A 72,089-nucleotide genomic window follows, 5' to 3' on the forward strand; every position below is an offset into this window, starting at 1 on the left:
AGTTTAAAATCCCGGGCTGTGACGTTATGTCACGTCTGGGCGTCTCTCCACCCACTGGTTTGAGCATGCTGTGCAGGGCAGGAGCAGCCAGCCAGGGGGAGCTCAGGGAAGGTTGCGTACGGCAGGGATGGGTCCGGGGATGGGGGAGAGACGCACTGGGGCCGGGCTGGGAGGACGTGCACACGCGGGGGAGGGTCGGGACCTGCTCCAGCTCCAGCTCCAAATATTGTGGGAGCATGGGCACCACAAGCCCACACAACTCGCCGCCCACGCCTCTGCTGGCTAGCCGTCTCTCTCTCTCTCTCTCTCTTTTTCAGAGGGAGCGGGGGAGCACTGGCTCTTTGCGGAACCCCTCGTTTTGCTCCGCGGAACCCCAGGGTTCCGGGGAGCACCAATTGGGAAACACTGCTCTAAGGTAAAGATTTTCATCTATTTATAAATCATTATATTTGCATACCATTCCCTCCTTCCCTAAAAAAGGACCATGAAATATACTTACTGGGCCTCAAGGGTGGTGACAGACTTCATTGGGCCCTGGGCTAGGTGGGAGAGGCTTGGCTCTGAGCCCGTCAGAAGGAAAAGGTAGGCTAGGGTCTCTCAGTGCCACATGGATCGTGTTGTGCCACCCCAACCACACCACATGGGGCTCCAGTGGCAATTTAAAGGGGCTGGGGCTCTGGCTGCTGCAGCTGCCACAGTAGCAATGGTGGCAGTCGCTTGGAGCCCCACACTCTTTTTAACTGCAAGGCCCTGGGGCAAATGCCCCCCCCCCCTTTCCCCTTCCCAAGGTCGGAGGTCCAGCTGGGCCTGCTTCCCTTTTCCATTAAGATGGCCTCTTTACTCTGGCACCATAACAAGGCCTTAAAAAGGATGCATGTAACAAAGCAGAAACCACAGTATAAAACAGAATGAAGACTATCAAATGCAGAAGGGACATGCTCCTTCGGTCTCCTTTCAGTCCCTTTGGCTTGGCATAGTGTTCTAATTAATGTACTTCAATTAATGTACTTCCTCTCCTTCCTTCATACACGGTCTGAAAATCCAGTTATGATCTCATGTCAATTTTTGGTGTCGTTTGGCCTCTTAGACCATAAGGTCTTTGGGCCAGGAGGGCCGGAGATATATGTATGTACAGCTTCTTTTTATAATTTGGCAAGTAATGAAGAGACTTTTATTACACTATGTCAGCGTTTCCCAAACTATGGTCCACGGCCCGCTACCGGTCCTCAGCGTGCCTGGTGACTGCTGGCCCTTAGGCTGATTGACCCATCTGGTCGAATCGGGCCCCGCGCCCCTGCACCCGGAAGTGCTGGCGAGTTAAGAGCTGGGCCCTGCTCCAGCGCTATGTGGAGCGGGGTCTCTCCCCGGCTCTGCCTGGAGCGGACCCCGCCCCCGCGCGTCCTCTCCGCCCCCACCCACAGAGCGTCCCCTCGGCCCCGGATGTCTCTGCCGCGTGCGGCTCCTCCTCGCCGCCTGCCGCCCATGCGCGGCGTTGCACGTGGGCGGGGAGGACGTGATGTCATGGCCCGGGGTTTCGAAACTTGTGCGAGGCATGTGGCGGGGCCTGGCTGGATCCGGGTTCAGCCTCCGGGGCCTGAGTGTGAAAGAGAAGGTGGGAACCGGCTCGTGTGGCGGTGAGGAGAGGAGAGGGGGTGGGGAAAGGGGTGGAAGGAGAAGGGGGTTGGGAGGGGAAGGCACCAAGGGACAGGGGTGCGGGAAAGAGAGACAAAGGCCAGGGGGCCAAGCGCAGACCATGAGGGGAAGGGCAGGAGGGGAGGTGTCAGTGGGAGGGGGGACAGGGTGATGCTGGGAGAGGAGAGGAGAGGGGAAGGGCACTGGGGGCTCGAGGGGGAGGTGCTGGGAGAAGGCTTGTAAGAAGGGGGGGCATGAGGAAAGTCAGGATGGAACAAATTGTGTGTGAGGACACAGAGGAGCAGAAGGGGAATGGGACAGAGACTGGTGAGGGGGTGGGTATTAGGGGAAAAGGAGGCACCAGGAGGGTGCAGGGCTAAGGGAAGGTGCAGGTGCCAGGGGATTCTGGGGTGAGGAGGAGGGGAGAGCTGGCCACCGGAAGCAGAACTGGACGGGGGAATCAGGGCAGGCTGGGGATATTGAGGGGCCGGTGGAAGCAGGGCTGCCGGGGGGGTACGAGGTTGGGGGCAGGGAGCTGGCCGGGGAAGATGTGGGCGGGGTGGGAGAAGTGGCCCCTGGAAGGAGGGCTGGATGCAGGCAGCGGGGCTGGCCAAGGGAGATTGGGAGGAAAAGCTGGGGAGACCTGGCTGCCCGGGAGGGGGTTGGGGGAAGTGGGGCTGGCCAGAGGCGCAGCAAGGGGAGCAGGGGGGAGGAATTAATCGGCCTGCAGGGAGTGGGACTGACCCGACCCCGTTCCCCTCTCCCCCCCACCCACAAAGCACGAGTTAGTCTGGCACAGGGATTCTACTGTCGTTCCCCCCCCCCCCCCCCCCACACACACAAACCCCTCGAGTAGTTGCGAACTGGCTGGCTGGTAGACACACTCATGCAGCCTGAGCACATTTACCAGCCAGGCAGTTTGAAACTACAAACTGATACATCTAGTAATAATACAACTTACCTACTGAGAAAATACCAGACGTGTTATATGTCTGGTATTTTCTTCGTTTGTTTTTCATGTGTTTATATTTTTGGGCTGCAAAAAGCAGAACTGAAAAAAAAGGGTTCCAATTAAAGTAAAAAGTCTAGGAAACCCTGGTCTAACCAGCTTTCTGTCTGTCTTACAGCCCATTTATCCAATCCATATTCCTTAACTTGCTGGCAAGAATATTGTAGGTGACCATATCAAAAGCTTTGCTAAAGCTGGCACTGGGAGATTTGGGAGGAACAGAAACAACTTATTTGAATATTCATAATTTGATTAATGAATATGCAAATGAACATTACTGGTCCTCCAAAAGTTCGTGAATGGATTTACTGGTCCCCGTGTCAAAAAGTTGGGGAACCCCTGCACTATGTGAATGATAAATAATTTCCCACAATGGTGAAATCAGACATCTCCAGGGTGGAATGCAGCTGCTTTACCGTGTTCACGAGCACAATGTGCCTGTGCAGGGCTGGAGGTGCAGAAGATTGGACCTATACATGCTGCTAGCTCTGGGTGCTCTGCTAATGATCTGGGTGGCATTTGAATTTCTCCTGGGTGGCCACCCAACTGCACAGCTATCAGGGAGCACTGATTAAGAGAGTGTGAATTTAATTAGGAAATAGGGCCAACATGCTTATTAATGTGAAAAAGTGTCATGGGATTTTACACAATAACACATCTCACTTGCAATAGTATTTCCTCATTGTAAAGACAGTGGGTGAAATTTTGACCTAACTGTAGTCAATGGTCCATATCCCACTGACTTCAGGTAGAGCAGGATTTTACCCCAAAAGCATGGCACTTAGAATCCGTGTGCTTAAGCTTGGTTCTTTTTTGACTTAGAAAAGAACTACTACCCACTGAGGTCAAAGGCAATATTCTCGCTAATATTTTTCTGAATGAGTGTGCTGAATAAATTTTGTTATGTGCACCATGGCATGTATGGATGTGTACCACTAGTAGAAACACATGCTGCTGGCTGTGGGCGCTCTGCTAATCAGCTTGGCAGCATTTTAATCTCTCCTGTGTGGCTGCCCAAGTGCACATCTTACAAAGAACATTGGTGAAAGGGATATACTGGACTGAGTCAGTAACAGGACTGACTACATCAACGTCAAAAAGCCTCTGGAACAAATATTGACCCTGGCACAAATATTTGCAATTTGTGACATCCATCAGGACACATTTCAATATGGTATGGCTGCAGAAATCTTACTGTGAATAAGAAAAACATGATTTTGACAATTTACTGGAAGATTTATCATTTTTATTGAAATTATTGGATACCTGTACCCTGCTTTGCTTTTTTTTTTTATTAAAGTGATCTTAAGGAATTAACCTTTTCATTTGCACATTAACGTAGCTTCCATCCAGGAATATATCTTGTGTAATCTCTAAACACCTAAGAGGAGGTTTATTAGAAAATGCACACAATTTTTGTTTTATTTCCAGGTTGGAAATTTTTTGTACCGTGTATTGTAACAGCAAAGCAGAAAATAATGCTTTTGTACAACAAACTAGTTTCAAAATGGGAGGGGGGAAGTTAAAGAAAAGCAAATAAGTATTCCTATAAGTCTTATGACCAACTTCCTCATGGCAGATGAACTTTAATGTTGATAAATGCAATATATAATGCACATTGGAAAATACAATCCCAACGATACGTATAAAATGATGGGGTCTAAATTAGCTGTTACAATGCAAGAGAGAGATGTTGGAGTCATTGGGGACACTTCTCTGAAAACATCCACTGAATGTGCAGTAACAGTCAAAAAAGCAAAAACAGAATGTTAGGAACAGAGAATCAGACAGAAAATCTTATTGCCTCTATATAAATCCATGATACACCCACACCTTGACCACTGCGTGCAGATGTGAACATCTGATCTCAAAAAAGATATCCTGGCATTGGAAAAAGTTCCGAAAAGTTCATAAAAATGATTATGGGTATGGAACAGCTGCCATGTGAGGAGAGATTAATAAGACTGGGACTTTTCATCTTTAAAAAAGTGAAGATTAAGAGGGGATAAGATTTAGGTCTATAAAATCATGACTCGCGTGGTGAAAGTAAATAAATAAAAGTTATTTACGGAGAAATCACTTGATGATTGCCTGTTCTGCTCATTTCCTCTGAGGCACCTGGCATTGGCCACTTTTGGAAGACAGGATACCGGGCTAGATGGGCCTTTGGTCTTAGCTAGTATGGCCACTCTTATGTTCCCTTTATGGTCTGTGACACCTTTACCTCAGAAGCTCATTGATCTATGACAAGACCACTTGCCAAGGTAGCATATTTACACAGAAGACATCATTTAAAAATGTCAGCAGTCACCAAGTCAATGGTTTTATTATTAAAAATGGGCAAAAAAGGCAGCCCAAAAAATCTGATAAATTTTGCTACCTCCGCCTCTAACTGCTTGAAAAAATAATAATTTCCTTTTTTAAAAAAATATTGGCCCCAGTCAATTTCTACCTATCATCTCTTGTCTTATACTTAGTTTGTAAGCTCGTTTGGGAAGGGACTATCTTTTTGTGCTGTGTTTGTGCAGCTCCTTGCACAAGGGCATCCTTGTCCATGATTGGGCTATTGCGTTGCTATTGCTCTTGGTCACTATTGCAAAACACCTAATAAATAGTAGTAAATAATCCTCATTCTATAACTTTTTTGGAAACCATTAATTGACAGTTTTCACTTTTAAATATTCAAGCTTATTTGATTCATCATTAGAAAGAAATACAAAGGAAAAATAATATTACAGTAGATGTGAAATCAATTGTTTTTTTACTCATGTGTGTAAAACTGTCAGAAGATGATGAGTACACTTGATGGTCATGCAGTTAAAAGCAGAAGTTACCTTTAAGGCAAGTTAAGCAGCTTTTCATACGTTTGTATCAAACCTCTGTTTATATTTATTCTTTCTACCTCAATGTCCCTAAGGAATATGACTTGCTTTCCCTCTCCCTACATTCAAATCGCACCATGTTTGACAATGAAGTGACTTTTAAAAGACAGTTTTAGACACATTTTCCCCAGCAGTAATAAGACTCTTTCTTCTCACACCCTTCCCATTTGATTTATTTCGCACAGAAATATTCTTGTTGCTGTTATTGTGTTAGCCATCACCAAGATATATAAAATACAAACTTCTGCTTCACAAATGACCTATCGTGCCCTGGTGATTTAGGCCAGTATTTGTTATTAAAGAATTTTATTTATTTTTCTTTTGTAGGAAATTCTTTTTTGTGGCACTTGGTAACAATGCTGAAGAGCTTTGTATAAAAACCTAGATACATAATTATAAAAAAAATGGCTCAATTCTGAGCTAGTGTGACCAGGCATGTTTGAAATTCTAATGTGTCATCTGCTGCTAGTTAGCATGCAATGTTTTCTTTTACTACCAGTCTTCCAAACACCAGCGTGGGAACAGACCACTTGGCCATCTGCCCCGCCCTCCAATTCAGGCCAGATACTCCAGTGACTGACCCATGCCGGAACCATTTCTGAAGTCACCTGTGGTAGAAATGAACAATTTCCCTTCCACCCTCATAATTCACAAAAGGGACAATGAAGGGATCATGCATCACGTATGTGTGTAATTACAGGGCAGGGTGCCCCTCACCCCCCAAACTCTAGTGATAACATTACCTTTCCCTCTCCACCTCTCCTCCCTAATTTCTGTCTGCCTGAGAAAAAGAGTTAGAAACAGTAGAGTTGAGCAGCCTCTCTGAGCCCACCTACCCTCTATAAACTGCAAGGCTCTTTCTGGCCTGCCAGGCCTATTGTGGATTTGCAGGAGTCTGCAGCTTGTTAAACAATTCTTTGCTTAGGTTCCTCACTTGCTGGCCCTGAAGCTGCGTCTACACTGGCGCATTCTCATGCAAAAACTCTTTTGCAGAAGAGTTCTTCTGTAATAACTCTTCCAGAAGAGAGCATCTACACAGAGCATCCATGCCAGTGTAGAAGCTCTCTTGCGCAAGAAAGCTCTGATGGCCATTTTAACCATAGGGCTTTCTTATGCATGAAATTCACATTGCCTGTCTACACTGGCCTCTTGTGCAAGAACAGTTGCGCAAAAGGGCATATTCCTGAGCGGGAGCGTCAGAGTTCTTGCACAAGAAGCCCTGATTTCATACATTAGAACGTCAGTTTACTTGTGCAAGAACATGTGGCCAGTGTAGACAGGCAACAAGTTTTTGCTCAAGAGCGGCCACTTTTGCGCAAGATTGCGCCAATGTATGCACAGCCTGAGTGTTTGGAAAGTGAGAGAAGCTGGGACAGCAGGGCTAGCCACATGTGGTGGCATAGCAATAGGACACACAGGCGAAGAAAAGCATAGGAGAGGGTGATGTGGGCAACCAGGAGGGAAACTGGGGGAGAGGCTATAGTCCACTCTAGAGCTAGTCAGGAAAGAAGGAAATGAGGGTTTGGGGAAGAACCCTGTTGAGCATTTGGCAGCCCTCCCACAATTTTGTAAAGTTCAGGTTGAATGTCACCTATCCCACCAGGCTGCTATCAGCTGCTACTGTTCCTCTCACCAGCACCTAAAGGTCTGCCACTGAGGAGACTGGCTAGGGGGCAGCAGGATGGCCCATCAACCTCCCCTCAGGCTGCAATCTCTGCTGGATCTGAATAAAGCCGTAGTAGGGAAGGGAAGAAGCAATGTGAGGGGCCCCAGGGCCTCAATAATTGCACCACTTTCCCTCAGCCAGGCCACAGAATATTCCCTTTGTTTCCCAGACAGACCTCTAGCAGACCTCCACAGAGATCTCTGCTACCAACTCTCAGCAAAAGGGAACATTAGCTCATTAAATAATTTGGCATCAAATGCAGTGCTTTCAGCTGTGCAAACCTTGGCAGCTCTGAGGCAGTACATTGGTGAGTTTGGAGGAAGGAAGAAGAGAAATGTGGTGAGGTGGCCTGAGAAGTAGTTGGAAGAATCAGTGGGAAACAGAAAATGCTGGGAAGTGTGTACATAGCCAGAAGTCAGAAAGAGAAAGTGAAGAGGCTGCAGTGTGATGTGGGAGGTTGATATTGTGTATGCCAGGATATGGAGTCCTTCACAAACTGCCATAGGAAAAGGAGACCCAGGTAAGGGCTGGCAGCCTTTTATATTTCTTCTTCAAAAGGGAGTAAGGAATATATGTTAAAACCCATTTTGGGTTGCAACTAAGGGGTGGTATCCTAGTGATGCAGGAAAACATTTCTAGTCCTCCCTTATAATTACTTAATTGATATATCTTATAGTTTAATGTAAGCATATTGAAGTAGTGGATGAGATTAAGGTTGTTGTAGACTTCATTTTGGAGGGCATTATTTAAACCATCAGTGAGAGATTTAATGTACAATACTGATGTTTGAAGTTGATGGAGGGGGGTGGAGGGAAAGAGATTGTGCTCAGCAGTTCTGAAAATTCTGACTATAGTGCCTCTCACTGGGCACCTGCAGTGCTGTAGATTATGAAAAATCCACGTCTCGCCTCCCCATGGTCACAAGGAAAGTGTTACGGAGTCAGGAATAGATCAGTCCCTTAATATTATTTATGACTATCCTTCCTTGTATGTTTTTGACATTTTATTACAATTGTGCTACTAAAAAAAAATCTGAAGCAACAGGAAGCAAGCCCGGCCAAACCTTATGGTAGTGGGCTGTTAGTTTAAGTAGATGCTTGCTTAAAGCTGGCATAATGCTGTTCAAAAAGTCTCATAGGAGTAGCTGTGTTAGTCTGTAACTTTAAAAACGAGTTTTCCTGTGGCATTTTAGAGATTAACAAAAACGTAGATAGTATCCTGAGCTTTTGTGGGCAAAACCCACTCAAACTCACCGGAAGAAGTGGGTTTTGCCCACAAAGGGTCATGATACTATATATATTTTTATTAGCCTTTAAGATGCCACAGGACAATTTGATTTTATGATGCTGTTCATCATCTGCACATTTGTTATAGAACCTAAGTTATTTCTTTGACAGCTTTAAGAAAAATGCTCTTAACAATATTTTATTTTTGCAAATATATGAAATCCAAAGTAAAGTAAATATATACCCTCAAGGTTTTAACAGGATTTTATTTTGTATATGTTAGGTGCATCCATTTTGTGACACTTCTGCCTGAAAAATAAAAAATGCCTTTCAGTTTTAGCTTCAAATGAAAATTGGACAGAATTTTCCTTGTTTTTACTATACTATCAAAAAATTGCTAATATTTCTGACTACTATGTGGCATATATAAAGGCCTTCTAGCCTATATTTGTTGTTTTCAAATCTGTCTCTCTAAATGTCTAACAAAAACATATATTTGTGTCAAAGTTGATTACATCAAACTACTATGTATTAGACCAGGTAATCTGCTTGAGAGATGCAAAAATCCTTTTAAGTTATTATTGAGTAGACATAATTGATTTCCTTCCCCCCCCCCCCCCCCCCCCCCCCCCCCCCCCCCGCCCTGATAAAATAGAATAGAATTGATTAACTTCCACCTGTGGGATACTACTCTGACCATCAGAGACATGCCAATATATCATACTGCTCAGTACTGACTCAGTCTTCTAGCCTGTGGTCATTCTACCAACAATGGGGCTATGTCTAAACTGGCGGCTTCTTGCACAAGAACACCTTGTGCAAGGGTTCTTGTGCAAGAAAATGTCCACACTGCCATGTGCACGCTGTGCATTTGCGCAGGAGCTCCCATGGCAGTGTGGACGCTCTCTTGTGCAAGAAAGCTCTGATGGCCATTTTAGCCATTTTAGGGGTTTCTTGAGCAAGAAATCCCTGCCGAGCATCCACACTGCCGTCTTGCACAAGAGCTCCTGAGCAAGAGGGCTTACACCTGAGAAAAAAGAGTAACTCTTGTGCAAGGAGCCCTCTCTTATCACGCCGTACTATAAATTTACTTGCGCAAGAGTGGGTGGGTGCAAGCCTGCAACATAGCCTGGATGTTGGATTGCAAACAGATCTCATCTCAAAGTCTAGCTTCCACCTGTGTCTTGTCTAGAAAAATTACTAACTACAGTTTTTTAAAAAAGCAGCTGGTCAAAGAGGAGGAATTTTAATAAACTGAAACTATTTGTACTTATTTATAACAGCCTGTAAATCTTTGTGTGTGTGTTAGGGACAGATACATTTTTGGAAACATGAGTAGTGTGTCAGTATCCTCTTAATTCCTACTATTTTAGAACATTCAGTATTTACTCTTTTTTTTTTTTTTTTTTTAAAGAGGTGGTTTATAATATGCTAGCGGGTTTATATGCTCCCCTCTATTATGGAGGTAGGTTATGTGGAGTATAATTCCCTCTCCAAATACTGGAAATTAAGTTTTTTTTTTTTTTTTCTGGGATTGAATCTCCTTGGGTTCAGAACTTTATAGAGATGGAGTAGAACAGGAGTACTCAGATCTGGAGTGCTGATCTGGGCCTGACTGCAGATTTTAATTTTAGCACTTAGCAGGATCTGTCTGTCCGTGGATAACATTCATATATATTCAAGCAGCCACAGAAAATAATTGTTGTTGTAGACATATTCATCCCAGGAGATTAGAGACACAAGCTGGGTGAGAGAATATCTTTTTATTGTTAAGAAATAGGTTCAAAAATATTTATCTCGCCTAGCAGGTATCACAAAACAAAATCACAGGGAAAATAGTTTACATTGAAAGCTTGCACACTGATTCAAAGGGTGGGAGGGAGAAGAGGGGATCTTATCCTTACATAGATAAAATGCACAGATTCTATAGACTCACAGGTGACATGGATGGAAAATGACATCCAGAGATCTAAGGCAGCCTATTAGGAGCCCAAGCTCTGAAAACCCTAAGGCAGTAACTTGAAAACTTCAAATGCAAGTGTCTCTGCAGTCTGCTGGAAAGCCATATTCTGCCAGGAGGAATGGATCTTTTATAGCTTGCTGTCTGGATTCAGCGACTGGCTTTCAGAAAAAGAGAGGGACTGGGCAGAAAAGAGAAAAGATTTGGACATTGTAATGGAATGACTTCATCTATTCCCTCTTTTGGTTTTTAAATAAATGTATATTTTCCTAAATAAAAAACCTTTCCACAGAATGAACTGTAAAACACAATTCAAGAAGATGGCTAATAATGGCAAAGAATCTGGAATAATGTGGTTCCTTACTCACTCAAGATATCAAAATGTAATGAGTTAGTGAGTTCAGTGCTACAATTATGCTCAGCAATAGCCCACCCACGGGCCTGGAAAGAACTTGCTTTAATACAGAAAGGAATGTTGACCCAGACAATCTTTTTCCATCTGGAAAATGACTTATCATTCTAAATATACTCAGGGCCAGACCCTCAGCCTGTGTGTATTGGCATAACTTCATCAGACAGTTCTGGCCTACGTGTTTCAGTGCCCCTTGTGAGACCCCTGTGGCTTTGGTGCCTCGAATGGTATTCCTGCAAAGGACTGTTCCAAAGCCAGGGCATAATACTGATCCTGTGGATCCAAGACAGATGCCAGGCCTCTTTTAGAATCCAAAGGCTTGGATAAAACCCCCAAATTATGAGTTTACTATACCAGTCCGTGGGCCCATTTCTGGATCCAGCTGGTCAGGTCATGTCGGATTCTAAATGACATTGGATGTGAGCTTGCTGGAGCACTACAGTTCAGGCCAGCCTTCCTATGGGGGCCGGCTCAGATTAAAGAATCCAAACAATCTGAATTTTGGACAAGCTGAAGTTTGGGTCTTGATTTTAGGTAATCTCTAAAATGTGACAGCCCCCCCCCTCCCCACACCTATCCCAAATCACCTATTTTAACATTCATAAAATAGGCTTAAAATGAGGCCTTAGCAATGAGAAATAAGAAATTGCTACTAAAAAGATAAATCAGTTTCAGAGAGTAACCTGACAGTTCTCCAAGGCTTATTGCTATTTGGGGTGGGTTGAGGAGCCGTAGTAATGGAGTAGAGATGCCTGGGGCATTGTACCTGTCTAGGCCGCACAGGCAGCATGCTTTAGGGAGTGCTGGGGGCGGCCATGATGCTTGCCCATGCCTTGAACAGGTGAGTGTTTGCAGCATTGTTGTAGCTATGTTGGTCTCAGGATATGAGACTGATAAGGTAGGTGAGGTAACAGCTCTTATTGGACCCATTTCTGCTGGTGACAGAGACAAGAAAGAGTCATTCCTGCTGGAGGCACAGGACAAAACGGGGACATAGTTCTGGGTGCTGTGAGAATACTCAGTTTGCCTGAAAGTATTTGTGAATTTGGCACTGACTTGTCAAATAGTTTTTCCCATGTGGAGGTGGGCTGCTTAGCTTCATGAGGCGTACAGGGGAGGAGGCACTACTCTCCTTTATAATTTATAGTATAGTGGTTAGGGCATACAGCAGGGAAGGAGGAAACTTGGATTCAAATTCCTGTTCCAGAGCTCCATTCTCTGGGCACGTCTACACTACAGCGTTATTTCAAAATATCCAATTTTGAAATAGTTATAGCATTTGGCTATTTCGAAATAGCACGTCCACATTCAGTGGACACTGAATTGTATTCAAGGCTGGCTGGAACCAGTTTTGGCTGCGCATCAGGTCAGGAGTTACTTTGTGTGGCTGCTGTCTAAGGCTAACTGAGGCCTGTGCTTAAAGGGACCCTCCCTGGACAGCTGGTTCTCAGGTTTCCCTGCTTGTTTGACAGTGATGGCACTCATGCGTTGTTGCCTCCCTGGCCTCAGATGACACTGGCGACAGTTCTGCTAGGGTGGCCCGGGGGTCCTGGCTGCTCAGCACACTTTGTCTGGTCTGCTGTGGCTCCTGGCTCTCCTCCTCGATGCCCTGGTCAGGGTCCTCTGACCCAGGATTGAGAAACACCTGGGGGGCATGGATCATTCCACCCTCCAGGATGCAGTCCAGGGCATTGAAATAGGGGCAGCTTGGTGTGTGTGGCCCTAGTTGGGAGCTGCCCCCTGTGGCCCTGGCCTATGCCTGCCAAAGCTCTTTTATTTTCATCTGCACCTGCTCCTGGGTGCAGATGTGGCCTTTCCTGGACATGCTGGAAGCTATCCTGCCATAGACAGCCACATTCCTCCATCTAGTGCGGAGATCATGGATGTTGGATGATTCCCCAAAAACCTCAATGAGGTCCATGATCGCCACACTGAACCAAGAAAGCACCCACCTTTTCTGGTCCCTGGCAGGCTCCTGGGAGCAGGCAGACTGCTCTTGGGGAGTGGTGGAGGGCTGGCTGCTGGTGGCTTGCTGGCTCATATTGGGACCACTGGGTCAGGGGCAGGACAGACTGTTTGTTGGGCTGGCAGGCTTGGAGCTGACACAGGCACGATGGACAGATTCTACCCCTTTAAGGTCTCCGGGGAGGGGAGGAGGGAGAGTAGTTTTCTTAGTTGTGGCCAGCAGGACACCCTGGGAAGGGCTGGAGGCCCTCTATTTCGAAATAAGGATCTACACAAGGCTTATTTTGAAATTGAAATTGGTGTTATTCCTCATGGAATGAGGTTTACCAATTTCAAAATAAGCCCTCTGCTATTTTGAATTAATTTCAAGATAGTGGTTGGCTTGCGTAGATGCTAGGAAAATTATTTCGAAATAACGGCTGTGTAGACGTGTTATTGAAGCTGATCCTCTTAGTATAAAATACTGGAATAGTCTCCCCCTCAACCTGCCAGCAAAGTGAAAGATCTGTTTGCCCAGTCCTTTCCTGCACCATGATTTTAACTGGTAGAATTATATGTAAAGCTTTCAATGTGTGCTAGATCTGAGTCTTGCGCATGTGCTGAGTGGGTGGGGAGGAGGTGGGGTGGTAAGAGCAGGAGGCTTCCTGCACACAAGACAACTAAAAATGTAGCATTTTGTCCTAAATACACTTCAGGAGTATTCAGAGAACACTACTTCTTAAACAGAGCTCATCAAAAGAGGCTACAGGGGTTTTTTTTTGTTTGTTTTGTTTGTTTTTGGTAAAAGTTAACTTGCTTAAAAGTTAACAAGTTTGCAAGGAATGTGAACTATGCTCTAAAATTTTTAATTGGAAGTTTGTGCAAGCAGCCCTCAACATTTACATGTAGATTCTGTGCACGCAGAGAATGGACATCTGATTTATGCAAGGTAATTAAATATGTAGAAATGGGTACTCTGAATTGTGCGCTCATTTCCCCACTGCCCTGCCATCTTTGGTCATTGCTGCCAATGGAAAGTACAATGCTACCATTCTCTTGGCTTTGTGTTTAATGCCCATTTGGCATTCACTTTGCACTGGTTTACCACACACAATGCAGAATAATGGTGAATTGGACCCTCTAGGTATAAACCTTAAGGCATTAATCTGAATATGTGAAGAGGATCAGATTTAATAGTTATGTTGCTTAAAAATAAATAATTGAACTGAGACACAGTATTACTAACGTGCCCGGAGTGGGGACTTTCTAAAATGAAAACCAAAATGACTTCTGCTGTTTTACTATATGATAGAGCCCCGTGCAGTTCATAAGCAGATGCATCTCTTGCTAGCATGGATGGATGCTGCATCTATCCACAAGCCAGAGCTTGTGGTAGTTCAGTGCAGTTTCTAAAACATCAAAGCATATAAAACAATTGTGTGCATTATAAATGTACCCAGGATGTCAGAAAACTCCATTTTCTGCATAGAGCTGTGTTTGCATTCCAAAAATTTAGACTTTCAAATATGAAATTTACAATCTAGAGATAAGTTTCTGACTTCTTGCTATCTGTTTGAGTGGTAATATTTATTCATTCTGAAAAGAATACATTACTTGAATTTCCATAAATTTACATAAAAGAAAAATGTCTAGCTGGCTTGATATTATGCTTGACAATATTTTGAAACTTGCATTTGCATAAGGGCATGGCTCAGGCCACAAGCTGGTAGGTTGATCTTATCTTGTAGTCCTGAACTGGGTATTGGACTGTTCTCCATTGTTTAATGGAAAATAATCAACCCCTGCCTACATTCCTGTACTTTCCTCAAGGTATGCGAAAGATAGTGGACCAGATCTTATTCTTTAGTGAGTGTAAAATGAGTGCAGCTCTACTGACTTCAATATATTGTAGCTGTGTTTATGACTTGACTTTAGTAAGGCCTTTGACACAATCCCCCGTGACTCTCTCTAGTTTATTGGTCCAGTATGAGTCAATATTTTGATTAATGTCCTTGATGATGGATAAAAGAAGATGACAAGCTGGAAGGGATTGAAAGCATTTTGGAGGACAGGATTAGAATTGAAAATATTGATTAAACTGGAGAATTAGTCTGAAATCACTATTATGGAATTTAAATAAAGACAAGTGCAAACCAGTACATTGGGAAGGGAAAATCAAATGCCCAAATACAAAATGGGGAACAACTAGCTAGGAAGTAGTACTGCAGAACAGAATTTGGGCAATATAGTAGATTGCAAAATCAATCTGAATGCATAATCTGTCACTATTATGAAAAGGGCAAATTTAATTCAGAGGGGTATTCTATCTAAGACAAAGGAAGTAATTTTTCTGCTCTATTTGGCACCATGTAAGCTTCAGCTGGAGTACAGTGTCCAGATTTGAGCATCAGACTTGATGAAAGATGTGGACAAATTGGAGCAAATCCAGAGGAGAGCAACAACACCGATAAAAGATTTGGAAATCAAGACCAGGGTTGAAATGATTGGGCATGTTTTTAGACTAAAGAAGACTAAGACTATTTTGAATATGGAAAAGATGTTAGAAAGGGGACAGTGCTCAACCATACTTCATTTACACAGCAGGTAGGATAAGAACTAACTGACTCAGTTTTTAGTTAAGGAGTTTTAGGCCTGATCTACGTTACAGAGTTAGGTCAAAGGAAGGCAACTTATGTTGCCCTATTTAAGTACGTGCACATTTGATAGTCATGGTCCCACCAATGTACATGTCCTATTATATCTGCATAATAACTTCACATGAGGCTCTGAGCACAGAGATCTTGCTGGGAGCCTGTGTGGCTGCCCAGCTCTTGGCAGGGAGTCAGGAGCCTGGGCAGATGCCTTGCTTCTGGTGGGGAGCTGGGAGTTGGTGCTTTCAGTGCTCCAATGCTGCCCCTCTTCAGCTGGTGGAAGTACTTCTGATGAGGACTTGCACTACTGACAAAAGGGCAGTGTGGGCACGAACCATTGCAGTAATTACTGGGGTGCCTGGTAAGTTGATTTATGCTAGGTAGACTCAAGTCTGTAGTGTAGACTTGTCTTTAGATTTGATGTTAGGAAAACTTTTTACATTGAAAGAATAGTTAAGCACTAGAACAGATTACCCTGAAGAGGTTGTGGTATCCCCATAGTCAGCAGTTTTAAAGACTAGATTAGATAAACATCTGTCCTGGATGGTCTAAGTACGCTTAAATCCTGTCTCAGCATGGGGAGGTGGAGAAAGGACTAAATGACTTCTGGCAGGCCCTGCCAGCCCTACGTTTCTATGATTGCATGCCAGTGTACACCAAAGGAGAATTAGACCTATTGCTCCTTCTTGGTTTCCTCTTAATTTCCAGTGTGGGACCTCTTTTGTTTTGTGTTCCCGTCTCTGGGACACACAAACAAAACAAAACTTTTCTCCGGCATCTCAGAATCTAAGCAAAACATTGGAAGTGCTTCCCCCACTCTCCTACCGATACTTTAAGACCCTTTCAAAATATCCCAGAGTTTGAACATCCTTGAAATTTTGCGGCATTTGAATCCAAGCCTCACATTTCAAATTCATTACTAACTGGAAAACCCTGAAAGGTTTGTGTACAAGGAAAGTAAGAGTTATCTCATTTTGCACTGGAAATCAGGATGGAGATTGAATCTGAATCGGGGATCACTAACTGATTGACTCACCCTCTCACTGACAAGAGAGGGGAAAAAATGCCTCTACAGCAGGGTTTTTGGCATCACACCCCCCTTTTTTAATTTTTGAAAAACTCTCATGCCCCCCCCCAAATAGTAGCAAAACTTGTTGAGCAAAAAAAAAAAGGAACTGAACAGGGCAGCAAAACTTGATGGCAGGGGGAGGCTGGGTCGCCTCGCACCCTCCTCCCCCAGGGTGGCACACACCCCAGTTTGGGAACCCATGCTCTACAGCAGGGAAGTCAAAATGTCTCCACAGAGACAGTTGCTTGGAAGGTACAAGGTTAATCCTAGCCTAAAGGAATCACCTCAAAATAAAGTCTCCAAGGAGGAAAATACTGTAGAGTTATTTAGTTCAGCAGTTTCTTTACATGGACCACTGAGACCTTTTTAGGAGGTTTCAGGGCCCCTGGCTGATGCCAAGTGCTCCCCCCGCCCCTCAAAGCCAGCTGCAGTGCAGGGCAGAATCGAAAAACCCAGTGGCCACTCCCCACAGGCTGAAACCAGGAGCTCTTGTGCTCATCTGAAGCCAGCAGTAGCATGGGGCAGAAGTTGGCAGCCCCAGGTCCACAGGGTCTAAAGCTGGGAGTCCTGTTGCCACCCCCATCTGACATCTGCAAACATGTTGGGGCTCAGGGTCAGAACCCGAGTCCTGCTGCTGCCTGGCTTATGGGCAGGGGCACAAGGGTGTTGCTCCCCCAAACTGCAATGCCTTACCTAGCATGGGGCAGTCCCAGGGCAGCTCCAGTCCTCTTTCCCCAGTTCCCCTTAGGCCCTAACCTCTAACCAAGTTGTAAGTGGGAAGCCAGAGCCAGGTAGTGTGGGGCAGGTGCACCTCTGGCTGGCTGTGCCATAGAGCAGGCAGCTGTGTCATTCCCCCATCCAGTGCTGCTCCAGGTTGTGGCTGTTCCTTAGCTCCCTGCCTACTTCAACTATTCATGCAGCTGATCAAAGCTACCTTGGCAGGTGACCCACCTCTGGGATGGCTCAGTTCTTGGGGAGCAGCCACCTTAGGGGGAGCTCTCCTGTCACCCCGCGCTCTGAGCTACACCTCTCCCTGCATCCTGGGTGGTTTACAAAGTTTTTGAACTAGGAGTCCCCACCACCTCCAGTTATAATTTTTTGTTGTTGTGTCCTCCCAGAGTAGCCTGCTGAGGTGAGTCAGGGAGTGGAGGTTTCATTCCTTACCTGGACCATACTGTGCAGAGCCCTGCTGGTCCTTGCCTCCCCCAAATAGAAGTCAAACTACACCTGTGCCCAGTGCCCCTCCTTCTCCCTCTTCTTTCCCCTGCTGGACCCTGGAACTTTTATAGAATGTGTGTGTGAGTTGGGGGGGAGGGGCTTAGAGAGAAGTTGAACCCCTACTGGAGTTCACAGTGAAAGACTGGGGCTGGGACCCACTACAATTCACAACTGAAAGCAGCTAGAATCATTCTGTCTGCTTAGTTATATTGTTGTGAGTAAGGAAACTTCAGTCTATGATCAAAGGCAAAGCAACTTACTTAAATGCATATGTTAATTGAGAATACAGGCAGTCCCCGGGTTATGTACAAGATAGGGACTGTAGGTTTGTTCTTAAGTTGAATTTGTATGTAAGTCAGAACTGGCGTCCAGATTCAGCCGCTGATGAAACTGACCAGTGGCTGACTACAGGAAGCCCGAGGCAGAGTTTCTCTGCCCCGGGCTTCCTGGAATCAGCCGCTGATCAGTTTCAACAGCAGCTGAATCTGGACGCCTGGGACAGAGCAGGTGTCCCCAAGTCAGTTGCTGCTGAAACTGTAGTCAGCCGCTGGTCAGTTTCAGCAGCGGCTGACTTGGGAACGCCTGGGGCAGAGCAGCTGGGGTGCTGCCGGGTTGGTCCAGTAGCACCGAGGAGCAGCGCTGCGGGACCAACCGGCAGCGCTCCAGCTGCTCTACCACAGGCGTCCGCGAGAAAAGCTTGGTCTGCTGAGAAAAGCCTCCCTCCAGCAGACCAGGGAGATGCGGGCGGGCGGGACTGAGACGGGCCGCGATCCCGCTGCCCACGTCCTCCGCGGCTTTGCTCCACGTTTCCCTGGTCTGCTGGGAGGACCCAGCAGACCAGGGAAATGCGGAGCAAAGCTGTGGAGGATGCGGGCGGCGGGACCGCGGCGCATCTGGGCGGTCCCGCTGCCCGGGTCCTCCACGGCTTTGCTCCTTGTCTCCCTGGTCTGCTGGGGAGCCCCCCCTCAGCAGACCAGGGAGACGCGGAGCAGCTTTTCTCACCCCGGAGGATGCTGGCGGTGGGACCGTGGCGCGTTTGGGCGGTCCTGCCACCCGCGTCCTCCGGGGCGAGAAAAGCCCCGTTCGTAAGTCGGATACGCGTAACCCAGGGACTGCCTGTACTCTCATTCTCAAATACAGGAGTAGAGAATAATAAACTGGAAATGTGCTCATTCCTATGTGCAGAAAAAGACAGCCTGTCATAGCCAAACCACTTTTTTCTTCTATCTGGTAAAATCATAAAAACTGATTCGTTGGGAAAAATAAAGCACTAGGAATTACAGGAGGGTGCAGATGCTATGGGTTCAGATCATTATTTCCATCTGTTGACTAGAAACTGAGTTTTGCACTCAACTTGTTAGCAAATATAGCCTGTGAGTATTCTTTAATCAATCTCATGCATATGACAATGCACTTTTTTTTACAACTAGTAACACAGGTTTTAACTTTTAAAAAAGACAACACAGTAAAATGCTTTCCCCTTCTATTGTACTAAGGTTCTTTGCTCTTACAGTTCTTGAGGCTTTTAAAATCATTAGTTGTTTTTTTTTTACCTCTAGTGTTCATAATTTTAGCTGCTCAGAGTAATTTATCCTGCATTCATACAAGTGTAATACTAATGATGCATTTCTCTTTGATACTTTGACTGTCGTCATACCGTGACTTCCAAGAATGTTCTGAATAAACTTTTAACAACCTTTATAATGCTTAAAAAAGATGAAATTGCATTCCCTGTAAGACTGTAAGTGTTGTAGAGAGGCTGTCTACATATTTTTTTCCTGATTCTACTCCTCCCCTGGCTCTTGTTCTGTTTGTTCCATTTCCCCATCTCTCACAAAGTCTTATTGTAATATTAATGCCTCTAGCAATCTTCTTCCTGTTGTCTGACTTTCATAACATCGCCATCTTCCCTGCAGCACAATCTTGCAGTACTGAATTGTGACTTGCTACACTGACTCAATGCATCAAGGTCACTCAGCCACGCTGCCTATTTCCTTTTCTCCCAAGAGAGAAGCTGCATTTGTCAAGATCCGGAAAACGGCCACTTCGTGATTTATGATTTCTGACTCAAGCAGAAGCATTTTCACGTCAGTGGGGTCTAAATATCACTGAAAACATGTCAACGTAAGGCCTCATTTAGGTCTAGTTCCCCACATCTTACAGTCCTGCTGTCAGCCCTGTTCCCCACTCTGGCACTCTGAGTGCAGAAGGTGAGGGCCCACAAGAGATCTTAAAAACCTTGCCTCTACAGACACCAAAAAATTTGCCCCCAGATTTTGGAGAATTGCTGTCACCATCAAGTGAATACTTGAACCCACCCACACAGCTTGAAAAGAGAAAAACAAATTGCAGTCTCTTGTAGCTGACCCCTCAGTCAGAGACATGCAGATACACACAGACAGACCTTCCAGGACACAAGAATGAAATCACCTTTAAAAAGTGATTTTTTTTATTGCAAAACAAAAGATAAACTTGATAAAGTATTCTTGGGTGCTATATGTTATGGAGCAACTAAAGAAAACTAATTAAAACAGAGAAAAGTCTGTGGCCACAATGCAAGGTAGTAAATGGGGAGGGGAGACATAGACTCACACAGAGCAGTTCAAACCAAACCACAAAATAAAGAAAATTACCTTGAACGTGACTAGATTCACTCTTCCCCTTCCTTCCTACTAATTTTCTGTTTGTTCAGTCCACTCCTAAGCCCCAAATTCTTTGGAGTCATAGTAGTCCTGTCTGGGTTTAAATCACTGTGTCTCTCAACTGCTAGTTTTTCTCTCCCACATAAAGAAAGCAGGCAAAGAATCTCTATCCAATTTAAATTTCAACACTCTGTCTCGATTGGTTCTCCTGGTTTCCTGGCCCACGCCTTTGCTAGCTACCAGAGTTTAACTCCTTAGTCACCGGGTGCTGGTCAGGATTCCTCCTGTCTCTTATACCTACTCAGAAGACAGGACATATTATCAGTGTGGTGAATGGTGTAGTAATTGGAATTCGTTATAAAAGTTCTTTACAGGTCAAGAGAACCATCAATAACATACATTTCTTCATGTAAACACTGTTTATCAACAAATGTAAGGCCACGTGGGCCATCTTTGCAACAAAACAATGAGTTTCAGTTCTTTTCAGAAGAAATAAGCTTTATCTATCTAATGGAGTTAGTAGTCCCTACCAAAGCATTTTACTCTTTTTTTTTTTTTTTTTTTTTTTTTCTTTCAAATATATATGACATGCTATGTTGAATGAATGTGGGTTGTTCTTTTTTTATTTTGAGACTCATTTATTTTAATACAGTTTTGTTTGCTGACTGTCGTACTGACAGCAGAACGAAAAGGCAACCTTTAAGGAAGCCAGTGACCTAGTTCCTGATCCTGCAAAACACTGAAGCTCATACTTAACATTAAGCCTGGGAGTAGTTTTACTGAAGTCAGCAGGGACTATTCGCATGCTTAAATGCTTTGTTGGACTGAGGCTAAAAATTAGACCATGGAAGAGATTTGTAGTGGTGCCTAGTGCCTACCCACACTTAAACTCTTGGGGGCAGTCTCAGAAGTGTCTTGGGGAGTTAGGAACACAAGTTTCATTGGGCTCAATGACTCAAGAATTGCAAATGCTGATACTGAAGTGCTGTGATGCAGTATATACAGCCCACAATGGCAGTGAAATTGTTAACGGGAGTCTGAGGGCTCACTTAGCCCACTTAGTGGTACCGGGAGCTTGCAAAAGTATCCCCATATGGAGCTGGGGAGGAGCTATTTGGTGAGTTTTGCGTCTGAGTAACTATAAGCTTGGACTCCATATTTGCAAATCACTAGAATTAGAATTAATCATTAACACCCCCTACACACACACTCCCTATAAAGTAGTCCTGTTACTGTGAGGTATCTCGGAGTGCTCGCGGCAGAGAGTCACCTTATTGTCACCCGCTTCCAGTGTGTGGGAGCTTTGCCTATGCCAGCTGGGTGTTAGCTCTGTAACATAACAGCCTGTCAGCTACTCTTCTCTGGGCTATCCCAGCCCTGCTGATGACAAGAGATATGCCCTAGCCCTACCAAGTTTCTTCAAAGATCACTGAATACCCAGAGAAATCCCAGATGCTCCATTTCCAAAAGAACAGGGTAACACACTTTTACCATAACCGGCTGCTCCTGTATCAAACAAAGCAATTGAATTCAGCTGTAGGAAAAGAAAAGGAAACTTTCCTAAGAAAATAGAAATGTGTGAATAACTGCAATGATAGTTACATACAAATGAAAACATTACACCATGAACTATGGCCTAAACTTGTTAATAGTTCTATTTCCTAGATAATAAAGTAGATTCCCATCCCAAAGTTCTGTCTTTTTTGCAGCATTTGCTGGCCTTAAGAAGCCAGGGCTCAATCTTTATTGTCAGGGCTCGCCGAACCGTGGTGAGCCCCGCTCACCAGCCGTGCTGTCCGGTGATCTGCGCATGCGCAGATCGTTCTGCGCATGCGCAGATCACCCGAACCCAGCTCTTCTGGGTTGCAATCTTCTCGCCATGGGAAAGTAGATTGTATTATTTGACGAGCCCTGTTCATTGTGGCTACGTCTACACTGCAAGGTTTTAGCGCAAAAATGGCCATTTTTGTGCAAAAACCTGTGGCATGTCAACACCTCAAATGCACTTTTGCACAAGTAAATCAGAAGTAAAACAGCAGAACAGAGGACTTTTACCGCTGTAGGTAAACCTCCTTCTGCAAGGCATATCTTCCTTTTTTGCTACAGCTATTGCGCAAGAAGGCAAGCGTGGACGCTTCAGAGGGGTTTCTTGTGCAACAAACCCGTATGGGAAAAAGCACAGGTGTTCTGATGGCCATTCACAGAATGGCCATCAGAGCTTTCTTGTGCACGAGCGTCCATGCAGTGTGGATGCTCTCTTGCACAAAAGCACATGGCTTTTGCAATGCGCTTTGAGGTGTGGATGTGCTCGTGCAATAAGTTTTTGCGCTAAAACTCTTGAGCAAAAGGCTTCTTGCACAAGAAGCGTGCAGTGTAGATGTAGCCTAAGTGAGCTACTCAGTGAATGGATAAGAGTATCTTTCTTTCTGTGACATATTAAATCTATCTTTTATCTGTATTTGTGGTCTGGGTGCTCCCTTGATTATGGATTCCTTTTCACTTCCAAATTATTTTGATGGGTATAGTTTGATGGTTTTCCATTGACTTCTGTGGGCTGTTGCAACAGTGGACAGTTGAGCAATACAGCACATAATTTGTTAGCCTGGCAGTTTGACAACTCCTCATTTGAATGGGTGATCACTGAGGGTTTGCGTTCACTACACTGCATTGGATTGACCCTGCTGCAATTGATCCACCTGCAGTTAATGTATTGCATCTGTTTAGAGGTGATAAATTGGCCTCTCAACACTCTCCCATCCACTCCAGTGCTCCACCAGAACAAGGAGAGTAGCAGGAGTCAACGGTAGAGCAGCCCTTGCTTACCTTACTATGTGGAAGACACTGCAGCAAGTACTTAACTTCAGCTACACAAACAGCTGAAGTCTATGTAGTTTAGATGGGGGAGAGGCATAGAGTAGACTAGGCCTGCGACCCTTCTTCTCCCTGCCCCAAGACCATAAGGGAAAAAATTTCAATTTGGTTACATTATTACTTAAACATTACTTGTACACGCACCTCATAATGCTTATGAGTATTGTCATTCAGGAGAGACCTCATATGCTAGCCTTTCTGGCCAAACCTCCTGAAAGAAAATGACCCTTCACTCTTGCAGGCCTTGGGAGACAGGCCAGTCCTCACCTACAGACAACCCGCTAACCTCAAACAAATTCTTTTCAGCAACCACGCAGCACACCTCCATCATACTCCGCCTGGAACCCACCCCTGCAGTCAACTCTGGTACCAACTCTGCTAACACTAGAGATGTTAAATATCAGTTAATTAAATAGTCGAATAACCTCATGAATTCTTATCAGTTAGTTAACTATTCTATAGTCCTTGGGGGCGGGGCTAGCACCTGTGCACTCTGGCTTCAGTCCTGGAGGAGCCCCTGACACTCCATGCTGCTGCCTCTGTATCAGAGGCAGAAAGCGTAGGGTGCCAGGTGGAAGCTGGTCTGTGAGGGAAGCCAGTTTAAAAACCAGCTCCCCTTGCAGACTGGCTGCCTGTCACCCTGTGCTGCTGCCTCTGATAGAGACAGCAGCACGGGTGGCACGGTCCCTGTCTAGGTTGGGTCTGAGCTGTTGGACCATGTGTGAGCTGGAACTGAGCCGGGCTGCCTGCCTGGCTCTGAATACACTTTAAATGCGGAGCCACAGCAGGGGTAGGTCTCAGACCCAGCGCAAGCCAGGACTGAGCAAGGCTGCTGGCCAGCCTGCTAAAAAATTTACTGGTGAGGGAGGGAGGATGGAAATGTGTGTAATCTATAGCATTAACTGATAAGCCAGTGTTTCTTAAACTTTTGCAGACCGAGGAACACCAAACAATACTTTTTTTAATAGGGAACACCAGCAATTTTTTTTTGTTGTTGAGGGGGGGGAAAAAAAGAGGCTTACCCCTTTAAGGGCAGCAATTCTCAAGAGAAATGTTGTTGATCAAAAAAAAGCTCCCAGGGAAAAGTTGTTGAGCAAAACAAACAAATAAAAAAGGACGGGAAAAAGAAGTTGTTAAGCAAAAAAACCCAAACAGTTTGCCCTTTTATCAGGAGAGCAGGCATTGCCCTTTTAAGGGTGGCCATTTTGAACTCTGTTCTCTGCAGCATGCCTCCAACTGCTATAAGCTTGTGCTTATTGGTTAATCGACTACACTACTGCATCCCTAGTCCACATATTTATACTAGCGACATCTATCATGGGACCTAACCACATAAGCCACCACAACAGAGGGTCATACAACTGCACATCCACCCAATTGATCTGTGCCATCAAGTGCCAGCGATGTCCCTCTGCCATGTATATTAGCCAAACTGGACAGTCTCTATGATAAAGGATTAATGGACACAAATCAGATATTGGAAAAGGTAACACACAGAAACCTGTTGGGGAACATTTTAACTTCCCCGGGGTACTCATTAATGGATCTCAAAATTTTCCATATTATTACAAGCCAATTTAAAAAAACAGCTTGAAAGAGGAGCTGTGCAGAACTTAATTTAATTTACAAGTATGATACCTACAATAGAGGTTTAAACAAAGATCTTAACTGGATTACCCTCTACGTTCCATATCCTAATGACATAAAAAGCCAAGCATAGGGTACTTAAGAGTAATTAGAACCCACTCTATTAGCTTCATTTAGCATGGACACTGACAATTTTTTCCCCTTCTTTCTCCCCCCCCCCCCATTCCCTCTCTTTTTGTGCTACTTATTTTGCAACCTGGTCCCCTTAACTCTGTTAATCTGAAGAAGTGGGTTTTGCCCACAAAAGCTCATGATACCATCTACATTCTTTGTCGGTCTCTAAGGTGCTGCAGGACTATTTATTGTTTTTTCAGTTACAGACTAACATGGCTACCACTCTGAAACTCATGAGAGCAGTGTGTAATTAATGGTAAACTCTTTACCCATTGTACATTATCCAGTGGACTTGTACAGAAACCCTTAAGACAATATGCTCTATGTGTTACAATTTATTTCACAGGTTTTGTTTAGTTTGACAAATAAAAATTACTTACGGTGAACTAAAACCCTGATACATTGCAGCAATTTCATGTTTCATCAAAGGCTCGGGTTTTCTTTGCATTGTGGGAGGGAGAGAACTCCATAGCTATTTCTCATGTTTCTTTCTAACTTACCTATTTTGCTGTCTCAGATAATTGCCTCTGTACCATCTTCCCCACATCTCCTTATGCATGGCTCAACCTCCCTGAGCTCATCCATGATGGCACCCTGGCCAATTTTACATCCCTTTTACAAAGTAAATTTCTTCAATGCTGCCTACAATGAATCTTGTAGAAAATTGTGTTTGCTCCCTTGCCTAACATCTTGTGTCTGTCCTTAGATTATGAACTCCATGATGTGAAGATGATCCATTCTCTTATATCTGGTAGATGCCTACCATAGGCTATATTGCAAATGGATCCGTAGTAATAATTTAAGTTAAAGTTTGCGAGGTTTGACTGATTGCAGCACCAATCCCCCTATAAACTTTGGTTAGCTGGCTGAAAATGTCAACTTCTCCAAGTATAAAACATTTCAGTAAAAGAACATCAATAGCTGGAAAGAACGTGACGAACAACACACACCGCTCTTGTGGCGCTGTAGTTAATAAATGACCTTCTTGACAGAAATAGTCAACATAATTAAAGGTCCTGAAGTTGTCTGCCTTACTGCTACACTGATGTACCTTTTCAAGACCTTAAAAAAATTGCCTTTGGCTTACGGAAGAAAAACAATCGTTTGATTACTGCTGGATTGTAAATGAAATGGACCATGCAGTTCCTTTAACTTGAACCATCACTGCTGATTTATATTTAGTAGCAGACACTGTGAGCCTGTTGATGTCTTTCCTAAAATGTCTTTAGCTAGCAGATCTTCAGTTTATTTTTTAATGTCTATCTCAAGGCAGTCACATTGCCTTGACCCTTGGAACACCCAGACAGGGGTGGCCCTAGACTAGCTGCCAGCAACTGGCACCCTAGGTGAACCATGCAATCAGTGCTCCCACCTACAAACCCCTCAATGATATTGCACCACCATTTGGTGCCCCATTTAACTTGGCGCCCTTGGCGACAGCCTAGTTCGCCATATGGACAGGCTGCTCCTGCACCAAGATTTCATACTGTTCCTGTGTGAAATTGCTGGGCGTGGAAAGCAATTCGCTACAACGATGCCTGTGTTTTTAAACATGCATGCAGTTCAGTGGATGATGCTAGGTCATTCTCTATTGGGTGTGTTTGCATTAGCAGTTATTTTCTAAAGGTGTCTGGCATTGTTTGTACTAGGGAAAGAAAAAAGATGACATAACAATGCATTTGGCAAGCTTCTGTGTTAGGAAAAGGAGAAGTAATGCGTTTGGTTATAGAGAGATCTGTATGATATGAGAGAAATGGAAATTGACAATCCATTGAAAAGCTTTCTGAATTTGATAGATTTATTCATTAAAAGATGATAGTATTTAAAATTTCATACATCTGGCATAGAATAGCCACACATTAATTAAATCTTTTATAATTATGTACAAAATTAAAGATATGTGTCTTAATTTAGTTTATGCCTTGTTTTCTACTCCATGCAGTGTAAGCCAGTTGTGTTGCACGGGGTGTAAATTGGGGTAGAATCCTTTGGCTTCTACTGTAGTACAGTGTTCATATTCTGCAACTGCCTTGTTCCCAACCCTCTATAAAGGTGAGGATCTGAACTCTGAAAAACGTTCTTGATGCTATGGGATGTGCAGAACAAAAGCTTACCATTTGAAATACAAACATAGAATTGTATTAGTTCATGACTGCTATAAAATGAAACTGAGTCTATTTTCATTGCCCAAGCTGACCTAAACAAAAAGTAATCTAGTATATTAATAATGAAAAGAAACAGATGTTTGAATTGCTTGAATGGTCTGATATGAGTTCTTAAAACAACACTTTTTAACCTGACAGGGCTTCTCTAATATCAAAAAGCTTCTTTAGAGGATGTGCTCAATAGCTTGTAAGATTAATCATTTGCCACGATCAATTGTTTATCTTGTCCACTGGGTTTTAGGATCATTCAAACTCTTCTGTTTGCTGTCTCTTTTTGTGTGGTGATGGTTGTAATTGTATCTTAGAATACATTTTACCCCTACTCCTGTGAAGAAACCAGCTTGAGTTTTTACTTTAAAAACTTAGAATGGCCAGTTAGTACCAATGACATCAGCTTGCTGGATCAGCTTTAGGCCAACCCAAACCCTAGAAGACAAATTGTCAGTTTCACAAGCACTTACGTTTGCATTAAAACTGAAATGAGAGAGCTAATCTTCATTTTTAGGTGCTTTTCTGAGCATTTGATTACATAGGGTTGTAGAATCAAAGGAGATTTTGGTGACATACATTGTTTAGTCTGGACTTAAAAATGAATCCTAAAAATAAAAGACAAAAGACTAATTCCCTGAGTCACAGAAGATTTTTTTTTTATTTTCTTGAAAACAGCAATGAATATTTGTTTCCTCTCCCCCATTACATTAAAGCACTTGTTAACCTTATTCCTTTCATGTGTAACTATAACCTAATTAGTTATGTGATGTTCTTGACATCCACAAATTTGACTATTTTAATATTTTTATGCTACAAAGGAAAATAAGAGGGTTTTAATGCTCCCTTTTATTATCTTTTATAGTACTGCCATGTCGCACTAGAAAGAAAACTATTGCTAGTTGCGAATTCTTTGTAAATAAGATAATTCATTCTGATCTTATTGTCAAAACAGATCTGGTATAGAATGCCATTTTAGGAAATACTATGTCTTTTTTCCTAATGAGTTTTTAGTGATATTAAATTGCTACTTAACCCAGAATACTAAAGAATAGTATTCCTGGTTGTAAGTTAGCTCCTTGTTTCTTGTAAGATCTGGTCATTTTAGCTTATTATCTTCTTGCTGTGCTTCTACAGAATTTATTGCATAATAGGTAGATAGTGGTAGCAGTGAGTTATGACTTGTAACTTCCAGACTTTTAGAGCTCCATGAATTAAGGCTCCAGATGCATAAATCAGATAAACTTGTTACCCTGACAGCCCCTGTGATACTTCTTCCTCTTTTCACATACCACCTTTTTCTGCTTAATGGTATAAAGATTGTTTATCCAGATTGAAGTTGAACACCTGGATTCCATTTTTGCCAGGGGGGTTTGTTGAATAATTTTACTATGTTTTTTGTTAACAATTAAGTCAGACTGAATTAAAATTGAAAAATTCCTTTTGACTAAAAAGCCAATGGTTGTATGCCAGGATTTAAAAATCATGCTAAACCCCTTGTGCAAATTAGCATAGCTGTTTCTAATGACCACGAAAAGACACAACAGCTTTAAGGACAATTTTTATTTGCAGTGGGATATAGTTGAGTTGCATTCAACCGTATTTTTAATTGGAAGCTTAGCACAATAGCACATCTGCATAGCACTTATATGACTTGTATTTCCTACTTAACTTTTGAGTTACATGTCTGTAAAATCACAAGCATTACTGTAGCAATTTGTTAAATGATGGATTTTGTGTATGTTGGGCCCAGTTGCTGCTTCTATTGAAATCAGTGGGCGGTAGAGCTGAACGATGCTTTGCAATTTCAGAACTGGACTGGAGAGCAGGAGGACTGGATTCAGTGTCTGCCTCAGCTCCCGACCTCCTGTGTCGATTTTTGTGTACATATGTGTGTGTGTGTGTGTGTGTGTGTGTGAATGGGGGCTGCGGGGTGTGCGTGTTTCTGAAACTCTGGCTATGTAACTTTTTGTGCCTACGTGGTGACTAAGCACTAGAAAAACTGACGATATGTCCTGGTTCTGTTCCCTGTCTGTACAATGGGGATCCTATAATATCAGGGGCGGCCCGTGAGTATAGGGCGCCAATGATGATATCATGCCATTGATGGCCGAGCAGGCGGGGGTGCCGATCGCGCATTCCGCCTGGGGCGCCAGCTGCCGCAGCCCGCCTCAAGCCACCCCTGTATAATATTACTACTTTTTTACTACCTCAGTCTGCTCTGTTGATGTCATAAGCAATGCTGAATATTGAATGAACTCCCTTTTATTTGTATGTACAGTAATTAGCATAGTGGCCCCCAATCTCTGCAGACACTCCTGTAATACAGACTGCATGTGTAGTTACTACACTGAATACACACACATACAAACAAATACTTTTTAATGGAAAATGAGAGAGACAGAAGTCAGTGGGATGTAGCATTTCCAGTACTCCTTACTACTGTCTAAAATAGTGCAATTACAGTGTAGTTGGGCAGATTCTTCTTCTGAAATCATAAAAATGTATTGAGCTTCTTTGCTAGGGTGTCATATGATTGGTGGAATACTCCTACAATAATCGACAGCCACCTGCTCTTTTGGTCATAGATTAATAACTCCTGACTACACATGAAAGCATGCTGCGGCCATCTGCCTCTATACATAGCAGGGTACATTTCCTCTGATTAACTAACGATACAGAATATCCGCGTTCTGTTCATAGCTATCTTGTTGGACTACATGACCCAACCTTGAGACTGAGGATTCAGTGGGCGTTCAAGTTTTAAACAGAGCTACTTTGATAGGCCCTGATCTTGCAAAGACTTCCACACATGTTCTGTGGTTAAGTGTATAAGTTGCTCTAGAATGAGAGCCAGGGTTTGATAATAGCCTGAGGACGTGAATGCAATTAACTATGGGGACAAGTATCAGAGGGGTAGCCGTGTTAGTCTGAATCTGCAAAACCAATGAGAAGTCCTGTGGCACCTTTATAGATTAACAGATTTATTGGAGCATAAGCTTTCGTGGGCAAAGACCCACTTCGTCAGATGCATTAACTGTGGGAGCACCTCAGATGAGTAGTAAGCTTGTTATTAAGGATTCTACTTCAGTCTTCCTCTTTTGGTGTCTGTTCTGTATGGGATCAATCCTGCTATGTATTTTAGTATGTGCTTAACCTTACTGATTTGCCTCCTAGGAAGAACAAAGATGATTAACATAGCAAATAGTGATAGAAATGTAGCCGTGTTAGTCTGGTGTAGCTGAAACACAATACAGGACTATGTAGCACTTTAAAGACTAACAAGATGGTTTATTAGGTGATGAGCTTTTGTGGGCCAAGTGGGGATTTTGGCTAAAGATTGGCAACCATGAGGGAAGAATGACAGACAATGGTGAGGTACTTACCTGGTTTTAGGTAAGATTTAGACTTAGAAGCGTATCTTTTATTTTTATTTTTTGGTGGCCATTTTAATTCCCATTTCCTTCTTAAATCTAGACTCCGTTGTTGATAAACTTATTTACTTTTAGAAAAACATGTCAGTGCTGCTTTAATTAAAGAGTAAAATCTTTTAGGCTATGCATGTTCTGCCTTTTTTTGGAGGCAGCAGACTGGATACTAGACCTTTCATAGGCACCAGGTTCCCCCTCAAATCAGGAGGTACTCAGTGTTCTCTGCCCCTCACCCATCTGGGCTCTTCCTGCCCAGGTCCTTCTTCCCCCAAGTCCTCTCCCTTTTGTTGCGAGAATCAAAGGTCCGATGATGCATACCCAAGGGGGGAAGGACAGAACCAGGTGGACCGTTTTATCAAATAAAAAATATTTATTTATGACAGTGATTAATTTATAGTATTAATTCTAAGATTTTTAATAGACCGTGTTAATAATGAATTTACAGTATTTATTCTATGATTTCTAGTTAAACGTGTCAGAGATATAAGGATGGGAATGGCAAGGGGAATAGTCTCTAGTCTAAAAATATCCGGCTACACTAATTAAATAACAGTGATAACTACAAACTCTATGTACTACCCAAAACAACTACAACACTAAGCTTATACAACAAGAAAAAATCAAATCATACATACCAACTTACACAGCACACGGAACATTTCACAGATATTGGTTCGGTTGCGAAGACCTTGGTTACGCCCGAGAGTCGGGGGAGGTGGCTGGTCGGTTGATCAGGCCGGCAGCGCTTTAAAGTATGCGAGAAAGCACATGCACGGTGGTACGTGTGTTGCAAAGACCTCCTAGAGCGAACTGTGCGATGGATATTTATTCCCAAATCTGCACATTGCTTTCCCACGCTTGCATATTACAATATATGGCCCAATGGTCACCAAGTGGAGGGTCTGTGTCCCAGGGGTTGGGCCGAAACTGAGCAGGTTTCATGCGACCAGGTACGCCCCGCAGTTCTCATGCCAAGGTGATGGGTGGGAGAGTCTGAGGCTATTTTCCCCTTTTCACGCCTTCCCTTTTTCTAAAGGCAATGGTATGCAGGAAGGGTGCGGCCGGTTTCTCCCAAGGAGTACTGCAGCCCACAATAGCAAGAGCGGCCTGGCCAAACGTTTTTACTGGGGGGGCATTTTCTTTTTTCTAACACCCTTCCCTCCCAGAGTACCCTGAATGCTGCAAAACAGCTGCCTGTGGCAAGTGGGGGATGCTGGGAAGGAGCGGGAGAAGTTGATCAATGAGGCTGATGGCAGGCAAAAGGTGGGGGAAAGGAGTGCTCAGCTGCTACGGGGTGCTGAGCACCTAGGGTTACCAGATGAATTTCAAAAAAATATCAGACACATATGATCTCAGAACAGGATGGGTTGGGGGACTGGGAGGGGAGCGGGGCTGGCTGGGAAGGAGTTGGGGGGAAGCAGAGCTGACCGGGACTGGTGTTGGGGAGAGGACCGGCTGGCAGGAAGCAGGGATGGTCAGGAGAGAGCGGGGGAAGAAACCAGCTGGTGGGAAGCAGAGCGGGCCGGGAGAGGGTCAGGGGGAGCAGGACTGGCTGCGGGGAGGGGGGGGAACCGGCTGGCGGGGAGCGGGGCTGGCCCGGGCACACGCAGATCCCAGGGTGCTGCCCATCCCGGTGGGGTGCACTGGCGAGTCCGGCCCCAGGGATTCCATCCTGCCCCAACCCCACCCCCGCCCCTCCCTCTGCTGTGTAGTTGCGTACTGCCTGAGCATCTGGTAACCTAGGTGCTCGGCACCCTGTGGCAGCGTGAGCATGTCTACCAGCCAGGCAGTACGCAACTACGTACTGATAGTCATGATAATAATAAAACTTAGTTAATTAGAAAATACAGGACATTTATATGTCTGGTATTTTCTCAATTTGTTTCCCAGACAAAGCTCAAATACTGGATGGTCTGGTTCAAAACTGGACACCTGGCAACACTATGAGCACCCTCTACTTTTTCCTGGTGGGTGCTCCAGCCCTAGAGCACCTGTGGAATCAGTGCCTGTGGGACCCTCACAGAAAATGAAGGAATGGATGCTGTGGGACAGATGGTTTTGGAGAGACTTGGGACTATCACCCTGCCAGGAACAGTCAGACCGCTGTGCTATGAGCTTGCTACTGGTGGCAGGGCTCTGAGTCAAAGGTGCACAGGATTACCGGGTAGGTGGAGACACAACCCTTTAGTGGTCTGGGAGAACCTGCACAGATTTTTATTTTTTGAATGGCAATTGGTACATTCAGGGCCATCAGCTAGTGTGATGTAGTCTTATTTTCATTACTATACTTTCTTTGTCCTAGTTACCTGTTGCAGCTTGTCTCGGGTTCTGCAAGCTACTTAGGACATGTCTACACGGCAGGGCTCAAGCTGAAATAAGCTATGCAACTTGAGCTACGTCAATTGAGAACTCTTTCTCTGAATTCCCTTACTCATTGTACAATGAGGGTTACAGGAGTAAGCTTGTAGTGTAGACGAATACTATGTTATTTCAGAATAATGTCAGTTATTCTGAAATAACACTGCTGTGTAGACGTACACTTATTGTCTACCTTTGTGTATACCTGTTTAGAGTTTTATTTGTCAATTGAAGCTTAGGCCCTGATTCTGCAAATGGCCGTGCATGTGCATAATAGAGTAGGATCTTATACTGTAAATTCCTCAGGTGAGGTACTGTCTTGTGTTTTATACAAGAACTAGTGTAATGCCTACATAATGGGCCCCAAATCTGATTGTGGACCTAGAACCACAATAAAACTAAAGATGACAAACAGTCATGTGTCCTATAAAAATGTCTGGTTTTATCTTATAAATCTCAGTATAAAATTGGCAATCACTTCACAGTAACTATCACTTAGTTTAAAAAAAAAGAAATACAAATTACTACATGGAAAAAGCAAGATTCACTGGCCTATATTTTTATTTTCCAAGAGTTGTGTTGAAAGGATCTGTATATTCTTCTGGAATAAAAAGAATGGCTGTGTTTTTTACAAAAAACCGTAGCTCTAACTTAAACCTTATTTTCTCTAGCTTCTTCCATGAGCAAAGCAAAATTCCGATTCAGAATTTTGGAAACTTTATAGCTTGTCACTGTGGCTGATAGAACATTTTGTACACATGCCCTACTTTTGAGAAGAAATATTTAAAGAAAGCAGCATTGTGACTTCATGGGGTGTTCTGAGTCAGTAAGCACTGCTGAACATGACTCATGAATTAAAAATAAAAACACATATATAACTTTGAAATATTTTTAGTAAATATTATGCTCATTTCATTTAAAAAGAATTTTTTTGTCAATAGCTCCTCTAGTAAGACTGAACCCATAATTGAGAGAGGAAAATTTTTATAATGCAAGACATGGTTAATCACTAACGTAGATAATGGGTTCATGATCTTACCATTAAATCAGCTTTTTTTAGAAATTCTTCTCTCCTGCCTCCCCACTTGCAAAGAACATTCTTCCCCCCCTTCAAAATATATCTAATTATTTTCTGGATCTTTCATTGATCTTTCTACATTTGACCAGCTGTCCCAAGATTTCTTCACTCCTTCTCCTGTCTCCCACATTCTTGGATGGCATAGGGTTCACTTCACATCTCAATGAAACCAATAGTCTTTTCACTGCTTCAGTGTGCTTTGGATAGAGCCCATGGAAAAATACAGATCACATTGACTAAGATGATTAAAAAATAAGATCAAAATAAAGATAGGGAAGCTTTTCAGTACTCAAGGAGCTCCTGTTTTCAGATAAGATAGCTGTTTTGAAAAAGGAATAGGGAGGAAGGGAGAAAACATTTTAGTTCTGCTTTGAATTGTTCCAATGTTCAAGATCTTAAATGAAAGATTATATATACATGAATGACTGGAAGACCTCTTCAGAGAACTACAATTCAGGATTCCAGATTTGGTTTTGAAGGGACATAATTAGCAGTGTCTTGACAACATCTTGCTTAAATTGAGAAGAAAATAGCTGTCTTTAAGTGGTTCTCAACCTTTCTCCCTCCTCCTTGTAACGTACTTTTAGGCACTTGAAAGCTGTGATCATGTCCCCCCTCAATCTTCTTTTCCAAACTAAATAAGCTAAGTTCTGCCCATCTTCCCTTATAGGTTATGTCTTCTAGACCAGCGTTTCTCAACCAGTGGTATGAGTACCCTTAGGGGTACTCGAGAGAAGTCTGGGAGGTATGTGAAGACAACTAAATTTTTGTTTTAAGTTTTACAGCATTTTATTATTTTTGTACTTTTTACACCCAAAAATTTCATCACTCACCCAGCTATGATTAATTTGTTTAAACAAATGTGTTGCAATAGTAGAAAAAATGTTGTGTGTCTGAAAATTATAGATACTGGGAAGACTTACTTTTTTTTTTTTTTTTTTAAAGGGGGGTACTTTTTTTTTTTTTTTTTTTTTTTTAAAGGGAGTACTTTATATAAAAAAAGGTAAAGAAACACTGTTCTAGACCTTGAATGATTCTTTTGTTGCTCTTCTCTTGGCCTTCTCCAATTTTGTCCAGATCTTTCCTGAAATGTACCCATTACTGGACACAATACTCCAATTTAGGCCTAATCAGTACAGAGTAGAGTGGAAGGATTACTTTTCATGTCTTGCTCACAATGCTTTTGTTAATGCATCCCAGAATGATGGCGCTTTTTTTTTTTTTTTTTAACCCTGTTACTCTAATGACTCATTTAGCTTGTGGTTCGCTATGTCCCCTAGGAATGTAACATTTCAATTATTTGGCTAATCAAATAGTCACTGTAATTTTGCATCGACTACTCAATTTGTCGATAAGGGTGCTGTGGGGAGCACAGGATCAGTGGGGAGTCCCCAGCTGACTCTAAGCTCCATACAGCACTGCTTTGAAACACCATGTGTAGCCTGCGGACAGCTGGGGACTCCAGGCTGCATGTAGCGTTTCAAAGTGGCAGCGCCATGTGGACTCTGGGGTCACGCCCCCGTGGACCTCGGTCTCCCCACGGTGCTGTCACTTTGATAATGCTGCATGCTACCCCGGACAGCTGGCCCTGGGCTCCATGCCCATTTCGAAGTGGCAGTGCTGTGTGGAACCCAGAGTTTGGTTCCTGGCTTCATGCGGTGCTGCCACTTTGAAGCACCTTCTTCTCTTCTCCCTCCCCTTGCTGCCTCTTTCTGATAGAGGCAGCAAGGGGGCGGGGGGCAGGAAGCAACTTGTTGACTAGCCTGTCCACAATCTGATAAGAATTTGATTTTTGGATAGTCGATTAGTCGTTCACATCCCTAATGTCCCCTAGACCCGTTTCAGCAGTACTCCTCCCTAGACAGTCACTTCCCATTTTTGTATGTGTGAAACCATTTGTTCCTCCCTAAGTGGAGTGCTTTGCTTTCATCCTTATTACCTCAGACCATTTCTCCAGTTTGTCCAGATCATTTTGAATTATGACCGTATCCTCCAAAGCACTTGCAACCCTTCCCAGCTTGGTATCACCTGCAAACTTAATAAGCGCACTCTCTATGCCACTCCTTCAATCGTTGATGAGCCATGTGCCAGGTTTCTCAGCTTCCACTCCCTCCTCAGCTGCAGCCCAGCAGAGCCACACACCATACTCCCCTACATCATGTGGGCTCCTGGGCCCTCCCATCCCGTTGGAGCGCACCAGGACTCGCCGATCCTGGAACATCTGTTATCCTGCTGGACCACGGATGTTGCCAGACCAGAGAGTTCAGATTTACAGAGATGCAAACTGTATTAAAACTATTTACTCTTTTGTGATATTTTGTGGTAATTTTATTTTCATAAGACTGAAAAAATACAGGCGAGAGTTTGTTTTCCGGTTTTTATTCCCAGAAAATTCAGCTCAGGATACCTTTCTACTATGGACTTGGTAAATACTAAGGGTACGTCTACACTACAGCGCTAGTTCGAACTAACTTAGTTCGAATTAGTTAATTCGAACTAAGCTAGTTCGAACTAGCGCATCTAGAACTAAAAACTAGTTCGAACTAGCGTTTTGCTAGTTCGAACTAGCGCGTCCACACTGATTGGACGCAGGGGGGCATTTAAGGGCAGCTGAAACCGGTTCTGGCAGGGCATCAGGTCAGCAGTTGCTTTGTGTGGCTGCTGTCTGAGGCTATCTGAGGCTCGTGCTTAAAGGGACCCCCCCTGGACAGCCGGTTCTCAGCTTTTCCTGCTTGCTTGCCAACCTCGCCGAGGGACAGCAAAGCGTCGGTCTCTGTGCCCGTCTGTGTCGGTGCTTCCCTTCGGGGGGGCCGCCGCAGGTGGCAACATGGAGCCACGGCTCGCCCTGCACCTTCTGGTGCACGTTCTGGACTTGCTGCTGCAAGCCTGCCAGCAATGGCTCGAGGCTGCCTGGCACCACCTGGGGAACGTCAGCCCCCTGCCTCTCCGCCTGGCCGCCCTGGGGGCCGTGGAGGAGCCGCGGCAGCGCCCCGGCACCGGCGTGCCCCGCCGCATCTGGCGTCTGGACACCAGCAGCGACTGGTGGGACCGCATCGTCCTGGAGCACTGGGACGACCGACAGTGGACCCAGAACTTTAGGATGAGGAGGGACACCTTCCTGGAGCTCTGCGAGTGGCTCGCCCCTGCCCTGCAAAGAAGGGACACTCGCATGAGGCCCGCCATCCCCCTCCAGAAGCGGGTGGCCATCGCCCTCTGGAAGCTCTCCACGCCGGACAGCTACCGATCCGTCGGGAACCAGTTCGGCGTGGGGAGATCCACTGTCGGAGCAGTGCTCATGCAGGTACGGCGCTCGTCAGCCACCGAGCCGGGGGGGAGGGGGGCTGCGAGGAGGGGATGGGCCGCCCCAGGGACAAAGGGGGGGGCGGGAGGAGGCGAAAGCGCCCCGCACCGGAGGGGTCGGGCTGTCCCGGCCGTACTACACGCCGCCAGGGGGGTTGCTTCCGGGAGTGGGGCGCGGGGCACTGCCAGGGCACGCACGCTCCCAGCCACCCGGGCGCCCCACTGATTGACGCTTTGCTGTGTCTCTCTCCGCAGGTGGTCAAGGCCATCAACCGGGTGCTGCTCCGCAGGGTGGTCCGCCTCGCCAACCCGGATGCCGTCATCCGGGGATTCGGCGCCCTCGGCTTCCCCAACTGCGGGGGGGCCATCGACGGGACGCACATCCCCATCCGTGCCCCGGAACACCAGGCGTCCCGGTACGTGAACCGCAAGGGGTACTTCTCCGTCATCCTGCAGGCCGTATGTGACCACCGGGGACAGTTGACGGACATAAATGTGGGCTGGTCCGGCAAAGCACACGACGCCCGGGTGTACCGGAACTCCTCCGTGTGCCAGCGGCTGCAGGACGGGACCTTCTTCCCCGACCGCCACATCAGGGTCGGGGACGTGGACATGCCCGTCTGCCTGGTGGGGGATGCCGCCTACCCACTGCAGCCCTGGCTCATGAAGCCCTACACGGGACACCTCAATCCCTCCCGCCAGGCCTTCAATAACAGGCTGAGCAGGGCCCGCATCGTGGTGGAGGGGGCCTTCGGGCGACTGAAAGCCCGCTTTCGATGCCTCCTCACCCATCTGGACCTGGCCGAGCACAACATCCCTCCCGTGGTGGCGGCATGTTGTGTGCTCCACAATTTGTGTGAGCGGAAGGGGGAGGCTTTCTTGCCAGCCTGGATGGCTGAGGCTGACCGCATGGCTGGACACTACGGTCAGCCCCGCACCGCCGCCGTCCGGGAAGCCCAGCGGGGGGCCATCCGGATCCGGGAAGCCCTGCGGGAGAGCTTCCAGGTGGAGGAGGAGGAGGACTGACCTCTCCCTGCATGCCCCACCGGGGCCTTCTTCCACCCTACCCCCCCCTTCCCCTTTCCCCTCCCTACCTACTGTCAAATAAAGACACCTGTTTTTCCAACAAAAACGTCTGTTTATTTCACAGAACTGGGGTGGGGGAGGGAGGAATGAAGGTGGGAGAAGGGAGGGGGAAACCTGGGACGAGGGAGCTGGAAGGGGAGGGGAGGGAAGGGAGGAAGGGAAAGGAAAGCTCAGGGGTGGGAGTCTGGGTGCCTCTCCCGTCTCGCCACACTGCGGGTCCGGGGGCGTCGGTGGGGAATGGTTGTGGAGGGGGGGGCAGAGAGGACAGGGGGTGTGGAGGAAGCAGGAGCGGAAGCAGGAGGAGCAGGAGGAGCAGGGGGAGCAAGAGGGGGAGCAAGAGGGGGAGCAGGGGGAGCAAGAGGGGGAGCAAGAGGGGGAGCAAGAGGGGGAGCAAGAGGGGGAGCAGGGGGAGCAAGAGGGGGAGCAAGAGGGGGAGCAGGGGGAGGAGGAAATGGGAAGCGGTCTAGCAGGCTCTGGAGGTGGCCTCGCAGGGCACGGCCCTGCTCCTCCAGGGCCTCCAGACTCCTCTGGCGCAGCCTGAGGTCCTCCTGGACCCAGTGGTCCTGGAGACGGAGCTGTCGGTCCAGGAACCGGAGATGCCGCCTCTGGTAGTCCTCCTGGTTCCTGGCTGTCCTGCTTGCCCGGGCGCGGGCGGCTGCTGCAGGCGGGGTGGTGCGCCCTGCAGTCCCCGGTGCTGCAGCTGTGGTGCAAGAAGACCAGCGGTCAATTACCCCAGGGGCCCAGGTGTGTGAAACCCAGCTCCCCTCTGCAAGGCCAGGGCCCCTGCAGGATCCCCAGCTGCTGCTCCGTAGTGGGCAAGGCCCAGGCGCACGGTCCCGGGGCTCCCTCTCGCCCCAGCCCCCCGTACACATAAGGGGAACACGAGGGTACTCACAGGTGGACGCCTCCCCGGCCTCTGATGATGCAGGCGAGCGGCTCTGTGGGGTGCCTCGGGGGTCCCGGGTCCTGGGAAGGCTGGCAGCAGGCTCCTGGCTCTCAGAGCCCTCTTCCTCCTCCTCGGTGTCCAGGAGCGGTCCCTCTGCCCCGGGGTCAATCACGTCCCGGGGGGCAGGGACGGCATGAGGCCCCAGGATGCGGTCCAGGGCATGGAAGTGGGGGCAGGCCTCCGGGTCAGCCCCTGGCAGGCAGGCCCGGGAGTAGGACTGCCGCAAGTCTTTAATCTTGCAGCGCACCTGCTCCCGGCTGCGCTGGTGGCCCCTGGCGGCCAGGCTGGCAGCCATGCGTCCATAGACGGCCGCGTTCCGGTGGCTAGTGCGGAGATCGTGGACATTTGAGGCTTCCCCCCAAACCTCGATGAGGTCCACGATCTCCGCACTTGACCAGGCGGGCGCCCGCCTTTTGCGCCCCCGGGCAGGCTCCCGGGAGCCGCCAGGCTGGTCGTGGGGAGCAGTGGAGGGCTGGGAGCCCTCGGATGGCTGGCTCATAGTGTGGCAGGTGCAGGCTGTGCAGGCACGGGTGCTTGCAGCCTTGCAACTGGCACAAAGTGAGTAGCCAGCCCGTGGCCCTTTAAGGGCTCCGGGGCCGGGAGGGGGGCAATAGAGTTTCCCTGGTGTTGGCCAGAGTGGCCACCAGGGAAACCTGGGAAGCCTTAGCCTCCCACTAGTTCGAACTAAAGGGCTACACAGCCCTTAGTTCGAACTAGCTAGTTCGAACTAGGCGTTAGTCCTCGTGAAATGAGGTTTACCTAGTTCGAACTAAGCGCTCCGTTAGTTCGAATTAAGTTCGAACTAACGGAGCGCTAGTGTAGCGCATAGGAAAGTTAGTTCGAACTAACGTCCGTTAGTTCGAACTAACTTTCTAGTGTAGACATACCCTATGTTATTAAAGAGCTATTTTTAAGTGCATTAATCAGATTCCTTTGTCTAACAGCTCACTTGAATTAGAAAACTTTTTCCTTATGCAGGATTTGTTTCTTGTTTAGCATATTTTTATGCATGACAAACACCTGTTTTTTTTTTCTTGTGAAATTTGGGACTATTTGTGCAATGCACAATCAAAGCATTTGAGTCATTCACAAATGTTTACTCTAAGAGCAATTCCTGCCTTCCTACATTTTGTACTGGATAATCACACAAAAGTGAATCTGTTTGCTTCAAGTGAATCCAGTATAAGCTGGTGAAAATAAAGGACCCATTATGTCTCTCTAATTTTTTTTTTCTTGTGTGTCTAAAGGACCTGAAATAATAATAAACTTCAATGTGAGTTTTTTTTGTTTCTAATTATGGCAATTGAATATAAATTAACATTTTTTGTCTGTTAGCTGCTTCTCTTGATACCATCATCATCATTACTATTCCACGTTTCCATCTCATTCTTCCCCCTTCCCTCCCAGTATTTCATCGTCCTTGCTAGGACAGATCTGGGATGTGCCTTTCATTTAGCAATATAAGGGATGGGTGGTGGCAACTGACTCATGATTGTGATCCACAAAGTGGGAACCTTTGGTGTATCTTATTATTCTGTGCTGAAACTATTGGCAGGATGAATCATTCAGACCACATGATGCAAATGAATATATTGGCACTTCACTGATGTTAGCTTTTCTTGTGTTAGAAAACACCTGATTCCCTGAATCTGAAATGTTTCATGGATAAGTATCCAGATGGATGCAGATGGAAAGCTATATCAATGTTTAGTTCTGATTTTATCATCATTTTGATTATTTAACAAAAGTTAAAATGTTGGTACTAATATAATTCTAAAAAATGGCTTCCACCTTCTTCATGCCACTGAAACCACCTTCTAACTAAGTCAAATAGATCCTTAATTCATATCTGCATTAATGAATCTGTGTTGCCTGTAGATTGGGTCTCAGGATGTCGGTTCTATTCTGACTTGGCCACTGGCCTGCTGAGTTGGGAAATGATTTGTTTTTTTTTCTATCTCCTTATAAGGGTGATTGATGAATGCCATATACAGGTTCTGATTTTGTTCCTGAGACTTCTCTTGGGTTTGGCAGGTGTCACGGCTCAATCCCCCAACCTGACACAGTGTGTGCAGATATGGGGGGCCAGCTAGCAGAATAAACTATATAAATCCTGTCTCTGGCACTCCCAGGGTATGTCTACACAGCAAAGTTATTTTGAAATAACTTTCCTAGAGTCTACACAGCCAAACCACTATTTTGAAATAAATTTGAAATATAAGAGCACTTACAGGCAGTCCCCGGGTTACGTCAGTCCAACTTAAGTCGGATCCTTAGTTACTAACGGGGGTGGGGTCCCCGCTAGTGCAGGGTGCCTCCCCCACTGTCTCCGCCTCCGGCGGCGCGGGGGGCACTTCCCCCCAGCAGACCAGGGAGACACGGAGCTAGCGACCCCCCCCCCCCCCAGCAGACCAGGGAGACACAGAGCGGCTTTTCTTGCCGCGGAGGATGCGGGCAGCGGGACTGCCGAGACGCGCCGCGGTCCCGCCGCCCACGTCCTCCGTGGCGAGAAAAGCCGCTCCACGTCTCCCTAGTCTGCTGGGGTGGGGGGTGGGGGGGCGCACTAGCTGCGCTCCCCAGCAGACCAGGCTTTTCTCGCTGATGCCTGGGGTAGAGCAGCTGGGGGGCTGCTGGGTTCGTCCCATAGCGCCGAGGTGTGGCACTACTGGACCAACCCAGCAACACCCCAGCTGCTCTGCCCCAGGCGTGTCCAATTCAGCCGCTGCTGGTCAGTTTCAACAGCAGCGAATCTGGACGCCAGTTCCGACTTACATACAAATTCAATGTAAGAACAAACCTACGGTCCCTATCTTGTACGTAACCCGAGGACTGCTTGTATTTCAAATTTGGTAAACCTCATTCTATGAGGAATAATGCCAAATTCGAAATAGCTATTTCGAAAAGTGCTGTGTAGACACTTATTTCGAAATAGGGGGCCTCCAGACTTCCCAAGGTGCCCTGGTGGTCACTCCAACCTCAACCAAGAACACTTCTCTCCCTCTCCCCACCCCAGAGCCATTAAAGGGGTAGACTCTGGCCACAGTGCCTGTGCCAGCTCCAAGCCTGCCAGCCCAGAGCCAGCAGTCACTGCCCCTGACCCAGTGCCCCAAAAACATGAGCCAGCAAGCCACTGGCAGCCAGTACTCCATTGCTCCGCAGGAGCAGTCTGCCAGCTCCCAGGAGCCTGTCAGGGCCTGGAGAAGGCGGGCTCCTTCCTGGTCCAGGGTGGAGATCATGGACCTTATTCAAGTTTTGGGGGGATGCCCTCAACATCCATGATCTCCACACTTGGAGGAACGTGGCTGTCTATGGCAGGATAGCTGCCAGCCTGGCCACCAAAGGCCACACGCGAACCAGGAGCAGGTTTGCATGACAATCAAGTTGGTCCGGGGAGACTCCCAAACCTGAGCCCTGAGCTTCCCCTCCCCCTTCTTCCCCTTGCTTTACCCTTCTAGCTTCCTCCTCCCAGGTTTCCCCCTCCCCTCTCCCACCCTCTCTCCTCCCTTCTTCCGCTTCCTTTCCCCAGAGTTTCATTCTCCCTCCCCCAAGTTTTGTTAAATAAAGAGAGTTTGTGTTCATGAAAATACGTGTATTTTATTTGACATCAGGAAGGGGGGTTAGGGAGGGGTAAGTGGAAGGAAGTGAGAGAGGAATGAGACACAAACCTGCAATGGGGCAGACCAGTGAGGCTCTTAGTGCTCCTCAGGGTGGAAGCTCTCCCGCAGGGCCTCCTGGATACTGACAGCCCCCTGATGGACCTCCTGGATGCCAGCCTGCAGAAAGTGCAGCCAGGCTGACAGCAGCATGCCCAAGAGAAGCACCAGAGTGCTCCATGTTGCAGAGTGCTGTGGTGTCCCAGTGAGGGCAAGCAGAGCACGCAGAGACAAAAAATGCTTTGCTGTCCCTCATCAAGGTAGACAAGCAAGCAGGGAAACCTGAGAAATGGCTGTCCGAGGAGGGTCCCTTTAAGCACAGACCCACACAGTAAGTCCTGATCTGGTGCGCTGCCGGAACTGGTTCCAGCCAGCCTTAAATGCAATTCACAGGAGCACTATTTTGAAATAGCAAAATGCTATTTCAAAATGCTTTTTGTGTGTAGATGCGTTATTTCAAAATAAGATATTTCAAAATAACACTGTAGTGTAGACATACCCCCAGAGACAAGCTTATCTGGTCTCAGCCTCCCTGAGATCCAAGGGAAAAAATTACAAAAATCGGCTGCCACCACTTAAATAGATATAGAATAAACCCTTTTCCAGGGAAGAGAGCACTTGGGAATCCCCTTCTAAGGCAAAACTCTCCCCTCTGCCCCAACCTCTGTTTTGCTTGGAGTTGGGAAAACAAACAGAGGGAATCCGCAGAGAACAATGAACTGTGCCTGTGTAAGGAAGCATGTAACTCTAAGGACACAACAATCAACCAATATCAGTTAATCAAAACAAAAGGAAAACTCTTATTATAACAAAACTGCTTCTGCAAGCATAGTAAATTGACTAGGTGGTAAATAGCCATGAAGTGACAGATTCAGAGAAAGTCCCTGGGCTGTAAGTCTTAGGGTATGTCTCTACGTTGCAGTGTTTTTTCTGGAAAAACTGCCGTTTTTCTGGAAAAACAATACTTACGTCCATACTGCTATTATGTTCTTTCGACAGAAAGTTGAAAGAACGGAGGGGTTTTTCCAAACTGGTAAACCTCTTTCTATGAGGAAGAAGCCTTTTTCTGAAAAAGCTTTTTTGGAAAAAGGCGTGTGTGAACACAGAAGGGAGAGTTCTTTCGAAAGAAGAGGCCTCCAGGAAATAACAGGTGCCCTCTGTTAATAACTCTGTCCATACTAATCACAACTTAATTGCGAGATTGCATCCAATCAATGTGGATGCTGTCTTTTGAAAAAGCACATTTTTGCTGTGTGGACACACTCTTTCTAAATAAGATTTTTCCAGAAGATCTCTTCCGGAAAAGCTTCTTCCGAAAGAAACTTACAGTCTAGACATAGCCTCAGTTACAAAAGAGAATAACAATTAGCCTGCTCAGACATTATTTCCAACCCCCCAAACAAAGAAAACAATAAATCCTGATGAACTATCTAAACTTTTCCCTCTTGCGCATTTCAAGAAGTCCATTCTTGGAGAGAAGTGTCTCCCATCTCCCTCAATACCTAGGAGAAACTGCTCTGATCTCAAACAAAGAAGAGGGAGAGAAAAACCCCTCTTTCCTGGCTTGAAATTCCTATCAGCATTTTTATTGGCTGACTTTCCTAACTCCATTGTCCAACACTTTTGCTGGGTACCCGAGTTAACCCTTTAGTCACCAGATGCTGGTCAGCACTCCTCCTGTTCATGACAGCAGGCAACGAAAGTCGCGTTGTTTTTGTCTTGCAGGATGGTCTAAAACCACATGAGATTCTGGCTACATTTCCTCAGCAAGGGGAAGTAATTAGTTTAAGAAGATACAGGTAAGAATTTTTCCTGCTCTAGATCTTGAAAATTTCCATACTTCAACTTGTTTCCAAAGATTATAAAAGTGTTAGTGAGTCTCAAGTCTTCTGGAATCTTCTTCTTAGATCAGATATGAAGAAAAATGTTGTGGTGCTTCCTTATCAGTTCTTCAGGACCCATATATAAATCCATGGAAGAGGTAATCCTTGAATCAAGGGATTGCCAATGAATGAATTAATTATAATGGTGGTCCTATAGGAAATGTGGCAAAGTAATTTGAAATCTATTGATGAAATGGACTGCTCAGATATTTATTAAGCTCTCTGGTGCCTTTGACAAAGCTGTTAATTTTCTCTCCACAGTTCTCTTCCCGTGTTACTGACTGCTCCTTTTGCATTTCCAAATCCTTCTGTCTCCTCTTCTTAGTTGACATCCCTCAGGATTCTGTTCTTTCCTTTTTTCTGCCTGTCTTCTGTTTTGAGACAGATATGTAACTGGGTCCATTTCTCTACTTATGACAGTCTAATATTTACTTGTGTTCCAGAATTATCATCTTTGATGTCTCAACACAATTTGAAACTATGGTTACCACACAGAGATTCATAGGACTTTGTACCTGATCAACTTCATGCAATCAAATTAATGGCTCGCCCTCTGAGGCAAGGCCTCACCTCTAACACTATATAACAGTGTAGCCCGTTGGGGTGCACCCTGGGGAATGAGGGGTGTCCCCCTCAGGGTCAGTGGGTGGCCACTCCAATCCACTCCATGCAGTTCAAGTCTGATTCAGCCAGTTAATAAACCCGCTCAGACACAAGGTAGGCTGTCTCAGGTAGACAGTCAATAGACAGTTAGTAGCCCGGCCCTAACACAGGGCAAGGGCTGCAATCAATAAACAGTTAGTAGGCCAGCCCCAAACACAGGGGAGACTGCAGCACTTAAGCAGTCAAACAGTTAGGGAGTCCAGTCCTAGGGCAGGGCAAGGGCTCTTCCAGGTCAAGCCAGCCAGTCCACAGCCAGTAAGCACAGGTAAGTAGTCTGTCTCCTTGTTTAGGAGGGGTTCAGACACCTTGCCTGTGGCTGCCAACTACAGGAGGGGAGACTGCCACCCATTCAAGAGGTAGCAGGGGGGACGCGGGCCCTCCCTACTCCACTGCATCCCAGCCCAGGGCTCTAGTAGCAGCCAGTAGTCAGCTGCTAGGTAAGCAGGGGTCCAGTTCCAAAACTTATTGACCTACTATGTCAGAGTCAGCAGGGGTCCACACCGCAGCCCGCTGACCCTTGGCCAGACCAAGGTCAACTATCCCCGGGGTCTGCTCCAATTCTCCCCTCCGCACCCTATACCTGGTTCCTTGGCAGGTCCTCCAGGCCGCACGGGCTGGGGTCTTCCAGCCACAGAAGTAATCCTGCGGCAGTGGGCCCGTTGGCCCTGGCCAGCCGTCAGCTTCCCCCAAGTCCGGTTCCTCTCTGGGTTAGGCTGAGCAGCTTCTGGCTCTCTGGTTGTCTGAGATGAGAAGGCCTCTATCTTCCTTGCTGGCTGGGGAAAGAAGGCTTCTGGCTCCCTCACTGGCAGGCCCCCAACTGGCCTTGCAAGCAGGCCTTTTATATCCCTGGCCCGGCCCCCTGGCTTCCTCCCAGGTAAGTCATCCAGGTGAGCCCACCATGGCTTCGAAAGTCTTGTTTCTCCCTTGGGGTCAGTGGGTGGTCACTCCAACCCACTACAAAAAGTAATAGTTCCCTTGTCCCACAAACAAAATGTTGACTTATCTTGAATTGACTCAGGCAACATTTCTATCACTGGCTAGACAGCTTCTTTGCTTTTGAACAACATCCTGCCTTCTTTTTTCTTTTTTCTTTTTTTTTTTCTTTTTTTTTTTTCCTTTTACCTTCCAACTCGGAGAGATTCAACATTTAACTGTTGGAATTTGTATAAAGCAGTGAAAGCCATTCAGAATAAACCCAAAAGCCGTGTAAGTTTTGGATTTGGTTACAAACCTGTTATTCAGGCCAGGTCCACCAAGGTTAGCAAAACTTCTACCGTATTTTCCAGCATATAAGATGACTTTTTATGCTAAAAAACATCCCCCCAAAATCGGGGGTCGTCTTATACGCCGGGTATAAACATACAGGCAGTCCCCGACTTGAAGGTAGGAACGGGGCTTTTCTCGCCCCGGATGACACGGACTGTGGGACCTCGTGGTCCCGCCGCCCGGGTACTTTGGGGCAAGAAAAGCTGCTCCGCGTCTCCCTGGTCTGCAGACCAGGAAGACGCGGAACAAAGCCATGGAGGGGCTCCGGCAGCGGGGCAACCCAGGCGCGCCGCGGCTGTCCCGCGGCCGGCGTCCTCAGAGGCTTTGCTCCCTGTGTCCCTGGTCTGTTGGAGACGGTCCCCAGCAGACCAGGGGCACCGGGAGCAAAGCCGCAGCAGCAGCAGGGTCCCGCGCCTCCCCGGCTTTGCCAGAGCAAAGCCTCAGAGGCGCGGGACCCCTCCGCCTCCCCGGCTTTGCTCCCGGTGTCCCTGGTCTGCTGGGGAGGGGCGCAGCTAGTGCGCCCCCCACCCCCAGCAGACCAGGATTTTGTTGTGGACCCTGGGGCAGAGCAGCTGGGGCGCTGCCGGTTGGCCTCTTAAGGGGGGGTAGTCTTATACGGCGAGTATAGGTGGAAACCTATGTTTTAACTAGAAAATTAGGGGGTCGTCTTATGCACCCAGTCGCCTTATACGCCGGAAAATACGGTATTTGAAATTGAACTAAGTTGCAGGTAGTCTTTACATGTGGGGGTAACCCTGTAGGCTTTAGAGAGTGTTGGTTTCTCCTTTAAAGTGCCATTTCTAACTGGCAGGCACATCTCCCGCCTGTTGCCCTGAGGCTGCAGGTGAACCTCCCATTCCGCTCTGTTCCAGAGTTTCCAACTCTCCCAGACCAGATGGACAGGAGGCCATTGCAGCAAATGGATTCCACTGTAGGAGTCTTGGCAACCCCCAGCTTCTGCCCCTGAAAACCCTCCAGTGGAGCAGCTGCTATTCCTGTGAGGTAGTTGTCCGTCCATCCTGGACTTGGGCTGCGTAGGGCAACCGCACTGGAAGAAATGGTTCCAATTACTGCAGCAGCTATAAGTCAACATAGCTGAATTCTATTTAATTTTGTAGTGCAGACTTGTCCCTAATGTGGCTTTGTTAATCTTTGCTTTTGGGGGTGAGGGAGAGATGCTGAGGCAGGGACGCTTGTTTAAGTTCACAAGTCATAATCAAGTGGGGGTGTATATCCCCTTAGGTTAAAAGCCCAGCAGTTTGCACAGACCTGCTGAAAACTGAAATTGCTGATTTTCCTATGACCTAATTTAGCTTTCCCAATTTCCGTCAAGTGAGTATCTTAATCACTACGAAGTCTAGGATTAACAGCTCACTACTTCATATTACTACAATGACTCTTATTGACTTCAGTGGTCTTTGCGTCAGGCCCTGTTTGACAACCATTCATCATATCAGACTCAATTACTTTAGAGATCTGCCATTACCCCCGTTTTATTTTTGTGATTTATTGGAATCAAGTCTTCTGCAAGCTCAGTTTCATAAACTAGAACAAACCATTATATAAGCAATCCTGTGCTTTTTCTTGCATCATTCCGCATTTTGTGGTTTAGTCGCACAAAGTTTTGTGGATTTTTTTTTTTTTCCACTTTGGGACTTTAGTATGTTGACAGCTAGTCTAGAATCTCCATGGCTACACTACTAGTCTGCTGGCATCTGTGAGTTTTCTGTGCTATTCCCAGTACACTCAGTCTGTCTGATCCATCAGACTTCAGTTCCTTAGGCTATCCACACGTTCATCATTGTGGACTCACTAAGACACTTTCATGCCTCCAGTCTACTTTCTTTTCCTCCACAGTTGCCTTTCAACATTTCCCCTTCGTGCATTTTCCCTACCTTTCTTACAGTGAAGCCAGCAAGGTCCTGAATTTCTTGCACATCATAGTGAATGCTGCTTTCCTGTCAATGAACTGCAATCTGTTGACCGCTCCCCTAGACTTCACCTCACCCCAAGTAGTTCCATGTATATGCTGACTGTTTTGCTTTGCTGCAATGTTTTTCATGGTGCACAGTCCATTAGATCTCTCTTAGCACTGACCCAGTTTTTGGCATTTTTACTGCAATTATTGCCCCTTCAGAGGACAAAATGGTAAAGAGCCAGTGCACTGAGTGGCTTTCAATACCAGTCTACTAAACAGTGCACTCCCTTCATGACTGGCTTAAAGTTGCAACCATGTGCAACTTTTTCTTTCTTCATAGATCCATATACTTATAGCTGGCATAGCACTGATTAACAGTTAGAATCACTCACCTTTGTCACTTACTGTCTGTGTGACCTTGGGATAGTCAATCAGACCATGGTAGAAAAGTAGATGCTGACTTTTTTTTATTTCCTCCAATTCTTGGGTGCCCGCTGTGTGAAACGTGGGGTCCCTCTTTTTCAGACATTCTGAGTTCCTATTTTAACTGAAAATTATGGACATGCACCAATTGTTAATGGTGTTTGTTGGTCATACCTGACATTGACAAAAGGTTATAACATGCTGCAGATGGTTTATTTGATAGGTCCCCCAAAACTTGAGTTTTTGAAGTCCAAATCTGGATGGCATATATTGTTCTAAAAAAAGTCCTATTTTTATCCTCCCCAGAGAAATCAATGACCAAAATTTAAGTTATACACCTATAACACATAACAATGAAGAAATTTACAATGAATAAATACTATACTTAATTAAGATACCACCTAAAATGAAGCAATGAATTTTCCTAACCAGGAAAAGTGCAATATTATTTTCTAGACAGATTGCTGGTTTGCTAACCAGAACTCAGCAACTAGCTGTACATTTCTCATTGATTACTCACTTTTTCATATACAATGTATGCTAAAATGGGATTTAATAAAAAATGCATGCTGTAATCATAAAGGAATATTTTAGCATCTGTTTAGATGTGAAGGAAAATCCATACTTAGTTAAAGCCATTTATCATATTTGGGTGTGGGAACACTGAAAAGATGAAATGTATGCAGTAGATGAAAACTATACAAAGATTTGAGAATATATCTATCATTCATTTGAATAAATGAATCAATTAGCAAGTTATGTAAGCTAAACCTAAGGGTCAAAATCTTCTTCCTTTAATCATATTGAGCCATCTCTTGCTCTGAGTAACACCATAGAAATCAATAAACTATTTGTAAATAAGGTTTGCAGATTGAATATACATGAATTTCACATACTCGTATTGGTTTTTCTGTAAAAACTGTCTATTCTGAAATGCATAGACAAATGAGAGAGCTCACTGAGTGCTTTGCTGGCTATCTACCATTTTTTTGAATGGTGGCCAATAATAATCTCTTCTGAAATGATCTACAAGTAATTCAAATGGATGAGAATATGAGATGTGCCAAATGATTTGGCCAAAAAACCATATCTCTGAACATGGCAGTTCTGCTGACCTGCTACATAACGTGATGTGATATGACTGACGCTGCATAACATTATGCAGCATCCAGGAAACTGAAAACATGGTGTTTTCAAGGCCATTTTCATGAGGAAAAACTTGACTTTCTTAAATCTGTTTAAAAGATGTCTTGCTGCCCATGAAAAGTCTGAGCCTGCAAGGCAGAATCCAATAATGGATGTTATGCTGTGAGTATGCAACTTGCTGCAGAGGGTGCTCCAAAACAAAAGGATCATATGGAGGATAATACAAAACAGTAGCCCAACATAGTAAACTAGAGAATCATGAGACTTCATCCATCTTTAAATATAGAGAGGTGGAGGGACATAGAAAAAAATTCACCAGCGCCCTAAGAATCTTTGTTGAAAATTTAAATAATCTTGGGTATGAACTGCTCATTGGGTAAGTTCAGATTGCTTCAGATCCCCTGTCCCAGTCCTCCCTAAAGGAGAACTGGGAGGGTAGGTGGAAGGCTTATGACTGAGGCAGTCCCAAAGTGGAAGGGTGCCCACAGCCAGCCCTTTTTACCTGCCTGGTGATTTTCTCTCTCTCTCTATCTTTTTTTTCTGTATAGTGATAGAAATGCAGCCATGTTAGTCTGGTGTAGCTGAAGCAAAATGCAGGACTATGTAGCACTTTAAAGACTAACAAGATGGTTTATTAGATGATGAGCTTTCGTGGGCCAGACCCACTTACTCAGATCAAATAGTGGAAGAAAATGTTGTGACTATTTTCTTCCACTATTTGATCTGAGGAAGTGGGTCTGGCCCACGAAAGCTCATCATCTAATAAACCATCTTGTTAGTCTTTAAAGTGCTACATGGTCCTGCATTTTGCTTTTTTTCCTGTATGGTTTTATAAGAAGCAATCCCATTTTGGACTCATCCTGTCTTTCCTGGCACAGCCAAACCATTACCTTGCTTTGTGCTCTGATCAGAGGCGTCACATACTAAATTTGGTGGTTCTAGCTCTTACTGCTTAAGAGAAGTTTGTGAACAGATAGAATCATGCACAGACAGACAAACTCTCTCAAATTTAGTAGATAACATTTCATTTACTCCAGTAATTAGGAATATGGAGATCTCAGGATTACTGTATTTCAGGATTTGAACTGGTTTCTTTTTAAATGCTGAGTATTGAACAGGTAATGGGGAGTTTTAGAATTGTTACTTGTCCAGCAAAAATTTGTAATGCTATTACCTACGGGTTTCACATCCATCTTTGAGACTCCAGGACAATCATGAAGAGTTGTTAACCCTAAATTGTTACATGAATTTGCATAGTGCCTTTTCATATAAAGACCTCTGCTTTTACAAATATTTTTTTCTGTTATTTCCACCGCCACCCTCGCCCAGTTGTTATGGTTTCTCAGCAATAAGCATCAGGTAGTTCAAAGTCAAACTATCAACCAAGCCTTTACCAATGCTACTTTATTTTGGAACGGAGTCTGCTGCCTTTACTTACGATGAGGAGTTTCTTAGTTTTGTGAGATGTCCCATTGCTTTCACTCTGTAGGCCTGATTCATCATTGCCTGGCAACTTTGTGTAGCTACTCACACTAGTTACAAAGTAGGTGTAAAACTTGACATAATGGTGGTAGTTTGGCTACAGGAGTGCATGGCAGGGGTGAATCATCCCCTGAAGCTTGAATATTGTTGATTATGGGTCGAAGGGAGGCTGAGCATTTCCTCTGACCAGACTGTTCAGTCCACAAATAACAAGTTTGTAAACTTGTAACCCTAAACAGTGTTAGGGAATCACTTTCTCCAAGAGAACAAACAGTTACTAATCACGGTTGGCTCACAAGGCTTTAAGGATTTATATTCATTTCCTGGCAATGTATATGTTCTTTAGCTATAACTCTGCTGTGTCTCAAGTAGAGTTGTGAACTGAATTAATCAAAGTCTTTCCTTTTATTTAGCAGCCTGCAGCTCAGCTGAAATGAGACGTGTGAGGAAGGAGTGAAACAAAATAATAGAGGGAAACAAAAGGGCCTGACTTTGCCACCTTTCCTTGCATACTTGTTTCATTTGCAAGTATCTGACTTCAAAGTCAAAGTCTTGGAGCCCTTCACAGGCTTCCAAAAAGCATTGTGTATAGTGCACCTGGGAGAGGCTTGGGGTTTTTGTGCTGAGGCCTCAGTGTGAGCTCCACTGCTGCTGACCATGCTCTCTCTGTAGTCATGCTGCTGTGGTTCAGTACAAAGTGACACTCTAGACAGGACATGAATTGCTGGGATCTCAGATGCAGGTTCAGCTTTTCTAACTCAAATATGCAACCCTCTAGCTGCCCTAGAGCACATGACCTCTCCCTTCAGTGGCTGGTCATAGAGAGGGTACACTGTACAGTCTACCACTGTCAGCCAAGGGAACATGTTTTTTAGCTGGTAGGGGTAGAGTGGGGTCAGTGCTTTGGTGCTAAAGATCCTGGGTTTGATTACTAGTGGTGATCATATGTTTGTGGTCATGATTTTTACCCTTGAATGCTACTTTAAGCAAAAGCCCTGTGAGTCATTATAAGCATGTGGTAGGTCTCTGTGAACAGACACCGTTTAGATTTCAGGAGTCTCACTCCAGTCTAATGCTGCTGCTCTGTTTGTAAGGTATAGATTTTTTTCCTGCATCCACTATCCTGACAAAAAAGGGCCACTTAACCAGGTGATGGGCCATTTGATTTTGTTGTTGACACGTTGTTGAGGGCTCATCTAGCCTTTTGTTCCTGGGTTACTGGTTCCTCACAGCTCTCCAGTCTACTTATGCCTTGATTCAGCTCTGCTAACTAAGCTACAGTTTAGGGCCTCACCATATGATGGGTTTCTAAACAAGTCAAAACTTACTCCAATTCTAATTTTATCAAAATGGATTGATAAAGGAAATATGGGGGAAAATTCTCTTTTTTTTTTTTTTGTCATTTTTTTAAGGAAATTGTCTACGTCTGGCGACATAAATACCCAAACTTTATCCTTCCTTAATTGTTCGTTGTTGACAGGTGAGAGGCCAGGGTTGAGTAAAAATGGTACTTAGAAAATTAGTATTTCTATGAGTATATCTGCTGTCTGTCTTGTTCAATGCTGATAAAATTGGGAAAAGTGTGAGGTTGGACATGGCAATGTGTGAAGCAATCCTGCCAAACCCATTCTTGTGTGTATATGGATATGGATATGGATATGGGAGAGAGACACTTGCAGAAAATGGGCTAGATTGCAACTTTAGGCATAGCTCTGAGCAACGGGGTTATGTGTAAATGGTGCCACCTCAGGAATAGCCAGAAGAAGTTTTGATACAGAAACACATCTGAGTTCCTTTTCTGTCAGCCTTGTTTCAGGCAGTACTGGTGAGCAGTAAGTTACTTCCCTCCAGCCTGTTCTGACTCAATTATTCTGGCTTGTGGATAGGAGCCACACAGGGTTGCCAACCCACAGAAATGGCATTTATGGACAAAATGGGAAGAATTTACAGACAGACATATTTTTTTACAGACATAATTTTTATACTATATTAAGACGACATACATGGCCAAAAGTGAAAAGTAACCATTGTCATTCATATATCGCAAGAACAATATGCTATTTAGCTCACTTTCATTTAGTTAGTCATGGTCCTCGGTGGGATAATGTAGATGATAACATCATGTGATTCACGTTACGTCACCTCAACCATTGAGCGAAATAAACAACTAAAACATCCAATTTCTGCTGCTCTACAGTAAAATGGCTGAAGCAGCACAGAAGAAATTTAATTTGCTATAGAATAATTGCTGGTTTTTGAAATTTTATTGCACTTTTACGAAATTTACAGACACCTAAATTTTTTTTTATGGACCTTCCGTAAATTTACTGATGGTTGGCAACCCGGTAGCCACAACTCTCCATTTCCTAGCTACACCTCATTCATTTCCTTCATTGGGGAATAACTGGGCAAATAGATTCCAAACCTGGGTGTCCAATATGAGGATGCAAGGAGAAAGGGAACTTGTTCTTAGCCTACATGCAGAGAATGCAAGAGAATGAGTGACAAAATAAACCAGTGAGATGTTAAGTCTACAGCATATATGCCTGAGGGAAATGAGGAAAATCCTATAAGTAAGGAGTATGTAAACTAAACTGGGCAGAACTCTGGTGTATCTACTGCAGACCGTGATCTTGCACTGGCAGAGGGGAACCAGGTGAACTAATAGGCTTGTCTTACATCTCCCACTGAACCTCTGATGCTGAAATTGGAGGAGATAACTTTCACACTATTTCCAGAACTTTATGGATCTTGCAAGGCCAAACATACTACAACATATGCACTTTTCAATTTATTTGTGATCATTCTGCTTTTAGTTTTGGACAAAACAAGGAAGAACAGATGCTTGGAAAAAGGGGGGGGGAGGGAGGGAGAAGTGGTGAGGGTTTTTGGCAACTGGAATATTTCCCAGTGTTGATGTTGTGACAGATTGACATTATCCTGAACGAAACTGATGGAATTGAGAAACTTTTGTGAATGGTTAAACCTAATTGAATTAGGATTAACTAAATGCAGCTAGACATGCATTTACAGGTGACACCCGACTTACGGCCACCTGACTTACGACTCCCCACATTTACAACCATTTTTTTCATGCAAGATAGCTCTAAAATCCCCCAATTTATGTCCATAGGTCACATTTACGATAGCGTACGACATGGACTCCATGCGTCATCCCAAAACAGGAAATGCACAAGGTCAGTCAGACTTGTCAGTCTGTAGCTGCTGCTTGAACTGTGCACATCTTTGCCACATCGGTCTTCACTTTTTAGTTACTTTTATGCATTATTTGAACTATTTAGATTAGTTTTCCTCCATTTCCACAGTCAATTTTGATATTTTTCGGGTATGAAATGGGTTTCCAGGAATGGAACTGCCATTTATACCATTGCACCCATGGGAAATAAGGGTTCAACTTATGACGGCTTGACTTACAATGGTTCTCCAGGATCCAATTAAGTCATAAGTACGGGGGTTGACTGTATGGTGTGTATATATACCTTCTCTAAGTAGAAAGGAGGATGCTGAAGTATCTCCTTAGCAGCTCTTTGATTCCAGCCTTGCTGGAAAGGTATGCACGTACTAATTCAAAGTGGATTTTCCTGGGACAGACAAAGAAATGACTTTTGGTTTTACCTGTTTTAGGGCCTTCTTCCTGAGCCATCATTTAGACAAGTCTGTTGGTCCATGGCAATGACCAATCCTTAGGGTAGGGTTGGAAGAATGGAATTAATGAGGCCTCATAAGACTGCTTATTCTGAACTGAAGCGGTGATGGCCTTGTAACCACAATGGATCTCTTTGGATAGAGACTTAAAGGGCTGCTCTTGCCAGACTCCATCTTAGGGGGAATGCTAGTAAGGTGGGTTCTTCTATTGTTTGTAATATATTTTCTCTCTAATGCTTTATTCTTGGTAAAAAGCAAGCTTGCTAAAGAAGTGCTGTGTGCTACCTTATTACTGTAGTAACTGTATATGTTAACCATCTCTGATGGACAAAGCAAATGGGTGTCTATGGGCAGCTTGTCTGTGCTGAAAATACACTGTATAGGAAAGGAAGTGTTGCAGCCTATCAAAAGGGAGTAGAATACCTGTGTCCATCCAGAAAGATAATGGCTAGAGAGCTTGAAGCCCAAGAGTAGATGTCCTTGTTGTCCCACTGTTGAGGAAACACAGGTACAGTTGCCTTGACTTGTGACAGAAGTCGTGTGTCATTGGAACTTGAGCTATGTCTACACAGCAGCAATAACTGATGTTATTCTGAAATAACAAAGTCTGCGTCCACACACAAGCAGTTATTTCGACTTAATGTAGACATAATGTCGAGCTGGAGGACATCTTACTCCAACTTGTATAACCCTCATTTTACGAGGAGTAAGGGAAGTTGGAGGAAGAGTGCTCTACCCCGGACTTTCTGCTGTGTAGACAGCACCAAAAGCTGAAATAAGCTGGGAAAGTATATTGACTTAAGTTACACAATTGACATAGCTCAAGTTGTGTAGCTTATTTCAGCTTTAGCCCTGATGTGTAGATGTGTCCTTAGTGAGTTAAGTCAAAAACAGAAAGATTGAATCTCTCATTCCTTGCTATGAGCAATCTTAATCTAAAGGTGATGTTGCCTATGTATACAATCATGTTCTTTATGATTGTGAACCACTCAGCTTGCCAATTACTTTTCATTATTATTTCCCAAATTTTAAAATCATACCCTTTAAAACTGTTCCTGTCTTCCATGATGGGCATGAATTCAGCCAAAAAAGCAGCTCATAAGTCTACTGTTTCACTGGCATATTGCTCTTACTGGCTGAAAACTCCAATTTTTTCTTTTTCCAAACCATTTCCCGCCCCTTCACAAGTTTCCAAGAGAAAGATTGTGTCTACATCACTCTATACAAAAGGCTGACTATATGAGATGGGGCTAGTGGTTTTGTCTCTTTCATCTGTATTTCCTGGGTAACCCTGTGCACGCCTCCTTTTGTTTTTTAATCTGTGTTGTTTTTTTCTGCTAAAGCTTTTTATTTATTTTCATTTGAAAATATAGAAAAAGATGTGAACTACATTGCAAATCTTTCAGTTGGTGGGGATTACTCATTCAGGTAAAGTTACTCATATGCTTGTTGGGGGCTCGGAGACTGTTTAAAACTCATTTTTTTTTCTTGTGACAGTTAACAAACACAACTTTTTGGTTAATTGCTTTGTTTAAACACCTGAGCATTTGGCTTTTCATAGGTGGGCAAGGGGCAATTTTGCAACTTAGGCATGTCTGAAATGCAGTCCCTTTGCTAGGACGCAGCTGATACAATCTTCCAAATGTAAAGTTAATTTATTATTTTGTCTATCTCTCTGCTTGGTCTCAGTAAAGATAAACACTGAAGAAAGCTAGTATATAGCCTGCAGGCTACAAGCCCTGACTGGGGCTGCAGATGGAACACCAGAGAGATTTGTGCTGCACAAGGGAGACACAGAAGCCTATTCTTCCCACCACTGGACAGGCCAGACTTGAAGGACATAGCCACACCTCCTCAATAACCCTCAGTTCCGTACAGGAGAGGGGTGTGACCGAGAAGAGCCATTGCTCACGCTTATATTTGGCTGTATTGGGGCTGTTCACCATCTGGGATAATTCTAGCTGGAGACAAGACAAGTGTGAGCCCATATAGAATATAAAATGCACACAGCACCATTAGCTTTAAGTAGCAAAGGTTCAGTGCTACACCATTAACATTGTCAACACCAATTATTCTGTCTAAAGATGCATTTTTACATGAATCTAACTGATGTAGGTTAAGCTAGTTTCAGTTTTCATTCACACGTAGTGATCTCAGTTATCCAAAGCTTCATGCCCCATTTGCTTCTGAGTCAAGGAGTGGATTCAGTCATGCCTGAAAGGACTTGTCAACTTTCCAACCATTCATCCATGCAGCCAAGAAATAGGCAGAATGTCTGTAGTTTAAGCTGCTGCTTCTCCCCTGAATGGTTATCTCTCTCTCTATAAAAATGTTTCCTACGGGATGACAGTGATGTCATCTGCATCCTCATACTGCCGCCGCCCACCTCTGCTGCCGTCCTCAGCCACTTGCTGTGGCCAGCCTTGGGCCGTCCCCTCCAGGCAGGGGCTGCTCCAACTCTGGCTCCTGCTTCATGCCCGGGGGGCTGTGCCACCGGGGAGGAGCTACTGGGGTTGGGTCCCCTCTGCCATCTGAGCCTGGCCACCCTGGGTCCCCCCCCCCACCTCCACTTCTTCACCCTTTCTACTGAGATCCTGCACCTCCAAGCTTGCTCCTGCTCCTTCCTTCTGGCTAGACACCCTGCCCCCACCCTACTCCTGCCCCCTCCACCTGGCCAGACACCTAGCCCCAGAGAGAGGGGGGTTGGTGAGTACAGTGAGCAGGGGACACAGCCCCCTAGTATGTTGCTTAAGACCAAAACTGTCCATCAACTCTTAGGCCTTGTCTACACTGGCACTTTTTGTTGCTAAAAACTGCCTTTTAGAAACCAAAAAGGGGGAGTGTACACTACAGCATGACTTTTGTTGGGAAAAACACCCCGTTTTGGTGACAAAAAAATTCCAGCTCTATGAGAGACTTCTGTCTTTCCCCCCCCTTTATTGCCAGTGTGGGCTCTGTTTTGTTGAGAACTGGCTTCTCCCAGTATCCCTCAGTGCCTGTCCTGATGGCTCTGCTCAGTGTTTTGAGATCTCTGCTGCCCTGTGGGCATGCACCCCTCCCCTTTCAGAGCTCTGGGAAGTATCTGACAGCTGAGTGAAGTGCTCTGATTGGGGAACAAACAAAGCAAATCATTGGAATGCTTCCATTCTGCCCTGCATTAGGAACACAGCAGCAGGCAGACAGCTACTGCAGAGGGAGGACTGCATTGATGTTCCTCAGCATGGAGAACTAACAGAGCTACAAGAGAATCCCAAGAAATGCAGGGATCAGCTCTGACTTCCCATAAGTGACTGGGGAGAAGGGCACACACAAATCTCAACATGCAGAAAATTTTCAGTCAAAGGGGGAAGGAAAAAAAAGCTTTTGTCGCTTGTTGTTGGATTCCCGTACATTCCATGTCTAAAGAGGCTTATAGTTCTGTGTTTTTATTTTTGGATAAGTCATTTTGTTGACATTTTCATATTCTCAACATGTTAACTCTTATGGGTAGTTGGGTGTAGAGTTGCCAGGAGTCTAGTTTTCGATCCGAACACTTGGTCCAAAAGGGACCCCGGCAGCTCCGGTCAGCACCATTGACTGAGCCATTAAAAGTCCAGTTGGCAGGTTTGGAAGACTCCTTCTCTGGCTCTGTGTAGCTCCTGGAAATAGCAACATATTCCTGGTCTTCCAGGCAGAAGAACAGCCAGGGTTGCTCCACACGCTGCTCCTGCCTTGCATGCTGGCTCCACAGTTCCCATTGGCTGGAAACTGTGCCTATTGGGAGTTGCCGGGATGGCGCATGTGGGTGGAGGCAGTGTGCACCATGGAGAGTTGCCTGGCCGTACCTCTGCCTTTGTTGAAGGACATGTCACTGCTTCTGGGAGCCATCTGAAGTAAAAGCTGAGAGGAGCCTGCTTACTCTATCCCTTTCCTTACTCCAACTCTGATGCCCCAGCCCAGAGCCCCCTCCTACATCCTGAATCCCTTATTTCTGACCCCACCTTAGAATGGGCACTCTCAGCCCCAGAGCACGCACAGCCTCCCATGTCCCAAATTCATGCCTCAGCCTGGAACACCTCATGCAATCCAAACCCCTTAGCTCCACTCCCATCTCAGATCCTGCATCTCGCCCCAGGCAAGGCAAGGGTGTTCAGTTTCTTGCAATTAGAAAGTTGGCAAACCTAGTGGGGAAACTAAATAATCATGAATAAAGAACAGAATTATAATGGTTAGTCTATGATTGCAGGCTTCTTGCTTTCTTTAACGCAGTGCAATATCCAGGAAATCAGATCCTTTAATTTTCATGGAATGAGGAGGTTTGATTTAGATATTTCTGGACAATGATCATTTTAAAAGGAAAGTGCGGGGTTTTCAGAACATAAATGGGAGGCCTAAATTTCTTTTGTAGGGATGGAATGAAATGAACTAGTTTTGAGGAAGCTGCAGCACAGGTGATATTTTAGCAGCAATGTACAAGCTCATTCTTTACTGACCAGTGAGACTGCTAATGACATCAATTACCCAGTCTGTGGTAAGAATGGTGAATGATGGAATGCAGTGTTCTTTTGACGATAGCATGAGCAATGCTCAAATAATTTGCAATAACATCCCTAACTCAAGACTGATTTTTAAAGTGTTATTCTCATCCTTCTTTAGAAGGAAAACTTTGAAAGGTCATGAGTTAGATTTATGAAAGAAGAAATTATGGTTGTTAACTTCAGTCAATAAGCTGAAGATTCCAGAATGATATGAATCTAATGTTCTTATAGTGATTACGTAGGCTCTTATCTTTTTAACACCTGTGTGTGCTCTCTCATGATATCTTTCTACTTAATCTACAACCTGGCATTCATAGCAACACTAAAGGTTGAGAAATCAAGCACTCAGCCGGGCACGCTTGATAAATGAGTGAAGGTTACTCCAGCATTACCATGGGTCTGTTGAATTCAGTGAGACTACTTCTGTTCAAAGGCTTTGCTGAACTGCAGACTAAATTCTTTGCTAGCAGAAATTAGTGCAGCTCCATTGACTTCAAAGGAGTTATACCAGTCTCCACCAACAGACAACTTGGAATGAAGTCTCATTGATTTCTGAATAAAAGCAGTTACATTTTGACTTTTCATTATTGGCCACTTTTGCTTATTAAAGCACAGTTATATGTCATGTCACAGGCAGGAATTGTGGCTTCTCCATGACTGCACAATAGAAATGTTGATGGATTTTTTTTCTTAAAACTTAGAGAGAGAAACCATCTGAGATCAAGCACGGAAAATCTCAGCCCAAAATATTTGGCTCTTAGGTATCCTAGTGATGAGGCCCCTATAGTTGAACTCCCTCTCTTTGTATCCTCACTAGTGTGTCAGGACATGAAATGAATCTGCAGGTCATGATCTGCTGACAACTGTCTGTGACCTGTGTTCCCTCCAAACTGAGGCAGGGGAGCTTCACAGGTGATTAAACAACCCTGCCCAGTCAGAGGCTCAGGGCTCTGTGCAGTGAGCTGACTGGCTGGGTGGGACTGATTAATCACCTGTGAAGCTGTGTTGCAACACAGCTGAGAGGGAACACTGTGACTATACCCTACAAGGTTTTGCACAGGCCTGAGGAGTAATTATCTATTTTGTACTAATTGAGATATATATTTTAGGAGAGCATAGGAAAAATTGTGTTACTAAAAGTCTTGTTTTCTAACTGTATTGTGGACTGCGTGTGTGTGTGTGTGTGTGTGTGTGTGTGTGCACGCGCGCACACACACATTTGGAGGGCATGACAGATCAGTGTGTATCACTCTTGGGTAGCCCACACACATCAGTGGGGAGATGGAGTCCTGCGACTGCTGTCAGTATGATTCAAGTGTTGTGCTGTCATTCCCTCAGGGTAACTCCTGTGATTGTCAGCCTATAAACAATAGTGTTGCAGCACCTGAGAAACTAACAAAACATGTAGATGGTGGTATCAGCTTTCATGGGCACAACCCACTTGTTCAGATGAATGAAGTTTAAGGAGTCGGTCCAGTTTTCAAATAAATAGTAGAGAGAGGAGATGGGGTGGAGGGGAAGAGGAAGAAAAAGAAGAAGAAACCCTCTATGCTATTTATTTGAAAGTGGGTTGTGCCCACAAAAGCTTATAACAACTACATTTTTTGTGGGTCTTGTAGCACTTCAGAGACTATTTGTTGTTTTTAAAGTTTTTCCAGTTACAGACTAACACAGCTACCTCTCTGAAACTATTGTCAGCCAATGTGAGGAAAGACCTCTAAGGGCTCGTCTACACTACACTACACTGAAGTTTCGAAAGAGCATATGCAAATTCTGCGGGGATTTGCATATCTTCTTCCAATCTCACTTTCAAATGCTCTGCTTTCGAAAGTGAAAGTAGTCGGGATGTGCTTTTTTCGGTAATCCCTCCCCTTTTTCAAAAAGCTGCATAAACCTCATTTTTCGAAAAAGGGAGTGTTTGCCAAAAAATCCCCACGTCCCGACTACTTTCACTTTCGAAAGCTCTGCTCTTTATCCTCTTTCAAAACTTCAGCATAGTCTAGACATAGCTTAACTGCTGATAGTTATGAGGTGGAGGTATAGAAGTATTTCCTTTCTTATTGGATGATGGGTATTTTGACCAGTACTTTGTGTATGACAGGTAGTGTTGGGGAAGCAATGCTCAGGAGTTGTGCAAAGAAGCATGGGCATATTTCTTAGGCAAGTCTCGTGGAATGGACTGGTGATTGCAACCTAAAGAATTGCTTAAATAAAATGAGCGAATAAAGAACAATGGAGACAAATGTCCTACCAAACCTACCTTGTATAAAAATCACTTTTCCCTCCTGCTGGGTGCACAACTCTACAGAGAGAATGTTTGTAGGTCTCCAGTAAACTGATCACACACAACCATCCCATGGCAAAACTCCTTCACAATTAGAAATAGCAGAACTCCTGCTGGCTGCATGTGGTGTTCTGGCAGCAACTAAAACATTAAAAGGAAAAGGTACACTACTTTAAATATCTACTCCATTGTCATGCAGTAGATCTGTGTGACGGGGTGTACAAACCCAACACTAGCAACAAGAGAGTGTTAGTTCTCATAATTTGTTTTTGCCCTAAGACTTATAAGATTGAAGATGAAGCCATTGTGTCTGTATCTGATGTCTATATCTTGGTTGAGCCCATTTGTAGCATGGTTGAGAACTTGGGTGAAGAAGAGGTTGAACAGTATAGGGGCAAGGACACAACCTTTCTTGATCCCATTTGAAATAGAAAAGAAGTCAGTCAGATTTCCATTAAAAAGTGATTGACTGACCTTACATCCCCTCATGTTTATAAACCAATGATCTTTAACAGTTTTGGTGGACAATCTAGTTTGCTGAGGATCATCCATAATCCTTCTTTATTGACTGTATCAAAGGCTCTGGTCAGATCAATGATGACATTAAACAGATCCATGTTCCATTCAATACAGGTTTCTTGTACTTACCTGATACTGAAAATTATGTCTGTAGTCTACCACCAGTTTTGAATTCACATTGAGTCTCAAGTACATTGGCTGCTGAGTCAGATGAAATCAGTCTGTTTGGGAAGACATGAGCAAAGATTCTCTCTCCTCCTTCCTCAGTAACATGCAGGAGATACCATGGTAGTTATCACAGACCATTTTGCTGGCTTTATTTTTAAATTCAGATGATAAACTTTATGAAAAGTAGTGGACTGTTAAGTGAAAATACAAGTATCTGTTTTTGTTACAACAGCTAATATTTACCTTAATAAATATTCCTTTTTCTAATAAACAACAAAGAAGTCTTGGGAAATGCTAATGAAGGACTTTAAGAAAAGGTACTAATTCCAAAGCACATGACCATTGTGTGAGAACTGTCCTGAGGTCAGAGACTCAAAGAGCATTCTTCACCTACTGTCATCAAAGGAAAAGCCCACATCGGGTAAAGGAACTGTCAACTTGTGTTCTGTGAGGAGAAGATATAGAAATATGGATTCAAGAAAAGAGCCTTAATTTCTCATTGTCTGAACTTCTTACAGGGAAGTGTGCCAGGTGCAAAATGGAGATCTCAGAGAGAATCTGAGTACCCTGAGAGACTTTGGGGAGCTGGCAGTTGATTTACATCAGTCTCCATTTGGAATTATAAACTGCGATGCATATAATTTACCTGCTTTCACCTCCTGGTAACTCTCTCCCCCCCACCCCCATCTATCTATCTATTTTAGAAATGTATGTGTGTCTGTGTTTCTTCCTAACATAACTTAAAGTAAGATAAGGATCTGGCTGTGCCAGGACAAAGGGATGTAACTGGCATTTGATTGTCTCTCAAAATGGAAAGAGTCTGGGAGTAGGGAGAGTTATTCTGTAAATGGTCCAAGGTCAGAAGGAGGCCACAATGACTCCCTAGAGTGCCCCACCAGAGGGCAGTTGTGGTGCCTCAGTGGACAACAAGTTTGTGCAGCACACCTCAGCCTAGTCATTGGCCGAGTGACAGGGTATAAGGCCCAGCCTGACATGAAGCCTACGCTAACAGTTTATAAGGCCCAGCCCTGGTTCAGGGTGAGGCAGATAGACCACTGTTTTACACAAGCAGTGCAATAGTTTCAGCTTCACCTGGGTCCCAACTGGGCAGGTGTCGGGTCTCCTCACTGGCGGAGAGACAACAAGCGCAGGGGTTTTTGCCCCACAGAGGGAACCTACCACCCAAGGGGTGGCCCCAAGCTGCTGTGATGAGGGAAGGCTGGGATAGTCACCTCTCTGTGGGGCAGTCTGTATACTGAACCCCTCATCCCCATCCCCATCCCCAACCCCAGCCCAGAACAATGGTTTAAATCAGTGGTTCCCAAACTCTTTGGCATCACACCCCCTTTTTGATTTTTGAAAAACCCCTCCCCCCCCATAGCAACAAAACTTGTTGAGCAAAAAAAAAAAAAAAACTGAGGAACTGAGTCGCCTCACGCCCACGCCCCCCCCCCCCCCCGGAATTTCTTCATGCCCCCCCAAGGGGGCATGACCCCCAGTTTGGGAACCCATGGTTTAAATGAAAATAGAACTTATTTCAGTTAAGAACCCGAGCAACACCAGGTAAATCTTCTAGTAAGTAAATAATACAACATGAGTTGTTCAATACTGATACAGATCTATTGTATCTGTGTAAGTGACTAGCCTCTTGGTCTGGGAGAAAGCTGATGTGGTGTAATTTTTTTGTTTTGTTTGTAACTTTTTAATCACAAAAAAAGTTTGGAGGGCAAGATAGGCGGAGACTATAAGGAGCTTGTCTTGACCCCATAATCAGATTGGGATAGTGATTCAGGAATTCACATTTGTTATTGGCTTGGTGAAATCTGATTATAAAGCATAACACCACTTGGAGGTGTCGGCCTTTGTTTTTTGACCATCTGCACTGAGGAAGGCACCCTCAGTTTGAGCCACTCCAGGCAGTATGACATAGCTGCTCAGGGCTGCAGTAAAATGAGTAAGTGACTTGCCCAAAGTTACACAGGAAGTCTGAGGTAAAGCAAAGAATTGAATCTGAAGGTAAAGCAAAAAGTTGGCATCTTAACCACTGGACTATCCAGTTTTTTTGCTTATCTGCTCTTTGAGGTGTGCGAGTGTTCTCCTGCCACCTGGTGACCATTCCTTCAACTTCAGTAATGTGGCAAACAGAAGCCTGCCTATACCTCTGTTGAAAGCATGCCACCAGGCCCCAGCCAAATTGCTGGCAATAGGTCTAAAACCAGCTTCATCCCTTTGGCGCTCTCTCAGACTATGTCTAGACTGCAGGCTTCTTTCAGAAGAACTTTTTTTTGGACGAGATCTTCAGAAAAAACTTCTTCTGAAAGAGAGCATCCACACACAAAAGCACATTGAAAAAGTGATCTGCTTTATCTTTCCAAAAAAAAAAAAAGTGTCCACACTGACAGGACACTATCTCACATTTAAGCTGTGATTACTATTGCTGGAGTAGCCACTGGGACACCTGGGCTTTTTCCTCTTTCGAAAGAACTCCCTCTTCCGGAGTGCTTTTGGAAAAAGGCTTCTTCTTTATAGAAAGAGGATTACCAACGCTGGAAAAACCCCTCTGTTCTTTCAATTTACTTTCAGAAGAATGCGATTGTGTAACCCTCACACCCTAGTGAGGTTACTGAGCAATGCAAGTGGTACCTAGACCACAGCAACAGTTAAGATCAAGAGACCTCTACAGCATGGGCTGGGAGCCAGCTGGCTTTTAGCTCAGAGCAGAGAGGCTCCTATACTGAGTTCCCAGGTTCAAATCTTCCTGGTGGTGGTTACAATTGCAGTGTGGACATAACTCAGGTTTTGTCGGAAAAACGGCTGTTTTACCTACAGAACTCTATAGTGTAGACATACTCTCAGATGAGAGAGGGAGGGAGAAAGGAGTAGAGAGGTTCTTGCTTAAAGCTGGAGCTGGTCAAATCAAGCTACTTATGTAGCTCTGCTGCTATTTGAGATAGAAGAATTTCTGCTTTTGTTCTGGCTGCTCTGCAAAGAAAAGAAAGCAGAATTGTATTTTTTCTTCTCCTTTTTTCCCTTGTTTCTCTTTAGTATGACAAGCATATCCCAGCAGAAAACCATTTTGTCCATTCTGGCTTATGACTCCATTGTTTTCCTGAAGATCATGTTCAGTTAACACCTATTTCTTTCTCATGGAGAGGAAAATTATCACAAAGAGTAATTGCTTTTCAGGCTACATTTTTAAAAAAGGTGGGTGATGCTGTGTGTTATTCTGGGACCAATATGGGTGTGTCGAGGGGTGCAGCCCCTCGGTCAGGGACTCCCCTCTTGGGGTACATATAGCCCTCTGGCACAGTCTTTACAAGTTCCCCCTCTTGGGGTAAATACAGCCTTGTGGCCTAGTCCTTAGGCTGGCAGGCCTTCCTGTGTTCCCAGGTGCTGCAGAGGGGGAGGATAAGGGGACCCGGGTCCCCCCCACTCCACCGGGTCCCAGCCCAGGGCCTTATTGGCAGTAACTTGGTCCACTGCCTGCTCAGCAAGGGTTTTCTCCCCTCAACCTGCTAAGCACTCGGGGAACTATCACTCCCTGCTCTGGGCTGTTTCCTATCTCCCCACAGTTCTCCTGTGATTGTACCTCTCCGGAGCCAGGGCTGTTGCGGTGGCGGCAGTTGCTGTTGAGGGTGTAGCAACAGTGGCGTTGGTTCTGGCTGCGTGGACTCCTCTGACTCTGCAGCTGGCTCTGCAGATCCTTCCTCTTCAGCTATCAATCCCAAGTGAGCCAGCTCAGGGCCTTTTATAGTGCAGCTCACCAGGGAGCATGCCTGCCAAGGCCATGCTGGAGGGGTGCTCTCCACCAGCTGGACCCTTTGACAGCTGGGCCCTCTCCGCTTTATTCAGGAGGATCGCGCCAGTCTGGACGCTTTTCTCCGGCTTATCTCCAAGCCGGAAAAAAGCGGCGGCCATGAAATGCAAATTTGCCTCTTCCAAAGTTCTACATTTGCATCCCTATTCCGTAATAGGCGGCCAATGTAGACGTAGCCAAGGTGCCTCTGCTTATTTTCTGGGAAGACCCTGTGTGCTGCAATTTAGCCCCACAGACTACAATTCCCATGAGTCCTGGAGGAAAACAGGAAGGAAGTTTCTCTTTGGTTTGGGACTGACTCTCCCCAGGTGTGTAGAGGGATGCCCAGCAGTCTGGGGACTCTTCCCTTTGTTTTTTGGGAAAAAAGGAGCCAGGCTGCTGTGGAGGAGTTTGGTCCAGTCCAGGAGCTGTTAGGCTGCACCTACAGACTTGGACTAAGAGCCTTTGGGACTGGAATCTAACAGGCTGCTTCTGATTGCCCTTTGGCTGTACCTGTGGCTAGAAGCTACTCTGCCTCCAGCACACAGGAGACTAGAATCATCCACTCTAGCTGTAAGATCTTCAAGCGTGCCGACGCAAGCAAGTTTATGGTACTGTGAGTTCTAGGAGCGCATGCTCTAGAGTAGTGGTCTCCAACCTTTTTACACCCAAGATCACTTTTTAAGTCTCAGAACAGGTGAAGATCTACTGCCCCGCCCCTTCCTTGAAGCCCCACCCTCTCTATTCTCCTGTCCATCACTTGCTATCCCCAGCCCTTATACACTCTGTTACACAGTTTATTGTTAAATTATGCAATATATAAAATTAAAATCACATTTTTATAGTTATGAAATAAATGGTCTGTTTTTAATTCATGCCATTTAAATGTCAAATGAAGCATTTACAGTTATACATTTTGTTCTCTGCTATTTTGTAAATCTAAAATCAAGTATTGATAATTATATATTTTTTCTTCCAATAACAAAGTGACACCTGTGACTGAACAGTATCTGCCAGTGTCTTGAAGTCTGGGTTGTAGTCTGAGATTGCTAGTCGTATAGAGTCCATCAGACGGGCATCTGTGATCCTGCGCTCAGCCTGGGAAGCTTGCTCCAGCACAGCTGGAGCTAGACGCAGCCTCCCTGGGCTGAGCGCAGGGCAGCCGGGCTGGAGGGAAGAGAAGTGGCTGCCCGTCCAGCTGGCCATGGCGCTCAGCCAGGATGCACCAAGCTCCACGTGGGCAGGTGCAGAGGAGAAGCCGCCGATAGGCTGGAGCGCGGGGCAGCCTCTTTCAGCTGAAAGCCACAGTCAGCTTGCTGGGGTGTTTCAGCCCTCCTGACCTCCCAGCTCTCACCATTCCTCGCAGCTACTCACCTGTGTTGTTGCTCAGTGAGTAGCTGCTCCTCAAATGAGGAAATCTAATGTAAATGTACTGCGCAGGCACGCAGTTCAGAAAGGGCTCCAGAGCTACTCTTAGAGTCCCTGAGATCTACTGGTAGATCGCGATCTACTGGTTGGTGACCACGGCTTTAGAGTGTGATAAATGGTGGCAGTGCAAATGCCAGATAGATAAGTTTCCTATTATTTCTGTGAACTTTGCTATTGTTATTCACTGTTAAACTGTTAACAACTTAAAGAAACAGGGTTTAAGTAAAGGTTGTTCATTCTAATGTAATCTATTAGATGTATATGATTTGTAGTTGTTGCTCTGGAGTTAGATCCAGATTATTGGTGGAATAATTGTATTCCTGGAAGCTCCTAAGGCACACCATTAAGTGTGTACAGGGCCAGCCAAGTGGGGGCACTGCCATTGTATGTTCTTTATGAGCAAAAGACTGAAGCAAGGGGGGTGGATAGGGTTTTTCCCCAATTAAACAACATCACCACTGGGGTATTCAGGATCTCCTTTTATGTTAAAACCATCAGATGCCCAGGCATACCTATGAGTGTGACCTGCTCCCGAGGGAGGAAAAAGGGGGTTACATGAAGCTGTAGTTCCAGTGAGTAACTTTGTCGTGGTCAACCTCATTAGCCTATAGGTTGTTGTGGGAGGTCGGAAGGGGGGGCACGATCACCCCCTACTGGGTGGGTAGGGGGGCTCAGCGGACTCCTTCGTCCTGCTCTTCCTGCCTCGTCCAACAGTCCAGTCGGGGCGCCCTGTCGGACGCCCCGGCTGGTGGGTGCAATCACCCCCTCTCCACAGTACCGGGAAGGGGGCGGGGGTGTCAGCGAACCCGGTGATGGTGTCCCGCCTCAGCAGCAAAAGAGGGGGCCCACGCCTCAAGTCTCGCCCCTCAACAGGACACGGCCCTAGCCGTCTCTGCTGCCCGGCCGCTGCTGTCCGCACGCCAGGTGGTGGTCAGGTTCACAAAAAGGAGTTGGGTGCCAATGGGATGAGGGAGGGGGACCCGGACTCGCCCTCTCTCCGGGTCCCAGCCCAGAGACCATTCATTATCAGTGGGAAATAAGTCAATGGAGGGATGATAGGAGTTACTGTAGAGAACTTTCTGGGTGTCTGGCTGATGAGTCTTGCCCACATGCTCAGGGTTTAGCTGATTGCCATATTTGGGGTCGGGAAGTAATTTTCCTCCAGGGTAGATTGGCAGAGGCCCTGGAGGTTTTTCGCCTTCCTCTGTAGCATGGGGTACAGATCACAGCTGGAGGATTCCCTGCATCTTGGGGTCTTCAAAGTATTTGAAGGCTTCAATATCTGAGATATAGGTGAGAGAATTATTCTAGGAGGGGTAGGTGAGATTTTGTGGCCTGCACTGTGCAGGGGGTCAGACTAGATGATCATAATGGTCCCTTCTGACCTTAAAGTCTATGAGTGTTTCCTCTCGCCTCGCATCTGCCCAAGGATGCCAGAAGGCTCCTTCCCGGGGCTACTTCCTCCCTTCCCCTAGCCTTTCGGGTACCCCCGCTGTCTCACACGACCTACCGCAGTTCTGGGGTCCCGGTTTGGGGTTGCTGCTTCCAAGCCCCGTGGGGCAGTCTGTTGCCGCAGGTCCGGCCCCAGCCGAGTTGCTCCTCCCGTGGGTGTCAGGGCCTGTCCTGGCCATCCGCTGACCTGGGAGTGACCGCCTGCCAGCTGTGGGGGCCGTCTTGGGAGTCCCAGGGATGGGAGCAAGCCGCCGGACAGCCTTGGTCACGCACCCAGTCTGTCCTGGGCCCTGGGTTCCCTCTCCCTCCCAGAGAGGAGGTTGCCCCCTCCCTCTCTGCTGGCAGGCCTTTTTAAAATGGCCCGCCACGCCGGATGTCACCCGGGGCTCCCCACCTTCTGGCTGTGTGGCAGCTTTCCCTGCAGCCACTCAGCTGTCAATTTCCGCCTTCCCAGGAGAGGGGCCTGCAGTTCCCTGCTGGCGCAGGCACGGAGGCCAGGTGTGGCCCCGCCGCCCTTCCCCGACAGCGCCGCAGCGAGGGGGGGTTCGGCCCGTGCCTCCACCCTCCGTCTGGTGGTCCGGGCCGTTCCGTGTGCGGGCTGCTGATGGCCTGTCACAGTTGTTAATGAGAATCCTGAAGTGCAATGGCACATGATCACACAATTTTTCAAAATGATATGGTGCTGCTCCTGTTCCCTATATTTCCTCGCCTGCTCCTTTCCATTTCCATTTCCTTCCCTTCCATCCTTATTTTTGGTTTCACAAGTAGCTGGTTCTCTACTTTTTTCATATCCCAGATTGTTGTGGCTTTTTCACCAGAAACCTTGAAGCCACAGCTTACTGTGTGCGCTCTCTATGTAATATATTTGAAGACAGAATTGGGAATTTGTGGAAGTTTGTTTTTTAAAATACAAATTCCTCTTTAGAAGCCCGCACAAGTAAAGTCATCTGAAATCTGGGACTGGATCAATTACCTTTTTCCCTTAACAATGATGATTTTATAATCCGTTGTGACATTTATTATCCTTTTACTAATGAGGACAGTGTTGCATAAAGACTGTGCAAGCTTCAGTAGTTTAATGGAGTTTGACTCACCGTCATACTGTGTGTCTGCGTGTGTAGAGCTGTTTTTAATTGGCTTAATTTGAGATTGAGGCTAAAATGTCCACAACAAACACTAGAGAGCCTTCTAAAAGAGCAGGTAATTTAGAAACATATTGGTTCAGGAACCTTGAGTTGTCACTAAAAATGCAATTTGGCTGTATCTGTGCATCTTTGAAATTGGTGCAGAGGAAAATGAAAATGGAAGTAAGCAGAGAAATATTTAGACATTTCACTTCGCCTTTTCCTATACTGTGGAGTGAAAGTTGTAACTGAAAAGGGAAGAAAATAAAGCTATATTTACCCAGAGTTATATAGGCAATCCAAGCTGTATGTCACCTGTATACTTATATAGTAATGAGGGCATTAAGTCTTTCCTAAGACACAACTAATTATGACAAGAAAATTCCCTACCCTCCATGTCAGGGAGAATTCAGTAAGGAATCACACCAGAGGGTACGTCTAGACTACATGCCTCCTGGGATGAGGTATACCTGGGTGGTCGACAAATGCCTTTGATGTCGACACCCGCCCGTCCAGACTACAGCGCTGAGCCGACAAACAGCTGATCAGCTGTTTGTCGGCTCAGCGCGGCAGCCATGTAAATTTAAATGAAGCGGCGATTATTTAAATCGCCGCTTCATTCTCCTATGCCTGGTAGCCTAATCTACATGCCTCTGGCGACAGAGGCATGTAGTCTAGACGTACCCAGAGAATGCAATTAAAATACTTCCGCTGACTTAAGTGAATTTTGGATCAGGCCTTGATTTATTTCCTCTCTTATGATCTGTGATTGCAAAATCTTTCTTTGATACTTTAATGGCCTGCATCACTGTACTATCTGTATGTTTCATTTTTTTAAGGTATTGATCCTCCCAACCCCTGTGTGAATTAAGGAAGTGATATTCTCCATTCACAGATGGAAAAATGGAGATCCCGAGAGGCTAAGTGATTTGCACATGGTGTGTCTTTCTCACGCGCGCACACACACACACACAGAGAGTGGCTAGGTGTTGCATTGAATCTGGTTCTCCTAAGTCCTAGGCTGGTGCTCTAACCGTTAGGCATTCCCTCCCCTTTCAAAATGGCACGATATTTAGCATCAAGCAGGTATTGATGATTAAACTGCAGATCCCATGGAGAGAAGCCACTTCTTTTTCTGGGCCCCCCTGACTTCCAATAATGTATTACTTATGTTCTAGAGATGTGGGAGGGGGAGGATTCACTTACTCCTAACAATAACTTGCATCATCTCTTGCTAACAACTAATGAAATATCCAGGAGGATGCATCACTATGACAATAGCCTTTCTCTAGGACTCTGCTTGCTCTGCCCTTGAGGCTTCAATTCTACATACCCATTCTGTCTTCTGATTTCAAGTGTTTTGAGTCTGGCTTTGTAATTATAGCATTGCAGTAGCATGCACTTAC

The 72,089-nt window shown here is 45.3% G+C and overlaps 1 protein-coding gene and 1 long non-coding RNA gene across 2 annotated transcripts; one reads left to right on the plus strand and one right to left on the minus strand.

Annotated features, from left to right (window-relative positions):
* Window positions 1-7,469: 7,469 nt before the first annotated feature.
* LOC142830854 (uncharacterized) lies at window positions 7,470-55,584 on the plus strand. The gene is made up of 3 exons (XR_012906382.1): window positions 7,470-7,709; window positions 54,863-54,926; window positions 55,375-55,584. It is a non-coding gene; the product is annotated as an uncharacterized LOC142830854 (long non-coding RNA).
* LOC142830770 (uncharacterized) lies at window positions 38,391-40,107 on the minus strand. The gene is made up of 2 exons (XM_075937668.1): window positions 39,245-40,107; window positions 38,391-39,049 (listed from the first exon to the last, which is right to left on the minus strand). Exons 1-2 carry the CDS (start codon window positions 39,792-39,794, stop codon window positions 38,520-38,522), a joined length of 1,080 nt encoding a protein of 359 aa, XP_075793783.1. The 5' UTR covers window positions 39,795-40,107; the 3' UTR covers window positions 38,391-38,519.
* Window positions 55,585-72,089: the final 16,505 nt, after the last annotated feature.

Source organism: Pelodiscus sinensis, chromosome 10 (genome assembly GCF_049634645.1).
Source record: "Pelodiscus sinensis isolate JC-2024 chromosome 10, ASM4963464v1, whole genome shotgun sequence".
NCBI lineage: Eukaryota > Metazoa > Chordata > Testudines > Trionychidae > Pelodiscus > Pelodiscus sinensis.

Excerpts from the sequence above, each read along its gene's own strand:
- LOC142830770 (XM_075937668.1), bottom strand. The coding sequence starts at position 39,794 with ATGAGCCAGCCATCCGAGGGCTCCCAGCCCTCCACTGCTCCCCACGAC. Across the intron at positions 39,050-39,244 it reads GGCCGGGGAGGCGTCCACCT|CTGCAGCACCGGGGACTGCA; the intron begins GTGAGTACCCTC and ends CTTGCACCACAG.